The 61,513-nt window shown below is 38.9% G+C and overlaps 5 protein-coding genes across 8 annotated transcripts; all 5 read right to left on the bottom strand.

The window, feature by feature from the left end:
- Positions 1-857: 857 nt before the first annotated feature.
- slc35e4 (solute carrier family 35 member E4) lies at positions 858-11,064 on the bottom strand. 3 transcript variants are annotated; one of them, XM_084746278.1, is made up of 3 exons: positions 10,898-11,064; positions 8,706-9,319; positions 858-4,822 (listed from the first exon to the last, which is right to left on the bottom strand). In XM_084746278.1, exons 2-3 carry the CDS (start codon positions 9,298-9,300, stop codon positions 4,290-4,292), a joined length of 1,128 nt encoding a protein of 375 aa, XP_084602404.1. In that variant the 5' UTR covers positions 9,301-9,319; positions 10,898-11,064; the 3' UTR covers positions 858-4,289. The 3 variants fall into 3 exon arrangements, with proteins under 3 accessions (XP_084602404.1, XP_084602405.1, XP_084602402.1); XM_084746279.1 differs by lacking the exon at positions 10,898-11,064 and adding an exon at positions 9,543-9,922; XM_084746276.1 differs by lacking the exon at positions 10,898-11,064 and having other exon boundaries at positions 8,706-9,530.
- A 4,684-nt stretch (positions 11,065-15,748) lies between these two features.
- On the bottom strand, positions 15,749-30,262 carry osbp2a (oxysterol binding protein 2a). Its single transcript, XM_084745726.1, has 14 exons — positions 29,781-30,262; positions 28,108-28,313; positions 22,395-22,645; positions 22,088-22,256; positions 20,117-20,237; positions 19,957-20,023; positions 19,670-19,801; positions 19,313-19,558; positions 19,062-19,182; positions 18,163-18,266; positions 17,840-17,935; positions 16,752-16,936; positions 16,413-16,633; positions 15,749-15,986 (listed from the first exon to the last, which is right to left on the bottom strand). Exons 1-14 carry the CDS (start codon positions 29,939-29,941, stop codon positions 15,844-15,846), a joined length of 2,223 nt encoding a protein of 740 aa, XP_084601852.1. The 5' UTR covers positions 29,942-30,262; the 3' UTR covers positions 15,749-15,843.
- Positions 30,263-32,839: 2,577 nt separating this feature from the next.
- Positions 32,840-46,217, bottom strand: atp6v0a2a (ATPase H+ transporting V0 subunit a2a). 2 transcript variants are annotated; one of them, XM_084745821.1, is made up of 20 exons: positions 45,530-46,217; positions 44,271-44,349; positions 43,985-44,082; positions 42,156-42,293; positions 41,685-41,782; positions 41,468-41,594; positions 40,541-40,623; positions 40,355-40,448; positions 40,060-40,272; positions 39,105-39,255; positions 38,851-38,990; positions 38,605-38,762; positions 38,429-38,519; positions 38,218-38,336; positions 36,412-36,622; positions 36,203-36,322; positions 35,989-36,105; positions 35,053-35,170; positions 34,741-34,912; positions 32,840-33,877 (listed from the first exon to the last, which is right to left on the bottom strand). In XM_084745821.1, the coding sequence occupies exons 1-20, from the start codon at positions 45,638-45,640 to the stop codon at positions 33,775-33,777; spliced, it is 2,541 nt and encodes an 846-aa protein (XP_084601947.1). In that variant the 5' UTR covers positions 45,641-46,217; the 3' UTR covers positions 32,840-33,774. The 2 variants fall into 2 exon arrangements, with proteins under 2 accessions (XP_084601947.1, XP_084601948.1); XM_084745822.1 differs by having other exon boundaries at positions 41,685-41,761.
- Positions 46,218-48,556: 2,339 nt separating this feature from the next.
- nfkbil1 (nuclear factor of kappa light polypeptide gene enhancer in B-cells inhibitor-like 1) lies at positions 48,557-51,808 on the bottom strand. Its single transcript, XM_084745943.1, has 4 exons — positions 51,033-51,808; positions 50,827-50,939; positions 49,542-49,653; positions 48,557-49,446 (listed from the first exon to the last, which is right to left on the bottom strand). Exons 1-4 carry the CDS (start codon positions 51,304-51,306, stop codon positions 48,857-48,859), a joined length of 1,089 nt encoding a protein of 362 aa, XP_084602069.1. The 5' UTR covers positions 51,307-51,808; the 3' UTR covers positions 48,557-48,856.
- Positions 51,809-59,290: 7,482 nt separating this feature from the next.
- On the bottom strand, positions 59,291-60,916 carry LOC146308443 (apelin receptor B-like). The gene has a single exon (XM_084746441.1). It carries the CDS (start codon positions 60,804-60,806, stop codon positions 59,727-59,729), a length of 1,080 nt encoding a protein of 359 aa, XP_084602567.1. The 5' UTR covers positions 60,807-60,916; the 3' UTR covers positions 59,291-59,726.
- Positions 60,917-61,513: the final 597 nt, after the last annotated feature.

The following is a 61,513-nucleotide window of genomic DNA, read 5'->3' as shown; positions in this document are numbered from 1 at the left end:
GTATTCAGCCATTATTAATCCTACCATTTACACCCAGGCTTATGGGGGTTTGTCCCTGTTTCTGGAAAGACATGTACTGCTGAAACAATTACTACATTAAGTAGTTAAATGAGAGAAAATTTGGCAACAATTGGCCAAACATTCACTAGTTCTAGCTTTCCAGTGTGAGTATTTAATAATTTACATAATTTTAAATGTGATTATTTTTAGTTTTGTACTGCAGGTCAGATAAAACAATCATTTAAAGACATGACATTGAGCTCTGGGAACTTTCTATTAGGGCTGGGCAATATGGACAAAATAAAGTATCACTATTGTTGACCAAATACCTCCAAATTGCAATAATACTGTAAAGATGACTTTTGGTGCTTTCTCAAAACATTAACACAATGCCATCACTTGCTAGTGTCATGATATAACGATATGAGATGATTTCTAGTCTCAAATCACAATATCTATATAGATATATTGCCATTTTAATAGACTAAATACTTTATTATCAAAGTAACAAGATTAATTAATAGTGATAGTCACTATTTGCTGCCCTAAAGACAGTTTTATATACTTTCATCATCTAAATGTTTTATATTCCTGAATCTTATTAAATAGTTTTTAATAGTTTTACATGCAAATGGAAAATTACTTTTAACACTTTACAAAGGCAAAATTGCCTTTTATAGCTGCAAAAAATACCATAAACATGCATTTAGAAGTAACACATTTTATCGTAAGATCAAAAAATTAAGAGTGAAAAAAGCTACCACACTTAACAGAGCTGGGAATAAGATTATCTCACAAAATAAAGATTTGCCTCAAACTAAACTTATTTCATGTAAGTAACAACACTGACTCAGTAATGAGGTGGTTGGTTAAGTTATTGTTTATTGTACCAGTCTGTTTATTGTTATTCAAGCAGTTGCAGATCACATGTATATGAATCTTCCACATTTTTGCCAATTAACAGAAGCACCTGTGGCTGCAGTTGGCATTCAAAGTATTAATCAAAAACTTTTTTGACAAAATGACAAATCACTCCTTTCTCATCTACATTATGTCCAAATAAGGCATGAGGCAAACGTTTCATTCTTAAACCAGTGCGGTTTAAACCAGCCATAAATGACTATAAAATACATAAATATAATAAAATAACTATTTACACCCAACTAGCTTTGCAAATTACCAAAATCAGTATGTACACAGGAACCGTAAGCTTGGAGGGGCGGCGTCTTCGTACCTCGTCTTAAGTGCAACAGTTGCTTTGCCCCACACCCATAATCTACTTAACATAATATCCATGAGAACAAGCAGCGGAAACCTGCAAAATGTCCACAAGTTTGTGATCGTGTAACAGAGATTAGAAAACTAAAAAATGACCGCAGAGGCTGGTCTGATCAGTGAAGTCAACATGTGTATTAAAACATGTTGACATCTATGATCAGATCACTTGTCTCTATTGAACACAATAAAACCCATAATTTGCACACTGCAGTTTTAGTGTTTGCTGAAAAGCTGCTTGATCTCAGCCCAATAGTTAATAATCAATGAACATAACAAGTCCTATATAACAGCTGAGGTATTCAATAATGTAAAACCAGTGAAATGATCTCCTTTACATAATATTTAACCCTGTAACTGCAGATTATTTTGAAACGTCAAACCAACAAAGCCATTTATCAAACTGCAAAATTTAACCGTTTCATATCTTTCTTGGACTATTTTCAATCGACTAGAGATTTATGATTGTAGATTCACATGATATGATGCTAAGTAATTTTATGAATGGCACCCTTAAAATATTATCCCTGTCAAGTATGTCAAGAAAAAATCTTGCAACATACAATCCTGCCTGCAGTTGTTTTATGGCAGAATATGTGGAGAATGTGGCAGATGTCATAAAAACATCTTTGATGCATGGCTTTGTTGTTTGCAGTCCTGTGAGAACTCGTCTTGTCTCTGGTCACTGACAGAACCAGTTTTACAACAACACAGTGTGATTAAAAAAAGCTTTGAAAGTAAACATTTGGCATATCATATATGTAGGAGGGAGTGTTCGGTAACAGACATCCAAGATCATTTAAAAGACCAGTGCGTAGGATTTAGTGGCATCTAGCAGTGAGTTTGCAGACTGGAAACATCCTTCCTAGCATGTAGGACAGGGATATAAACAGCTCATTTTAAGGTGATTATACGCCAATGAAAACATAATTCTGAATATTAGATTCCATTTCTGCCATGATCTGCCAAAAAATCCTTGTAAATCTTACACACTGGACCTTTAAGAGGTTTTCAGGAGCGGCGGCATGCAGTCTTCTGTGTAGTACACCTGACTTTTGTCTGAGGATACAGGACAGGAGAGACTAGTGCCGTCTAAGATAACACGTATGCATGTGCAAGACACTTGAAGACCAAAGTCTACAGCATTACAAAGCCAGCAATCATCATGCCCATTCAAAAAAATAAATATTTTCTTCCATGTAAATATTAAAAAGGGGATTAAAATATGTTTCTATGTCACAAAATAAAATCATGTCAATAAAATGACTTTCAAATACTGAGAAAAAGAAAACAACACTGTCCAGCAGAGGTCAGTTTTCCAACATGTGCTGGTAACTAACTTTTTAAAAATGTCTAGGTTTCTCATCTGTCATCATTAATAAATAATTGCCTGATCATAATTATCTGAGCTGACCTAATCATTTTGCGCAAACGTTAGAATTATTTCCATTCTTCTGTATAAAAACAGAAATGTCACATTTCCATCACAGATTTGACTGGCACTATTTTAATGGCATCAACTCATTGCACTTGTTTAACTTCTAATTTTCACATAATGGTAGTGGATAGAAATGCAAATTACTTAACTTACTTTTTTGTTTCTTTTGCATTAATTTCTTAAAAATTTGCACTACACAGTTGGGAATGACAAGGACATAGTCTGTTTTGCCCAAAGTATATTTTTTATTTTGATTATTGGTAAATGTTATTGTCAGATCTCTTTGTGTATTTCAGTAATAGGCTTGGCGTATTTAAGTTATTATTTAGGTCATATGTGTCCTGTGCAATTTTTGTTTATGAAGCCGAAAAGGCAAACAGAAATGTAATCAGGATTATAGTATACGAGTGGCATAACATGAGAAAAAAAGACAGACTACATCATTACTCATGATTACTTGTATGACAATTAATTGTCCGCTAAAATTTCACGATCGTGACAGCACTAAAAATGTCACCCACAAAAAGGGTAAAATTAAACCTAACAGACGACATGGGTTAGGATTTAAGAAGCAACCTTAAAAGGACAGCTCAATCTTCTTTTCCCTCATCTCCTCCGCAGGGAAAAGACAGCTAAAGCTGAGTGACACTCCTTAGAGAACTCGTGAACCTAATTATCGTGGGTGCCGCAGTGAGCACACTGTTGTAAAAGATGGAAATAATTGGACTAACTCTACAGAGACCAGAGTCTTTCCAAACCGGTACGAGAACAAGATCTAGGCCTTTAGTGGGGAAGCCACATTGAGGTTCATAGGGGGATGGAGAAAACACATGAGCTCAGGCCTCTTATTAAAAGTGTGCTTCAGTAGAGGAAAAAGAGGCATCTCATTGCACAGAAATGTTGGCTTTGTCCATCACTGTAACTTCTGCCTCTAAACAAGAGCTTTAGCGTCCTCATTTACCAAGCTTCCTGCTTCACGTACAAAAAAAAGAGCTGCCAAAAACCCAGTCCCTTACCACCAGGGCCAGGTGAATGTCAGGTAACAGTACTATTAATATAGATTTTCTATACAAATTGTGCCCGTTCGGATTCGAGGCGTAGTGCTCTCTAAGCCCCCCCCCCCCCCCCAAATGTCACATGAGGCTCTCACCAGCTTAAAATATCCACGACAGCCACCCAAAAACATAGAATAGAGCCCTCTGTAAATGAGAACGTTTTCACAGTGGAGTAGTATGAGTGACAGTGTGAATACCTCATGAGGTATCAAACAGTTCAGTGTGCTCATGCATGCATATACCGCTATAGGCTATGTATGAGTGATTTACAGATGAAGGAGAGAATTTAAACCATCACCTGATAAATAAAGGCAACCTTTCCCTCTCTGCAGACTCCACTTCCGTGTGACCAGAGGAGAAATAAATTGGCACAGTGAGGAAGTTAAAAAACTAACAAAAAATAGCTTTGTAAGGTCACACTCCCTCTGCTGCTCTCGACCAATTGAAGACACAAATGGTAGAGAACTCACACTTTATCATTTTATCCTTCAACATTTTATTCTCTCCTTCATCCTTTCAGTTCAGTCTATCTTGTCTTCCTGTTTCCCGTCCATTCTCTGTTGATGATATGTTGATTCAGATGTACTAGCTTTGTCCAAGTCCTCTTCGCTGGTGGTGTTAAAATCCACCTGTTGGGACTCTTTAGCTTTGGCCTTGCGTGCATCCAGGTAGCTGACGATGAACTCTGAGTTCTGATAGATGAGCATGCCAGACAGTGTCAGCACTGCGCCGGCGCAGCTGAGGGCGGACAACTCGCTGCCGAAAAGCAGCTGAGACAACAGCAGGTTCCCCACCACGCTCAGGTTGCCGAGGATATGCAGAGTGACGGCAGAAGTGAGCGTGATGACGCAGCAGCTGGCCAGGTTGTACATGACCGAGCCCAAGCAGCTGAGCAGGATGAAGACCCACAGGTGGCGGTCGTAGTGCAGCGGCGACTCCAGCATGGCCCAGTTTTCTAAGGCCAGGGCTGCCACAGCCAAGATGCAGAAGCTAGGAATGGACATCAGGTAGAGCAGGAAGACGGAGTTAATTTTCTCCTCCTGAAGTAAGATACCTGAGAAACAGAGAAACGTAAGCAGTGGTTACAAACATGACATAGTGAAATAAAGGATTTTAAATGGCCACAAATTAAGGTGCAAGGGACAAAGGGGTTGTATCGAGTCCCTTAATTAATCATAGGTGTGTTTGGGGCATAACCAGTTTGAGAGGTGATCTCCCATTCAGTTTAAGAGCCAGGAGTACCTGCCTCTGACGCACTGCCGTGACCCACTGAAATGACCCGCTTGTAGTGATGCAGGCAGGCAAGGCAACACAACAGCATAACTTGTTATTGCCTGCATGGACACGTTGAAAGCAGCCTCTTAAAACATTAAATCGTTGAAGAACATACTCATACATCAATACAACACACAATAAAGAAATCACGTGGAAAGCTTATCCTGCTCAACATAATTGAAAAGATGATTTAATGAGCAGAGATGCTGCTTTCAGTTATTTTGAATATTTTCCATGCATACAATAATTTTGTAGTAGTGATCATCTTTGAATTTTTCAACAGATATTAACAAGACCTCTGTCTTTGTGCTCATTGTTTTTGTTCCGTTTTTGAACATTTCAATGTTATTTTCAGTAAGTTATGTATATACAAATTGCGTGTGTGCAAAGTATATTTCAATGAGGAAAAACCATCATTTACAAGATTGTTTAGCTCTGTGAGAAGGGAAAGGTAGCGTAGATTGTATAGTAAAGAAATAAAAGTTGATAAGCTATCTTGGATTGAGTATTAAGGAATTCCTAGCCTGAGATAAGAGACGATGAAATAGAAGAAGAAGAATAAAAGATTTGATAAGATTCCTAAAGTCAGTTAGGATCTGCTTCTGCCAATTTGGGAAGAATCCTATTTCATACTCTTCCTATCTTAACTTAAGAGTGAAGATACAAAGCTCCTCTATTACCGTGTCAGTGACTGGAGACAAACAAAAACATACGTATTGTCAAAGGGTGTCAGAGAAAAGTAAATAGTGAAACTGTAACAACAAGACAAAGTGAGGATGAGAAAACAGCTTGCTGGAACTTGATTTTGTCTACCTGAAGTAAAATACCTGAGTTTACACAAAAAAGTATACAGGACACCTCAGAGATGTCAAAAACAAAACTGATTCAGCAACTACAAAGCCTGTTTTTCTCCTTAAACATTTTGAGAAGCGTGGTATTTAAATGACATAACAGCAGGCCCCTCTGTTTCTCACAGTTAGAATAACAAACACAGACTCTATTTTATCCACCGATGAGCTCATTCAAAAGTTGTTGAGCTTTGAAGCCATCTGATAGCAGGAAAATTGCAGTAAATTATGCAAAACTTTTATGTGCAATATGTTTGGATATTGAGACATGTAGGAAGCAAAACACATCTATAAAACCTCTTGATGTTTTAGCACGAGCCAAGGCAGCTCCAACACTGTAAACACTTAACAGTGTTTATTGACATACAGCGCCAAACCCGTGAAAATGCTTTGACTTTAAACAAAACAAACTGCACTACCAAAGTCTGTCAGAGAAAAGTAACCATATAAAGTAAAATGTTACAACAACAACAACAACATGTGAGAGAGGACAGAAATAGCTTGTTGAAAGTTGAGAGCATCGTCTAGCTAGTTTGACACCTCAGGATGGACTAAAGTTTTAGTCGTGATTAAAAATAAAAGTAATGTGCATCGGTTTACAAATTGCACTCCCAATGCAAAAGCAGGACCCTTTTCCTTCATGTACATATATTTACCATTATTTAACAAAGAAAACAGGCAACACTTGCAGTTGTGTCACTGAGTCACTGTGTTTAAATGATACAATATCCGTTAATTATAGCATTGAAAGTACATAGCTATATTAAGAAAAGAGCTTACTCAAGTTCAGTTCTGTCTGTATTGTCTTGACTGAACTTTGACTTGTAGCAGAGCAAAACATGATAGTGTGAAGTGACTTTTTTTTTTTTTTTACCAATGCTGTGAACAGGTTGTTAATAAAAACAAAAGAGGCATTTTTTCCTTTTTCCTATTTTTTTTTTTTTTAAATTGGTATTGTATCTAAGCTTGAAATTTTGCTATGAATTGTGGTATAAACTCCAGCTACAAAGCATATAGCATTAACATCCCTTTTGAGCAAATCTGAATTTCTGCTTTAGCGTTACATAACAATTAAATACAGGGCCTCTATGTATTTTTAGAAACTTGTTACCTTCTGTTTTTTTCTTCTGACAATTACAATGTTGTAGAGATTAACGACGTTAGGAAGCCTAATCCACTGCACACTAACTTTAAAGCAATTCCTTCCACGAATTGCTTCTCTGAGAGCACAGAACATTAGATAAATGAGCACAATGAATAAATGTTGTGAGGGAACTACTTAGACCATGCCACATCAATTTAAGAAAGGAATCTGTCTCGTCCCCAAGACATATTCACTTAAACTGCAGCCATACATTCAGTCTCAGAATGGGTGTTTTGTACTAAAAGACTCTACATTTCACCAAGATAGTCCACTCAGTGACAGTCCAGGGAGTCCAGGGTGTTTTCTTTAATAATTCTGAAACATCCTCGGAGTGCCATCACTCTGGTTCGTTACACAGCATGTAAGGAGAAATATGTAATATATTTACTGTACTAAATCATAAAATGACCATGATATACCATCAGAGATTCAGGATACATTGAAATGCTGGCTTATGCTACAGTCAGCATGTTCTCCTTTGAAATTTTCATTCCAGTTGGGAAAGTAGAGGTTTATGATGCTTTAACTGAGCAACGTGTTAATGGAGTGTCGCAAACAGTAAGGCAGGTAGTCACTGACCTCAGTAAGTTCTCAGGGTAGTGGGTTTTTGTTTTTGCGATAAGGCTTAGCTTTACAACTGAGTTATAAAAAAATGATCAGCTTAATGAGTTGTTGCTTGTCATTGTCAAAGTATAATGATTGTCTTGCGCTCCTGTTCAGCGTCCTTGCAGTCTGCAGACAATCTGGTGAGTCTGGGGAGGAAGGGACTAGGAGAAACAACTTGCTTCATCTATAGATTGTGTATTAAATAAGGATTCAACCTATTAACTCACTGAGTAATATTTAAGTTAAGGTCACAGTCATCGACTGTATTTGAATATTGTTGAATTTTTAATGTGACCATATTTGAGTATGTGTTGGTGATCAATTTTTTGATGTGCGAAAATGAAAATGGCTGTCTGTATTTATGTTTTTGTTAAGAAAGAGACAGGTAATGTAAGATTATTCGTCCTCTTGCTCCTTTTTTGGTCATGGAATGTGCATATGAAGTTTGCACACTGAATGTCGACAATCTATTTTTGTAAAACTGGAAAGAAACAATACACACTGAAATGAGCAAAATAAATTAAATTAAACTACACTAACAGTGTTTCTTGGCTTCTCTGTTCAGTTTGGAATTTCTTAAGTTCATAGTCTGTTCAGAAAACAGAAAAAGTCAAACTTTTAACTCTGAAATATCTGAAACTTATCTCTCACTTTCAAAAAGGTTTGGCCTTTCTGAACTTTTTCAGACAACCAAAGCACAAACAGAAACTGTCAGACACCACAGATGAGCATGTGCATGTGTAGAAACCCTGCCCATTCTGAGTAACAGACACAAATTAATGTTTGTATTGTGTTTCCTAAGAAACCATAAAATGTGCCAGTGTGACATTCCACCTTAATGTGTGGGTGTGTGACTGTACCGAGGAATGAATCACTAAAAAGTTCCAGGACCACAGGAGTACCACTAAACTAACTTCTGATGTCTGCGGCATGAGATTCATTTTCCAGTATTTAACTCACAAATGTTACTTGCTATGGCGACAACAAAAACACAACAAAGCAAAATGTTAAAATCAGCAGCGGGACAGAAAACACTGAAGTTACACAGTCTAAATTGTACTTACTCTGTTGAATGGACTTGACACCTCTCAACATGGTGGCTGCAAACACAAAGAAGCAGCCGGTCTGATCGAACTGGACCTCTCCCATGACGCTGAAGGAGGCACCCAGGCAGATGGGCATCATGGCTGTGTATTTGAGGATATGGTGTTGTTTGCCCAAGATTAGCGTGGAGATGGCGAGGGTAAAGAGCGGGGTGGTGGTGTAGATCATTGACGCAAATGACAACTGGACATAGTTCAGACCCATGTTCCCAAAGGCTATACTGGCACAAAATGTCAGACTCAACAGGAACACCTTACATTTTGCGCTGGGGGTCAGGTCCTGCTCTCCGACTCCTCTGTGGCGGATCACCCTTAGTTTGATCAGCCCATAGTCCACAACTATGGCTGTCAGCATGTGAAGCGCTGACAGCAGCAGAGGGTACCTGAAGTTGTAAACAGCAAATATCCATTTGTTGAGGCTGGAGATGGTGGTCCCCGTCACCAGCCAAACAATAACAGCTGACAGCAGATGGAGCATCTCTGCAGGTGGCCTCCTCCTGCTTCCTCTGTCTTGCAGAGTCGCCTCGCATTTTGAGAAGCCATCGGCGCTGATCATGTTCGTATCATGGTCCTCTCTAAAAGGAAAACACATGTTGATACCGTACTTCTCATCTCCATTTACAATGCCATCATAAACCCGGCAGGTTCTGTGCAACAAATCGCGAAAACAACCTGCGACAGCTGTTTTTCTCCTCTGCGGTGTTAGCCAGTCTTTGTTGTTCAGTAAACCTGCACTTCTCTGCACCGCCTACAGACACGTGTTTCTATTTTGCATGTCGGGCTGGTTGTGTAACTTACCCTGTGCAGGCAAAATGACATATGCTGGACCAGGAAGACGGGCAGGGAGGAGGAGTGAGAGGAGGAGAAGGGAGAGCCGTTCAGTGAAGGGCGGGCTGGGAAACAGGACGCGCCTTCCCGCGACAGATGGGATTGGTTATTATCCTGACATGCAGCAATGGACTGACGGCGTGATGCACCAAAAACCCAGCAGTGTTGTAAACATCATGGAACAACTTACTGTTACTGTGGAAGCCTGTCTCTAAATCGTATGACGCTACATATCAGACAGCGTAGGGGCAGCAGCTCACATGAGTTATGCTTTAAATAGCCGCTTACTTCATTACCATGAGCCCAAGGAGATCTTGTGATTCCCTCTCCGAGCATTAAAGCAGAGGGAAATCCTGACAGCTCACACTGCTCACACTGTTAAACCACATACCATGTAGTGTTACAGCTGGGTAGACAGTGGTTACATTCGTGATGTTGTGCGGCTTTGAATTAACGTCACTTTACGTCGAGCGGCTGAACGGCTCGGCAAACGGTAACACAAGAGCACAACAGCCCCTTTGTCAGACATAATAACTAAACGGCCATGGTAGGTTATGTTAGTTGACCTTTGCTATAGACTGAACTGTCACTTGACACCAGACGGTTGAATGTCTCTCGACTCACGCTAACGCTGGCTAGCAAACCTCTATTAAGTAGAGAACAGGAACCCTTGTTTTACGAAACTCTCGCGGGATTTGTAATAGTCGTTGTTTCATTACGCGAACTAATTATTTTTTTAATGTAACAAGACCGTGGTTAAAATCTGGGAAAGTTTAAAGACAGAAAACACTTAATTATGGATCGGGAAATGTCATGGTGTGGGTTAAAATCATCACTCTCGCGAGATCTTTCGTAGGTCTGCGGTTCCTTTGTACACACAACCCACAACAGTCAGTAGGCAGCGCTCAAAACAAACTCGAGTCTAGAAGAGAAGCCTTCATTTTATGAAACTCTCGCGAGATTTGTGCTCGTTTCTACGTTGTGGCATGCTGTACTAATGAATAATATAATAATAATAATAATATTCCATTACGTAAAAACGTTTTGGTTAGAATGTGGGTAGGTTCTCGACCGAAAACACATTATTTGGGTTAGAGAAACAACACGGTTTGTGTTAAAATGATCACTCTCGCGAGATCTTTCGCGGGTCTGGGTTTCCCTTCTAGATATGACCGCTTGGAGGCTAACGTCAGATTGTTAGCTACAAAACAGCAGCCGTTAACGTTATTCCTGGCTTGACGCGGTGTTAGCTTCCATTCGTACAGTAAACATGCAGTACACCACGATGACGGCTACTGAACTTTCCTCATAACTATCGTTTTTACCTTGTTATCCCGACGAGTACCTTGACAGCACTGGCAGCATCCCCAAAATCTTCGTCAGTCGAACACCGTCCTGTGCTGTCAGCCAAGCCGAGGCGGAGGACGCGCTTCAGTGTTATTGGGTGGTTTATTTAAAGGGCAATGTCACTCATTTATAGACTTCTTCAGTTGGTGGTGCAAGCTGAATGCAACCTCTCTCCTGTGCAGGTTTTTAAGTCTTGGAGGCTGAAACCTCACATGGTCATGAAGCAACCAATGAAAATGATGACTTGTGTGTCTGTCAACGTATGAGGTGTTCCGGATCAGTCATTATAATAATTAATTTATACTTCATCAGTTTTGTACTAGTTTTTATTTTAATTTTGTTTTCAATTTTTGTCTTCAAGTCAGCTTAGTTTCATTTTATTTCTGGAGTGGGTTTGCTAATTTCTGTTTAGTTTTTATTGTTTCAAAATGTTTAGTTTTAGTTAAGTTAGTTTCAGTATTATAGTTTTTATTATAATACGGGGTGTATTTGTCAGGGACAAGATGTATTAATTTCAAAATAGGTATTACAACACAACTCCCATGTTGTAAAGTAACTAAGTACATTTACTTTTAGGTTAAGTTTTGAGGTACATGTACTTTACTTGAGTATTTCAGCCATGCTGTTAAACTTCAAACTTGGTACTCTACTTAATTTGACAGCATGATCAAATTATAGTACTAAAGATATGAAATATCAGTCTGACCTGTTACTTTTCAAATGAAGATTTTTCATTCAAAACATATGATTTGTTTCTAAAATATGATTAGCTGTTACATATTAAATTACTATAAGTATATGAAGTACTTAAAATTAGTTCCACCTCAACCAATGACAAGTAACAATTACATATTAATACATCAATAATAATGATCCAATAATATAGTAGTATAAAACTGACAATAGCTACTCTGCATTTTGAGTACTTCTACTGTTGAATGCAAGACTTACTTGTAATGGAGTATTTTTATACTGTGGTATTGTTACTTGATTGATTGATTGATTGCCAAATAATTTGAATACTTCTTCCACCAATGGTTGACTCACAGTCATTGATTCATCCCAGTCTCAATAAAAACAGATGCACCAGTGCCTCCTCATGCTTGTTGTGTTGACCAATTTGACCAAATTGACAAAGGCTAAAACTAAATACATTTTCAGTATTTTTTATTTTATTTTAGTTAGTTTAGTAAATTCACAATATAATTTCAGTTAGTCTTTGTTTGTTTTGAGTCTAGTTTATAATTAACTCGGATATTTGTCAGACCTAATTCTAATTTTTAGTTTAGTTTTAGTTAACTATGCAAACTTTGTTCAGGATACACAACAGGATAGTAACTGCAGGGGTGTCATTTGCAAATTGCAAATATTTACCAATATTTACCAATAAAAGATGTTGAGTATGTTCTTTGTTTGACTTAAAGCAACAGTACAATAAAGTAAAAGTGAACAGGTTCATCAGTGTAGTATGACCAACCCATAGAACTGTCAGTGTTTCATCTAAGCCTTTTTTTTCTTCTAAATGACCACATGTGGTTGGTTAATAATGCTATTTCAAAGTATAGAGTAAACTTTATTAAAATAACAACCATGAAAATTGTTATGTGGTTAATGTACAGGTTATAGTCAAGTTCAGGTGCAGGTATAAATCACCACAAGTACATGAGGAAATGCAGAGCATTTATCTTTTCTGTGCTTAAACTCACCATTGTGTTAATTTAATTAATCAAGCAACTGATTGATTTTTTTTTTTCTGAAAAATCAGAACAGGAATTGAACACTAAATCTAATGTAAAAACTTTACAGGAGAAGTGAAATTATAATCTAAAAGCCTGTTGACTCAGTAGATTTTTTTTGAAAAATAAACCAAAAAATTTGACAGAAAAAACATTGTTCACAATTCACATACATTTTGACTTACAAGCAGTCTTTCCAGGGAGTTCAGATGAACTAAGTCACCTTTATACCATCTCTTAAAACCTGTATTTGCTCACAATTGCAGGTTTCTGCTTTTGATTTTGTTATGGACACAAGGTAACACAAATATAACGTTATTATGTTGCTATTATATAGCTCTCAGAAAGAGGCCTTAAAAGTACAATCATTTCCTTCATCACATTTTAAAGCCAAGTTAGAAAGTGTTTTACTTATTGTTGTGTCTGGTTTGTTATTTTGCACTCATGCCAGCAGCTGGCATTCAGCCCAGACCAGAGACAGTGTCCCAAGATAAATTTATTGTTGGCCTCGAGGCATCATGACAGACACTGTTTCCCTGGACGTCTTCTGTATCATCATCTGTCCCTTGTGAGATAAAAGATGTAAACAACATTGGTTTGACAGTAAAGAACGGCACCTTGACAGCTTTACGTTTTTATTTGAGCTCAAAAATGTAAACTTTTTGAGATCCTTGGGCACAAAAGGTGAGTTCACATCATGTTTCAGTAAGAGTCCACAAACAATTAACTAGGTGAAGAGGCTTGTTCACTACGCAAGTGCTTAAGCACTCTAAAACCATGCATAGCTACAGTATATGATGCCATGGAAACCTTTGAGTCTATGTAGCATGTAGCATTACCTGCAGGTAATTTTGTGCTTTATTTGAACAACACCTTATTTGCATCATCAATATAATATACTATTTCTTATAAACTGATATTCATCATTTCATTTCCCTAAAGTCTCATTAACTTGTATACTAGCTCGACTCCCTTTAAGATTATGTGTACACAAGTAGAGATTAAGTAGCGACCAAAATGTGAATGTTCAAGTAATGTGAAACAATATTTTCTTACAGTCATTTAAATGAGGTGATTCTATTTCTATTATATTCTTGCTATATACAGGCTAAAACCAACCAGGCTGTCATACATGTAATAATACACAGTAAGCTGGAAACTATAGCCTAAATAAATAAGTTATTATTGGTTATAGAATGTATTTACTATTAATGTACACCAGTGCTTGCTTGCACACATGTGCCTTAGCATGTGTTTGTTGCTAAGCCTTCCTTTCATTGTTTTCTGGTTCTTGACCGATGTGTGTAAATCAGATTTTTTCATAAGCATCATTCAGTTAATAGAATAATACTGTTACTGAAACAGTTTTTGTGCTGCATAAAACACCTGTCTGACTTGTGCAGTTGGGTTATTGCTTACATGCCCAAATAATGCAACACAATTGTAAAGATAGAAACCACTCATAGACCTCGCTATTTCTACTGTTTTAACTGAGGGAAACAAGTTTGATGCTGCTTACCGAGATGATAAACCCTGATTATTTTGAGTCACTTTTATACAAAACACAATAAAATTCACCCTGAAGTATACATATACGTTCCCTCAAAAGAAAAGCTTTGCTGGCCAGATTTCTATAATCTGTACTGGAGCTGCAACAATTAGTTCTGTAATCATTTTGTTATTTTGATAATTAATTATAATTAATATTAATTGGTTTGAGCAACTTTAAAAGAAATAAAGTCAAAATTCTCTCATTTCAACTACTCAAATGTGATTTTTCTAGTTTCTTTGGTCCTCTACTAAAGTAAACTGAATATTTTTGGGTTCTAGACAAAATAAGACATTTAAGGACCTTACACTGGCATTTTTCTCCATTGTCTGATGCTTTATGAACCAAAGAACCAATAGATTAATCAAAAATGAATAGAATCATTAGTTGCAGCCCTAATCTGTACAGAGTTTGTATACAAATTTTACTAGGGACTACTACTCCATTACATAATTAAGGCTAAAACTACCATTGAGCACCAGTATAATTCCTTTTTGAAGAAAATCCCCAGGCTTGGCAGATTTATACTTGTGTGATTTACTATAGCACTTTCATAAAGTTTGGGGATTTGTGAAAAATTTAAAAGTGATGTTCAAACAGATGCAGCAGAGGTCAAGATCTCCTGACTTTTCGGTCTGTAGTATGGGTCGAGCTCTGGATCCTACATTTCCCATAATGCAACTCTACAGTGTCTTCAGTTAGACCCTCCCAGCTTGGTAAACTTTTCACACATCACCCAACCCCCCCAGTTTGTGACACAGGGTGTCTGTTACAAATTTGTACAAATTGTCCAAGACTGGACAACAACTGTAAATCCTTGAAGATACAGTTTAATTTGAAGAAGTAGAATAGTAAAAACCTTGAAGAATCAGGGAAATAAATTAATGAAGTCCTGCTGTGGAAAAAGCCTTTAAGTGCAGAAGAATGCTTTGTCCTGCTACGGTCCACTTACAGCCCGGTGCGTCTGTCAGAGCCCAGCCTGAGGAACATGCTGTTCCAGCTTCCAGGAGAACAAGACATTCAGTTCCTGTACCACTCCTTGCCCCAAAGTTATTCCGCAACACACCTATTACATTGACTGTGTTTTGGTGTAGAAATAATTCCTATGTAAAGCATGTCAATATTTCAGCCCCACACAAACATTAACACACATGAGAACTCCAGGTTTCCCATGAATTAGTTCTCTGCAGTGCAGAATAAGCATACATACAAACTGAGGCCATGCATTCTGAAAACACAAGTTATAATAGAGCAGTAGAGAATAGATAAAGTGGAAGCAGGAGCTTGTTTTGTGCTTGAAATTCTGGGAATGGCGGCTACTTTCAATAGCTGGTTCCAGGGTGCAAAGTTAACTTCTTTGTACACTGACCAAATGGCTAGTGATTGTTCAAATGTTAGCAGTCACTCAACAGATACCATCGTTTTTTTGGCTGGTGAGTGAAGCAATTCTACCAGCCACTTGATTATTTTAGCATTTGGCTGGTGGCTGGTTCACTCTCCCTATCCCTTTCTCAACCCCCCAACACACACACACACACACACGCACGCACACACAACTGTCCATAAGTCACAGAGTATCCTTACATCAGGAGGAACCACTCAGCCCGTCTGATGCCACGACATATGGGTAACCTTTGTCCTAGAAGATCTCAGGGCACTGGCTCCAGTCCTGTCTGTCTTTGGCCTCCCAGTAGCCGCCCCTGTAGACGTATGAGCTTTCTCTTGTTGAATCATCTGTCCTCTTCTCAAACCACAGTGGCTGGTAGCCCTCGATGTCTTGGCCTAATGACACAGAATCATGTTTTCTTAAGGCATGACTTGTACTTGATTGCATATGAACTATTTCATCTACTTACACTCCAGCTGTTGTAACTCTTCATGACAAATAAATAGAACTCTGTCTGAAGAAAAGTGAATTCAAACTACAACATGCGTGTCCTGCAGAAAATGTGTTAAAATAAATTAATGAAAAAAAAAAAAAAAAAAAAAAATATATATATATATATATATATATATATATATATATACACATATATATCTGTGTTTGCTGAAGGTAATCTCTATGTAAAGACACAATCTCTATTTTAAACAGCCCTCTGGTGTCATTCTCAAACTGCAGCTCAAACATCCGGTGATGTTAGACTAAGCAAACACATGTCTGAGTGGAGCTTTAACGCTTCTTGTTCTTGTTGGTGTCCTTGTTCTCACCTTCCTCCAGGGCCTGATTGGCTTGCGCCTCCCTTCTCTTCCTCTCCAGCCTCTGACACTCCTCCAGACGCTGCTTCTGCACATTCGCTTCATCCCACAGACCTGCCTCCATCAGCCGCTGGTCCGGCCGCAGGCGACTGTCAGTTGGCGCAACACCCTCTTCTGCTTCATTGAGAGTCAGAGCCAGGGAGGAGAAAAAGTGCATGTTCTCTGCATTGTCTCTGGAGAGTGAACAATAGAAGACACAACACAATAAATGGTCACACAGAGAGGGAGGAGAAACAGGAGAGGACATATCACAAAGGTCAGGCAGAAATATGTTCAATAAGGTAAACATACGGAAGAGGATACTTCTTCCACAACAGTTTGGGCTGAAGAGTCTGATAAACTGTCTTTTGTTTGCCTTCAGAGCCTCCGCAGCCTTGGCTGCTGTCCACTATTTTGGCACTCTCCATCTTGTCATCCCAGGTTCCCGACAGGATGTAATGGGCTGTGCCCTCTCCGTCCTCCACCACTCCTGTCACCTAGAGACACCAGAGAAGATGACAAACAGGAAGAGATCAGTTACAGACACGCTCTGCTGGGCACTGACATATTCACAGCTGCACACTGCATTGTTTAATTCTTTTAGTCTAATTTGCACAGCTTTGAAAGAATTTTTAATTCATTTTTAGTCTAAATTGCTTCCTGAAAATTGAAGTTGGATTGAGTCAGATAGGTTAAGTCACATTTTAGTCTTTTTTTGTTTTAGTCAGGATTTAGTCAGTGGAGTTCAATTCTACTTTTAGCTTCATGTTAGTCATTATTTGTAATTTTGAAGCATGGCAATGCACCCTGAATCCACACAGAACTTTATACTAATATTACATTAAGTCCTAAAGGGGAATCAACATGCATGTTATAAAAAATCACCCCAAAGAAATGATATTTAGCTTGCCAAATAATGGTGTGTTTTCATGTGCCTTTTCAATTCGGTCGTATTTTGTCTGTACATCTTTAACTCACAAGGCGATGATACACTTTCTTTTGGTTTTATGAATATAAGAGAAAAGTGTTCACATACAGGCCACCTCTCCTCTTGCTCTTCTTTTCTTTCTTTTTTCCACCTAACTAACTAGTTAGATTTATTAGTGCTTTGAGATGGCTGATTACTTATTGACTTATGTTGTCGACTTAAACAAGCCAACTATTCTGTCTTGTCTTTACTTGTCAGGGCATAATTAACACAGTTATTTCACTGAAATGTTTGTTGTCAATAATATCTCATCGTTGTCACAGTTTAGTCAAGATTTTCTTTAACAAAATTAACACTGCTTCTGCCAAGTATAAAACTGTGTAAATGCTGTGAATTCTAAATGAAGACAGCCAACAAAGATGCTAGCAGTGTTTTTTCCATCTGAAACAACTCACAACAACAGCAGACTCACTTTCCGTGGGACCTCTCTGGAGAAGTAGCTGTAGGGGGAGAATTTGAGACGGCAGGTGTCCTTGGTTGTGTTGTTTACAATGTCAATATCCCCAGACTGCCAACAGCAACAGACAAGAAAACAGATGTGACTTTCTCAGTAACACTCACACACACTCAAATGTCCATTAATTTGTTAATTTTATCTTTCTGAACATTCATTTCCTTTCTGTTTTATAAGGTCTCTAGTTTGTAAATCTACATCATAGATGATCATTTTCACAAACTTACACACAAGTCAGAGGCAAGTTTTGTTTTTTGATAGTTAAACTGAGAGGGACATACCTGATCAATCCACAGCTTCCCCACAATAATGTTGTGCACCGTTGAAGTCACTTTGCTCCACACATAGTGGTTTCCACTTGAGTGAAACTGCAGATGAATGTTCCCTACAGTGAAGAGAAGGAAGGCACACTATCAAAAAGGTGTATAACATTACAGTTTTATAATCACTACAATATGGCAAATTATTTATGGTCTAGCAAATATTTTGTGTATTTACTACAACTGCATAATAGGGCTACTGTAGATTTAAAAAAAAAAAATTCAGATTAAATCTTATTATCTATTCTAAAATTAAAGTGGTAAATTTACAAGAAGGAAAAATTGAATATTTCCTGAAATTCTAAAGACATATATTTATGAGGAAAAAAAACAGAAAGCCTATGACATTATAGTGGTAAATTTACAAGGAAAAAAACTTGAAACTTAATTCTCTAAGATGATAAAATCACAAATTTGCAAGAAAAAAATCAAAAAGTCTCTGAATTAAAGTGGTAAATTTATGAGAGACAAACTTCTAATATTCTCTGAGATTGTAAAGTCAGAAATTTACAAGAAAAAATTCTGAAGCAATTTTCTGTTAACAGTGACCAGCAACAACAGATGCATGTTATATATGATTGTCTCTTATTAAAGGTCTGTATCTTCTCTTCATCTCCTTGCAGTTCTCATGCATTAGTTCTTAGTACATTGCATTAGTTAGTGATTTGATGTTAGTGTTCAAGTTTGTTGTCTACTGTACTGTAGTGTAGGGTTCTCAAAACATAATATATTGTTGTCCAGACATTTTCTTGCAAATTTCTGTCTTTATAATCTTCGAAAATATCAAAATTTTATTCTCTTAAATTTTCCACTTAAATGTCAAAATGCTGAGTTTTTTTTCTGAATATCGTCAGTCTTACCTAATGGCATGACAGAAATATATTTCCCACGAAACTTGCTATCAATAGTGATATACTGCCAAAGGGTCCATCCTCGCTGTGATGTCACGTGGTGAGCAGCAGCTGGTGGGTGATGACTGACCTGAGAGCAAATGGTATCAGATGGTGTCAGCAGAGGCAATACAGACATCACACTGTATTTATATTCTTATTCTCCACTATGAGGCAATCTTATCTTTAGACAAGTGCAATTATGTCTGTGTTTGTCTCACCTGCTCAGAGATGGAGCGATAACCATACTCGTCCAGTCGGTCCAGCTCATACGTCTCCCCCAGCAGAGGGTTGAAGGGTTTGGCTGTACGATGGACTGTGGTGGAGTATGAGGAGACAGAGAAGGCAGCCACCAGGCACATCTGCTCCAGAGAGGAGTCACAGCGAGCTGCGCGGTCCAGAAGCTCGCTGTACTCCAGATCCTCAGTCAGACGCTGCAGCATTGACAATGGCTCATTAAAGTTTACCTGAAATAACACGCAGACAGAAAAGATTTCATGTCAGTGGCGCAGATGAGACCACATATTCTTTAAAACTTTATTACTCTCCAGCCAATTTGTACTGTGTTTTTCATTTACAGGCATGGGTATCTTGGACAGGTCTTTTCCAATACAGTTCTTCATGATGCTCCACAGGTTCAGGGAGTAATTTGGTTTGTCAGGGATACGACTGCGTCTTGTTCTCTGTATGTGGTTTGTGCCTGAGTTGTCCTGAAAAAAGAAAAAGACAAAACACAAAGGTTTAGTGTATGTACAAACTGGGACACAAACATAAGTAGTTTTTATTTTTTTATGTATCTATGCATATGGGTGTGTATAGCACCACCAAAGTTATTTTTATTAGCATCAGCATGTTTGGGACCTACATTCTCATTATGAGTCCAATCATTGGGCACTCCTCCACTCATCATACTCTGATTACTCCCTGAGCGCCTGAGAGAGAGAGAGCAACATCTTTTAACTATAGATCAAAGGAACTCTGGTTGATCTAAAACACAAAGTTCTGAGTTTATGCTGATGTCTCACTTGTGCTGTATGTTGCTACTAGCAGTCACGGTTATGAATGCAGGGGAGTCCTCCATAGCATCGAAGAACTCTGCATCGTCATTCTCATCACTCGCATCCCCCTCCTGAGACCGCTCCACACCTATGGCAACAAACACAGGACAAGGGGATGGGTTAGCTGAGTGTCTTCAAAATATATATATTTCTATGTGGGTTAGTCCCATTTATTGTTTCATGTGTAGTCATTTCTTATTACTTATTTTCTGATATTTATATTTAGCTTATATTTTATTTTCTTGTCTTATTGATTTTGTGTGACTGTAAATTGTAATCTCTTTAGTTGTTGTTTTTGTGTGGAACCCAAGAAGAATAGCAACAGCCTTGTGGAATCTAATGGGGATCGATACGAAACAATATGACAGAATAGCTCTGTAGTAAAGACTCCTGAAGCTCACAGCATTTCATTTATTGAGACTTGATCCAACTTGATGATCATTCCTGAACTGTTTGTAAGGGATACGATGTCATGTTGCCATGAAAACTCAGTTATGAAAATGGGAAATGTCAGTGGAAACATAATAAAGTGGTGAAGAAATTCTGCTTTCTCACATGGCACACTTTCACACATGCACTATTGCAGTTATCCAAACACTACCCAGAGGAGCTGTATCTGTGGCTGCATTGGTTGCCCTGGACTTGACCCTGCCACCTCTCTAGTCCGGAGCCCAGCTGAGCCACATGTGTGAATAGAGCAGGTCTTTTTCTGGAGCAGACAGGTGGGCGTGTTGATAATGTTGCATGGTGTGTAGCTGCTTTGTCTTTTGTCTGTTTGCATGTATATTGTGTTCCACTCTGTCATTGATTGTTTACTTTTGAAATAGACTATCTACGATCAATATCAGCTTCGGTAAGTCTATTTTTTAGCTCATCTTTAAAAGCCTTTCTTTGCCATCTGTGATGTGAAAATATCAGATTACAGTCAGTGAAAATCAAAATGTGCACTGCATCCCAGTGCACCATGAAGCTCTCCTGCCTGGCAGGACCCTCACCAACACTAATTGGAAGACAGTTAATAACCTCTTCAGTTACGTACGAATGTCATTAGTACTCATTCCGAGGCTGTAGTAGGCTTAGTTTTAAAGCTGTGAAGATACTGGTATCATATGAAACTAGAAAACCTAAGGAATCCATTGGCAACAACTATGCATTGCCAGCTCAGAAAGTTGTCTTAATAATGTTGCCAAGACTAAATTTTGGCTTTTCAAAGGAGCCCATGAAGGTCTCACCTCAAGGTATCTGAATGAAAATGTTCTATGGGTATGCATGCAGTAGAAATTTGTAAGTTTTGCCCCATTTATTTAAATCCCTCTACATACTAGGGTCCCTAAGCACTGTTGTATAGACCAGAGGTGCTCTTAATGTGGTATTTTGGGGAGAATTTTGACCAATCCTGTCAACTGTCAAGTGTTAAAACGGTTAAATTTTGTACCAAATCCATGTGATAAATGGTATCAAGCCAAAAACAGCTGCAACAACTTAAGGGACACAATAGAGAGCATGTGAATGACCATCATATAGGCATCTTAAATTAATCTTTAAGTTTCCAGCTTTCAGACGATCTATACCACTTCTATGTGGCATCAACTGCTGACCTGCTATCTCCAGCTAAAGACTCCTGTTCTCCCCTAGAAATGACAAAAATCAGTGGAAATGGTTAATGAAATTATGGGCTCAAAATGTGTATTGAATTCACACATACGTATGACAACCTCAACCAAATAAACATTACATTTGTCTTGAACCAGTAGTTTAAGAGGGTTATTTTGTTATTAGGTGTTCTTTCTTCTTCTTTGTCTTTTTCTGTAGATAAATATAATAAAAGTCTGACTTTATCACATTTCTGTGATTGAAATACATTATTTCTACTGGCCAGAAGGGGGCCATACTCTGATTCTGAGAGAGTAAGAGGACAGAGACAGTGATGTTTCTTACCTGTATATGAGGTTGGATTCTCCCTCCAGGCTCTCTCTAAGCTGTTGTGCTGCTTGGCTAACTGTTCGATGGTCTCCTCCAGATGGTGACGCTGCTCTCTCTCATACTGCAGGGCCTTTTGCCACCTCCGGCTGTGAGATTCTGCTACGTCCAGAAAGTCACGACAAGCCTGAGGTGTGAACACAACACACATCAAAAGATTCAGGCAGAGCCCTCAGGCTGCATCTCTCCTCATTAAAAGAGACATTTGCAGCCGATCAGTGTCCCATTTGCAGTAGATGCTGAGGCTTGGACTGTGTGAACTCACATTGATCATAGCATTAGAGGTGATGCGGAAAAGGGTGGCTCGCTCATTAACAGCTTTCACTTTGTCTGTGCTGTCAGCGGATCCTCGCAGCTCCTCAAGTTCGCTGAGGGAGCGCTGGAGGGCGGCGCCGTGCTTTCCTATCAGCTCATTACAGGTGCTCAGGTCGTCTAGCTTGGTGGCCAGAGTCTTGAGCACCCCTTGGGTTAGGGCTCGATCCTCCTGAGGTACAGGGCCTTCATCTCCTGAGTCATCTTCACATAAAGACAAAAGAGTAAAAGGCAGTGCACAAATTAGATGATTTACCAAAGATGCAAAGGTATCTTTAGAGGTCATAATATCAAACAATTTGACTGTTTATGAATTTTAGGACTGACACTGCTAAAATCAAAAAATAAATACATGAATAAATGACTCAATAAATATATTAATAAGCCATCATTCATTTTAAAATGTATTTATGTATTTATTGCGGCATTGTCTTCCAAATAAATATTCAGCGTCAAGTAAATAAATTTTAAAAAGAATAAGTTCCAATCAACCACTAAGTTGACCCTATAACACATTTTAAATGACAGACCCCTTAATTGTATAATGAAGCAGAAATGCATAAGAAATGTAAAAAGAAAATACAGAGATAAACTGGGTGAAAAATGCAAAGAGAAATCATACAGCAATAAATACTTAATAAAATTAAAAAATCAATAAAGTTACAAATAAAATGTAAATTAAATGGGAAATTAAAAACTAAAATGTAAATTTGTCACAATTAATTATTAGTTTTATTTGTTTTTATATTAACCTATTTATATTATTTTATACTATTTTTATGCATTTAATAATTCATTTACACATGCATATTAATTTATTTATTGAGTCATTCATTTATTTTTGTTAATGCGAAGGGAAATAATACAGATATATCAATTTTTGTCAGATTTTATAAAAACAATTAATGCCTACATTTATGTTTAATTTTTGGCCCATTTAATGGCATATTAATTCATTTATTGAGTCATTTATTTATTTTTAGGGTTGTTCAGATACTGATTCTAGTATCAGAAAATGCCTCACCCTGCTACTTCCCAGCACTGTCTCGCACGTCTTTTTCCCCCTAGGATGGCAAAGTCACGTTCTATATCATGATCTCTGTATTTGTTCACGTTTTACAAAGGGTTTAACCTGAGCCAAGCCATACAACAAGGACAGCAATAATATCACATACATATAGGGTTAGTACACTTATACAGCTGTTAAATAATAATAATATGCATTATCCTAACACACTGCAATTGGATCAGAACTCTGCATTGGCACACATAGATAATGGAATCAGTGTCGGTAAGAAAATATGGTATCAGAACATCTCTATTTATTTTTGATTTTGGCAGTTTTAATCCTCCACATTTATGATGGTAAAATGACATCCTGGGGGTAAACGGAGCATGGGAAATTAATTTCTCATCAGACCTATTTAGTGAGACATTTTAAATTTAGGCGAGAGTTTGCGGGGAACGGATGGAGGCAGATAATAACACTTCACACCCTGATCCCCCACACCCCTTCCTCCACAAGATCGGAAAGCTGTGAATGAACACTGTTGCCCTGGAAACGTCGGCCTGTGCAATCAGGAGGCTAGGCTATTTTTAGAAGAAAAAGGGAGAAAAAAAGATGACGCACTACCCTTTTCCTCCTCACTCTCTACCCCATGTCGGCATGAACTGAGCCGTCAGTCTCATGGATTTTGGAGGGAGAGCGGAGAGACTGGACTGAATACTAGACACAAGAAAAATCATCATATTGACTTTAAAAATTCCCCATCAACATGGTCCTACCGAGTAGCTGTCAGTTTCACTTTTATATTGACCTTGGTTTAATTTAGAATTCAGAAAAAAATCTTGAAATTTAGACATTTTTCTGTATCTGCTTGTTTGCTCGTTTATTGAAGCTAAATCCCCATTATGAGTGAATTTGTTTGTACAGCCGCAACATGACATCAAACGGAAATTGTAGATGTTTTATGCATAAATTTACACACATTTCTTTTAATTCACTCTGCCATATCTGTTACTACACCTTGAGATTTTGACTAGACTTTGAAATAAATTCTGAGGCTTTCAATAGTGCTTGTCCACACAATATGTTTGTAATAATGGACCTGTTGGTTGGAGAAGTTAATAAAGCAAATTGTGCTTTATCAAACGTCTCCTGGTGACATTCGTTTAAAAAAAGACCCTGGATTCAAGACACCTAAAAAGCTCAACTGTCATAGGACAAATGTTGATAATGGTTGGTTTCATTCTCCAGACAGGTAGAAATGTCAACATAAATAATCCAGCTTTAAAATTCAACGACTGCCTCTATCATATGTAATGAAACTTTTCTAGGTCAAAACATTTCTTCTCTGCTAAAAGAAACAGATTGTGTGTGTGTAATCTGAAAACTCCCGACTGAATCTAGGCCAGAGTCTGCATTTCCTGTGAGTACCAGAGAAGGCAGACACACTACTACACAATATGAGAGGGGAAAAGAAATAAAAACAATCAGGGCAAACTGGATTAACAAAGTCTCAGGAGGAGAAGATTAAAAATGAGAGGGTGAAAAATCCTTCAGGCATCTGTAATGGTTTCATGACCCATATACAGCAGATAGAAAAGGATCTCACTTGACTTACTGTGCATCATGTTCTGAATTTGACGTAGCCGCCATCCAAAACGTGCATATATGAACGAGTGAGGCTCACTGGTCTGGTGTGTGCACTAATGAGTTATTTTTCACGCAGGACACTGGAGAGTCTGAGACAAATTGGTGACTCATCGTTGAATCATGAAAACACACCCACAGGTGATAGAGGGTGCAACAATATGGACAGAGTGTGGGAAGACATAGAGTTAGAAATCAGGGGATGCACTGTGAGCTTCTGCAGCACAGATGAAGTCTGACTGTAATAAGCTAAAAGCTTGCTGCAGCACAACCCGAGCCACACCGTTTCCTCCCTGTAAAGAGTCACTTGGATTCACTCTCACACTCACATATGTTATACATTTGCCCTGAATTTAATGGTTGACAGATAGGTTGTTCATTCCTAGTCCTATTTATACATATTTTAAAAAAATGGTTTAGAGCTGCAATGTTTCGTCAACTAACTGTAAAGTGTTAAATTAATTGCCAACAATTTTGACCACATTTTTTATTTTGTAAAACAAATTCGCTGATCTCAGTTTCTCAAAGGTTTTTTTTTTTTTTTTAATTAAATTAGTTCTGTATGACAGTAAGCTGAATATTTTCAGGATGTGGACAAAACCAGACATTTAAGCACATCTTTTTGGGCTTTGGCAAACAGTGATCAACATTTTTGTTTCCATTTTCTGGCATTATATGGACCACATAACAAATTTATTAGTCAAAAAAAAAAAAAAAAGATTGACATGATAATGAAAATGATAATGAAAATAATCGTTAGTTGCAGCCCTAAAATGGTAGAAAACGCAAAAGTGTACTGCTATTACAAGATATTTGCCCGATAACTTTTAATATCCACCTAATTACTGCTGTTCTAATCCACTTTTAGCCAATTAATTTGCCATGCTATTATTGCCACTAAGCCCATAACCAAACCATGCAATAATAATCTGTAACAAAATCACATCACACACTTCACCAAATACACACCAGGACTTGAGTCTGTGCTCACACAGGAGTGAAAACAGTTAAGTTATTTTGTTTAAAATGGTGTGAAACAGACTATTACAATATTTACTCAAGACTAAGCCATTAGATTGGTAGGATATTAACATACTTGAAGAGCTATAATGATTAATTGATTAGTTGTCAACTATTAAATTAATCAACAGCTATTTTGTCAAATCAATTAATTAATCTGTTTGAGTAATACTTTTAGGAAAAAAGTCATAATTCTCCGATCTGATCAATTCTCCATTTTCTTAACTGTCAGTATTTTCTCTTTTTTTTCTATGGATTGTGTACAAAACAAGACATGTTAGGATGATAACTTAGGCTTTGGGAAACACTGATCTATATTTGAGAAAATAATTGACAGCATAATTGACAATGAAAATAATCGTTAGCTGGAGCCCTATGTACATGCATAGCCATGGTCAGATTATAAATCTACAATAAAAAATAATTGACTGAAAATAATCAAGACAGCAAAACAGTAACAGCACCGTATAACCATGTGAAAGAACCATGTGAAACCACAGAGAGAAAGTGAGGCTGTGTCAAATCTGCTAAATGTGCTCAGCTCTTTAAATCCTGTTAAGTAATTTGGCTGTAATCACTATCAGTAATGTAAAGTCCACTATTATACAATGGTAGATGCAGCATAAACACCTCATGCATCAGTCTCCGTATGCTAATATGGTCAGAGTGGCAGACAATGATGAATTGCATCTTGCAGGTGTGAACCCTCTACTCAGCATTAAAAGATGCTTTAAGGCACACACCTCAGCAGCTGTATTTACAGTGAAAAAAGTGGAAATCAAATCAGTTGGAAAAAAAAGAGACAAATAAATCACATTCGATGTAGACTGATAATTAAATATGATTCTACTGCGCTGCACTGACTTTAATAATCGCAGTGCTCTTTTGTTAAATTCAAAGCAAATTCTGTCCTGTGAGAAATCCCACCAGCATAATTACATAGAATACAGCCAAACTTACTTAACTCCATAAACAGCCACGCTCCCCAACAATTACAAACACACATACGTGCAAGCAAGCAGTCAATCAAGCACACACCTTCTATGTTAATGCTTATCCTGCTCTTAGAAAAATAATTAACAGATTACTTACAAGGTGACACTCATTGAAAAAGGCTGCACTCGAGTCTCCCTATTGTCCACAGAGTGGATGGTGGAAAAATGTTTTCAATGAAACCCTCACACCCTCCTGCTACCAGTACGGGAGGAGGAGCCTAAAGGAAGGTCATTTCATTCAGCTCTCACTGTCGTCATACTGAAGGAGACAGGGAGGGAGAAAGGAGGCAGAGTAGGAGGGAGGTGGTAGCTGCATGTGTGTGCACATTTGTGCCGAGGAGAGGAGAGAAAGAGATATTTAAAAAAAACCCTACTGTGCATCTTTGCTGCTGATTTTTTCTTTTAAGCATCCACGAGGAACAAATAAGGCTAAATAGCAGTACACAGACAATGTCTCCCAGACTCCCAGATTACAAGACATACTATATTATATTATAATATTATATCAGGTGATTGGGTGATGAGGTAAAAAGTGAGCAAGGATTGTATGAACTATAACTGAAGGAATAAGTCATTTGGATTGACATGATTGAATGCAGATTTTGTATAAGCATTGCACGTTGCCCATCTGACTGTATCCATCAGTACATGTTGATCAACACTGCCCTCTTGTGGCATCTTGTTTACATAACATGAAAGGCCGTAAATAAAAGATAAATTCAGGTAAGTGGGTCTTGGTAGCAGGAGCCTGCATTCAGGTTACATCTAAAATTAGCTTGTCTGCCTCAGACTTTCTAAGGTGAACCTTTACAGCTCATATTCTGGGACATTTCTTTGCTCCAGACATACATTCACCACACATTAGTGGAGCTAGAAACCAGTTAAAGGTACAGCTTTAAAACTGTATCTTTAAAATTGCCATCAAAATGTTGAACTCTGAGAATCGATTACACTACAATGTCTTAAACATCACACGGAATATAAATTATCCATCTCACCTGAGTGATGCATTAGCAGGGTGGCGTTGGCTTTAGCTTGCTGCAGGGCTGACACCCATCGTTGACACTCTCCCTCAGAGGTGGCCTTCAGGTGGTAACTTCGGCCCCCACTTGTTAACACCAAGTGGCAGGTGTCACCCACCTCAATGTGCGCTGTCGCCAGGGGGATAGTGCCCCTGCAGGTATGTGCCATCTCTGCCTGAGTCCTGAATGAAGGAAACAAACAAAACAGTTGGAGAAAAGATGAGTTGTGGATTGTGATATGGTGTCGCAGAACACTCTGCTCAGTTTCCATATTGATGTGCCCCATTTCCAAAATGGGGCAGCTCCATTTTTGAACGATTTCAAAGTAGTTTACTGTTAAAATAGCATCCCAGTAAGTCTGTCAAACAATCAAGCCTCCACAATGAAGCCTTTTCTCTACTGACAAGCTTTGGATAATATTTAGCCTAGATTTCTCTAGAGGCTTTGGACAATTTATACTGTAGCTTAAAACTTTGACCTTTTGTCTTATGTGACTATGGCCCTTTACACAGATTTTATACATTCCCCTATGGTTTGCATATGACATGTAACATATAAAATATAGAGAGGACATACATTTTTATCAAACTGCATGCCATTCATGTAAGATCATATAATTCATATATAATTCAAGTATAGTAGGGCTGCACAATTGAAATATTACAAAAATGCAATGTTTTTTATAAAGGTAAATTATGTGACAAAACAAAATTATAATGAAGTACTGTAGTGCTGCAGAGATGTCCCGGCCTACAAACCTTGTACACACTGAAACCTCATATGTAAGAAATTTCATCTTGATTTTAATGTTTTAGTGAAAATTAAAACTAGATGCAGAAATGATACAATACAAAATACAGCACCTTAATTAGTGTCATTGTTAACACCTGTTTACTCTACTGTTTCATACCAACATGGCTGCCGTGAAAAAGGTCTATTCAAAGTTGTGCATAGAAATTAAACTCAAATTCGACTATAGCTAGCTTAAACTAGACAGTCTGCTATATTAGAGTTAACCATACATATTAGTTTGCTGTTTTAATTAATAGCCTATCTTTATTATTCGCAAATCATATTGTCAATCATATTGTTCATCTTATGACAGGATGATTTTTGTTGTTGCTAAACTTGCATGTCATTCAGGGCACTCCCTCTTCGGCCAGTTAAGGTAACAAGTTTCACCATTTTAAAAATCCCTTTTTCAAATAGATCGTCTGTGCCAATATGCGGCTAACAAATGTAATCATCGTAAACTTTTCACGATAACTGAAAAAACAGCTATAAAAGGTGTCAGTACACCAACGGTTGCAATAACCGTTAGTTACCGCTTTCTAAGGGGTTCGCAGTTACCGTTACATATAGTAGAACCTCAGGCCGTTACTAGGACGTCGCAGCAACCGTTAGTTACCCTTACCTGTGGTGGGAGAGCAAGCCGTTACTAAGGAGGTCGCAGTAACCGTCAGTTACCGTTACTTATAGTGGGAATGCAGGCCGCTACTAGGACGTCGCAGCGCCCGTTAGTTATCGTTACCTATAGTGGGGCAGCAGGCCGTTACTTAGAAGGTCGCTGTAACCGTTAACTACCGTTGCCTGTAATGGGACAACAGACCGTTACTATGGACATCGCAGTATCCTGTGGTAACCGTTACCTGTAGTAGGACAGCAGGCTGTTACTAAGGACGAACCACCGCCGCTGGTAACCCTTCAGGTAGTTGGTCCATTTAAAGAGCCAGCCTTTGTGGGTATCCAGACAGGGCAGGTGCAGCCCCGGGAGAGTCGGGGAGGGCAAACTCTTCACCAGCTCGTTCATTTCCCACCGCTTTGGCCGGTAACGTTACTCCAGCGGGATGGACGGAGAGTCGGTGCAGTTTGTGTGGAGTTCTGCCTGTCAACAGCTGTACCTTTAGCCAGCAGCTGCACTGCACTGTATCCTCCGCTAAAGCTACTGTTAGCTTGCAGCTGTTTGGTGGAGCTGTGTCAGTGTGCCCCCCCTCTACCAAGAGGTACAGTAGTTTTAAAAATATCCAGTTAAACAAATAAATGTTGCTAAATGTTGCAGCTAGGATGAGATTCATAAGATCCACATCACTCTATGAGACAATATGAGCCTGCACTTTGACTGCGTGTTATCATAAAGCCTGTGGATGTGAGAGAGAGGGGAGATCATGATGACGTCCTTATTACAGGATTGTAGCATATGGGTGCAGGTCTGTGCGCGTGCGTGTGTGTGTGTGTGTGTGTGTGAGAGAGAGAGAGTGTGTGTGTATGTGTGTGTGTGTCACATATGGCCTTTACTGCGATTTTCTGCATCACTGCAAGAGTCTTTTGGAGGAAGAAGAAAAGATTAATTGCAATATAATTCTATGACAAAATAAAAAGTAAATTTTGATAAAAAGCTTTAAGACATCAGAGGAAAAATATGAATTATGACGTTGAATTTCCTTGTAAAACAGTTCAGAGTTGTGACACCGCACAGTCATTTGGATGTTGGCTGTATATTTATGTGAAATGTGAGAAACGTTTATTCATAAGGAGTTAGTTGTTTTGTGATTACAAACCACAGGTCCCCCCAGAAATATACCACAAAGACCAGATATTTAATGTTCAAACTGATTACCTTCATAGTGTTTTGTAAATATACACTCATTCTGAATTAGATGCCTGCAACATGTTCCAAAAGAGTTGGATGGGGGCATGTTTACCTCTGTGTTACATCATCTTTTCTTGTAACAATGCTCAGTTAATATTTGAGAACTGAGGATGTTGATTTTGAAGTTTCGAAAGTGAAATTCTTTCCCATTCTTGCTTGATATATGATTTCATGTGCTCAGCAGTCTGGGGTCTCTGTTAGACGCTGCATAATGTGCCAAATGTGGAACAGGTCTGAAATGCAGGCAGGCCAGCCAAGTATCTGAACTCTTTTACAACAAAGCGATGCTGCTGTAAGACATGCAGAATGTGGCTTGGCATTATCTTGCATAACACAACCCCATACTACCACAGATGCTGGCTTTTGAACCTTGGCAGCAATCTGTATGGTCTATTTTTACTTTAATCCAGATTGTCCATGATTTCCATTTTCATTTCACTGACAACTAATTTGTTGCCAGTAAGTTTGTGTTCCTGAGCCAACAAAGTAGTATCCTTTATAAAAAATCATGTGGGTTTTTAATGTAGTGCTACCTGAGGGGTCAAAGGTCATGGTCATGCATTGTTGGTTTACAGCCTTGCCCCATGTGTGCAGGATATCTCTGGATTCTCTAAATTTTTTAATGACATTAATGATTGTAGAGGTTAAAATCCACAAACATCTTGAAACTGTGTGTTGAGTGTGCTTTTCTTAAACTGTCAGACTATTTGGCCACACAGTTTTTCGTAAAGTGTTAAACCTCACCCCATGACTGAGGCTTTCGATGATGCCCCTTCTATACCCAGCCATGATACTATCACTTGTTATCAATTAATTTGCTGGTTTTTACCTTTCAAACTGAATTGAATTGAAATCATTTGTGGTTTATGTTTGTTTACACATAAAATGCTGTGTCCATTTCTTGTAGGTATCAGTGGATATAGATTATGGTAATAAAATGCATCTGAACACATCTCCAGAGTTTAGCATGGTATTGCTCAAACACAAGTGGAGTAACTAACTGCACAATGTTGCATTGAGGCAATGAATAAAAAAAAAACACATTCAGTATATAGAAAAAACAAAATAAGTCTTTATACAGTAAAATATTGTTCCATGCAGTTTTGCTTCCTGGAAACCAAGAAGACGAAAGACCATACAGACTTCAGCCCCTGTTTTTATTGGAAACAGACATGTTTTGAGATTAAGGTCAAATGTTTTTGAATGAAATCAAAATCAAAGTGGCTTTAATTATATAGTATGTTACATTTGCTACTCAGTTGCATTGAAAGTTCAATGTCACTAGAGGGCACCTTGCTTCTTTTGCTGTGCAGCTTCAGTGTGCATGTAAATTAAAAATGATCACTGATTATATCATGGCAATTAATGGAATTTGCTAATGAAATGATCAGTATTATTTGAGGTTAATACAACAGGCAGGCGCACTATAATACACGTCATTTTTAAGATATCAGATTAATGTTTCCATCTACTTCTGTATAACCACATCATCAATTCAAGCCTTTATTAGTGACATAAATAATAGAAAATATAATATATAATGTCAATTATTTCTTCAAATAATGGAATATATGATTGTAGCTGCCTGTTCCCAGATGAAAATCCATGTCGTTGATTGGGCTCATAAGAGAATGACTGTGACTATGAGAGTAACACCCCCGTCCTGCTCCATTTCTCCAAAGATGGCTTAAATTTAACATGAAAAAGAAATGCTTTCATGTTAGTTTTAATGCTTTCATCTTTGCTAAAAAGCCTAAAGGCCATGCAATCCATTAAGATGACATTATTTAGGATATTTTAAGATTTTTCCCAGAACTTGCTTACTCATAATCTCCAATTCTGCTGTTTAAATTTCTGACAACAGCTTATCCCTTGACGCTCTCTCTGGCATCTTAAATGATTGTGGAAACATAAAATTATCATGGCAGTGTTTTTTTTTTAAGAAATCAGGTAAGTTCAGTGATGGATTAATAATAACTGAAGTTTTTTCTTATCCATTAACAACTTTCCACCAAAATAAATGAATAAGTGATCCAATAAAATTACACCGGACACGAGTTATTTATTTGCTTGCATTTCTTGAAACCTTTATTCAACACATCAAAATGGTAAAATATTAGACTCTTGTACAGACAATAATTTAAATAAATACCATGATTAATTATCATTAACAAACGCAACAAGCAGTATTATCAAAGAAAGACCTAAGGCTTCTTGACTTTTTCTGGAGTATTTGATATTTTCCTATCGATTACAGGGGAGGTTACGTTTAAATAAATGCAGTAATAAGTAAATAAGCAAACAGCTAACAGTTGAAGAGTATTTTCATTTGGCATCATCACAGTAATTCGTGAAAACTTTTCATTGTACAATCATTTCTGCAAAGTGCTTTTGTGACAATATGCCTCACAAAAAGGGTTGTAATGTTTTTATTATTTAAATTTTGATGCCTGTGGGTTTTCTCTTGCGGTTTTTAAAAACCCAAAGGCATCCCCATATCATCATCCGAAATAAATCTCTATGGCACTACATCAGGATACTTGATATGGACTTCAATAGATAGCGTTGTAACATATTCGAACTTTACATTGCACTGTATAACTGTTTATTTTAAATACCATGTTGTAAATAATCCAAAAACCAGTTTACACAGCACAATGCAAATAAAATATTTAAATCCACCCAACTGGTGTGATGAGTAGTGTTGAGCATTAACTCACCCACAAACTGAAATCATGAACAGAACAAGAAGAATTTTGAGCCTCCGTATATTCAGAGGTTTGCTGGGTACAGTAGTAGTAAGGCAGTCAGCACAGCCGATAACATTTTAAAAATCGTCATGGTGAAAAACATTGCTACAAGAGTGAGTTTCAATCCATTGTCTTGAAGGTTTGTTGTCGTTATCACAGTGTGAATTGTTCCAGCTTCCAGCAGCATCCTTCCCAATTACAAAGTCTGCCTCACTCATATGCAATACTTCAAGGTCCACGTGTTTAAAGCAAGCCGTCTTGTTCAAAAACGGAGGGCAGAAGGGAGAAATCGAAGGGCACAAACTTGACACCGGTCCCGTGGTAGAATTTGTTCTGAAACTCCACCCTGAAATCACATGTTCAAGCAAGCAGAAGCACTTTAATGAAGTGCAAATCACACGTAAGACTTTTAAAAATAAATTTATAGATTTAAAAATATAGGCATACTCCTCTGAGTAAATATGCATATTATCTGTTGAAAATTACAAGTAAGGCAAAATGACAATAACAAAAAACTATAAGACAATAACAGGATAACAGAGGCATTCAAATTCAACTTTTGTGCATGGAGTAAATGTTTCACCATTTTAGACTACAAGTGCCTTTTACTTGTAAATGTGAATTTAGGCCATTTTAAGACTTTTAAAGACTTACAGCCACCCTGATAAAAGATGTGGATGGTGAATAAATAATAAACAGAATAAAGCACAGCTAGGTGACATTTTTCATTCAGTGTTTGAATTTTAATGTCACTTTAAAGACTCGTTGTTGAAGTATGTCGGAAAATATATAATTTAAGCTACATCATAATATCATGATCAGAAATGATAATTCACTCGATAGGTCTTGTGGTGTTCTGGTTATCTTTCAAGCTATTTATTTAAATCTATTTAAAGTAACAATGCCCCAAATCATCTGCTCCCAGCCTGTCAAAAGTGAATATTTGCTTGTTTTCTTTGTCTTCTCTTGTAATAAATTGAATGTTATTGGGTTTTGGATTGTTGGTTCTAACAAAACAAGGAATTTGAAGATATCATCTTCTGGGAAAATGTGAAGGACATTTCCACTATTTTTCAGCATTTTATGGATGAAATGATTAAATGGTTAATTGGGATTATAGTCAGCTAATTACAATAGCTACAGTCCAATACAATGTCCAACCTCCAATCACATGGGAACATCTGGATTAGTTGGTACAATAAGACCCACCAGTGAAGTCGGAGAGCATGGAGGAATGCTGATAAGCCTTCCATGACTAGCAGGATGGACACGGTGAGCATGGCGAAGAGGCCGAACACGGGCACCAGCAACACCACCCCGACCCTCGTGGTGATCCTCAGACCAAGACGCATCACCATGGCCCACAACACCTCTGACAACTCTGAAACCAAGAAAACAAAACCCATAAAGATGCACAATGTACAAACACAAAAATCAATCCAAGTAAAGAAATGCAAAGCAGAAGTCGGAAGAGAGAAAAAAAGCACAGGCAGCTCAGATACTTTTTGTGATGGCACTTACGGGCATGAGCCAAGCTGAGTGCCCAGAGACGCAGGTATGATGCAGTGTTGGAAATGCAGCCCAGGCAGTATTCTATGGTGTGGATGGCCTGGTACAGGAGCACATCTGCAAAGTCAAACTGCAAAACAGTTCAAATAACATTTAAGATATCACACATAATTCAAACAGATGAAAATTAAGTTTGTACAGCATGTTATTTCTGTAAGATTTACAAAAAGACAATGCAGGTGTTCATATCATATTAAATTAGCTACAGCACTATTTTCTGTAACCCTACTTTCTCTTACATTCATTCTTGCATTCAATCAACATTTCTGTAAATGTGCCAGCGTTGGCCAGCTGGCAAATTTTCACTAGCAGTTCTTCGGAAGGATGTTCTTAAACCAGTGATGTAATGGGTTAAGAAATGACAACAGAAGCAGCCTACACAGGACAGAGCACATATCATGCAGGTCAGCAGGAGGAAGGAAAACACTGATTGCATTCACTGTTCTAAGCTGCGACCCTTCAAACAACTATCAGAAGCAGCTCATGAATTTTATTAAAAATACTATTGATAACTTACAAAGCCCTGAGAGGCTGAGCTCTAGGCTATTTAACTTCCCACCCCCTGAGATCCTCAGATGTGTTGTTGCTGGTTGTTTCTACTTTAAGTCCACATTTGTACTCAAAGGGGATAAACTGTTTGCAGTTAGAGCTCAGAGACTGGAATGACCTGCCCAAGGAGTAATTTTTAATCTCCATGTGTTTAAGAATTGGTTTAGTTTTTTTTTTTTACCTTATAACTGCTTTGAAAAGATGCTATATAAATACAATTTTATTATTACCATAATTATAACTATGTGACAGTGACGGTGTATGATGTAAGGTCACTTAAGAACATATTGCAACAACGCAACATTTAACATAAAGGCAGGATACTAGTGGATCTCTGACCTCTTTGGGAAGAGCTTCTCTGCTGGTCATTTCATCAAGTCCCTCCTCTTCATCATCTTCATAGGATGGTGTCGTGGAATTGTCATCCTCACTCACACGTCTCACCCTCTCATAACCCTGAGGTGGCACAACAGGGTTGATTTTATTGACAAAAAAAACAACAAAAACGGCTGAGGTTTAAGGTATGAATATATTTTAAGGTGATCTCACATACTCTGCGTCTGCGCAGGCCTTTGCCTCCACGGTACAGCCAGTACAAGTACAGAGGTTTCCCTAACAGCAGCACAGGAACTGACAGCATAGCTATCAAGACCAAGAAAATTTGCAGCCCAGTCTGTGGAATAAAGAAAACAAACACAAGTTAACAAGGATCAGAATAAATCCACAGCTGATAATGTTTCAGATGAGACGGTCCACACACACCTGTCCTGGGTACAGTGGAGTGATATCTTTCCCCTGCATGACGAACATGTTGATGAAGTGGATGAGGATGCTGGGAGCCTGGCTGGAGTCTCGTGCGCCGTACGCCAACCACTTGTAGAAAATCATGAAGACCAGGTAGCCAAAGAGACAGAGCAGGAAGAGCAGCTCAGGAAGAAACAGCAGATAGACATTAAATCTCTGTCGGAAGTGCCTGAAGGGAGAGAACAAAGTATAAAGGAATTTAAAAAAAAGTGATTTTAATGGTAGAGACCCTAAATGCTTATCAAAACAACAGATGAATAGTTTTTAACTCGTAATAGATTAATGGAAGTTCTGTTTGTGATATTTGCACAAGCAGGGAGTCACAAAACCACAGCTGATTATTCTGGAGTGGTGCACTAACATCAAATGGCATAACATTATGCCTCAATTTGCTTCGTAAAAATAAGGATTAGCGGCTGAGATTACCATGATGAAAAAAGCATGAAAGCATTTTACAAGTGATTTAATTTCTTTTTCATTTCCCAAGAAGTTTCCTGGAAAAAAAACTATGTAATATGGCAATTATTATAGGGAAATGCAAACACCCACTCACTGATGATTGTTTGATGATTTACTGAAATCCCTTTTAAGTCAAATAAATATTAATGTATATTGTACTTATACTGCTGAATTTTATGCTTGCCTGACATTTACGGCTACATAAAGAGAGCAGCTGTGCACTGACAAAATATGGTTCATTTGGTTCAAATAAGGACTTAACCAGAATTAACTGAATATATAATATAATATATATTTTTAACAGCATCTTGAGATATTACGCATGTTCGAGACTGGCAATATTCTTTCTGTTTTTGTTAACAAATCCCATGAACAGAACAAACCAACAATGTCTTAGTCCATGACTTAATACTAAAGACTTCTCTACCATCCAACAGGAGTAAACAGTTTTTGTGGGGGGCCTATTTTCAGCCTCGATTCAGGTTTGTTCCTGTAGTGAGTATTTCTGTCAGCAGCAGGACAGTGTATGTGTAACTGACTCAAAATAACCTGCAGTGTTCATGTCCATGGAAATGAAGGAACATGTCACCCAGGGCAACTATGGATCTGACTGATCTGTTTTTGAGCCACAATAGCAACATGGATCTATGTATATTTCAACAACTATTTGATGGTTTCTCATGAGATTTGGTACAGACACTCATGACACTCATGGTTACTACATAATCAATTCCACAGGATTTCTACGCCTTTTCCCAAGTCACAGTTTCATGTTTCAAAATGTGTCACCTGTCTATAAGTAGACTTGGGGTCCTATAACCCAGCGGAGCCAATAAAACAATCGCTTAAACATTTAAATCTTTGTTTTCAAGCCAACAGTCATTGAAATGGTAGCTTCCATGCCAAAGAGAAAGTCAGTCTTTTCTTAAATGGCACCAGGAGGCTTACCTTCTCCTTTATAAAGTACCTGACAGCGAAAATGCTGTGTCGATGGCATACATGGTTTTGAAAGGTGCGCTCAGCATGTTAAGTGTTAAAATAATTGTCCCCCAGCCTGAGCAAAAGGTTGCACGCATGAACATGTGGTATACTTACGGTTTAGGGGTTTGAAAATATGCTCACCCCATACAATACAACAATATATATGGTGGAATAATGATATATATGTATCTGTCCATTTAACACTCTCAAATTCGATTTTATCTGCACATGTTGAAGTCTGACACTGATGGATGCCTCTGCTGTAAGTGCCTGAACAAAAGCCAATTAGGTTACTGCCGGGGACTTCTGTCTCGAGCCACTCACAAGTGATTGAAGACACTCAGCACGACTCCAAAGCTCATGTGGATGACCCCAATAACAACTGACATCTTCATCTTGTAGGAGTTGAGGAAGGACAGCCGGTTCACCGCCATGTTCCATATCTGATGGAATATTTAGAAAGCATCCCGGTGAAAATGAGACGAAAATGAGCGCAATCATACTCCAACTGTAACATCTGAGTGCATTTACTCACAGGATCGATGCCAAATGGGTACGGTCCGCTGAAAACACCGCTGACATTAGGGTCTAATGTGAGCAGAGCATTTGTTTGGAGGGTTTTGTTTCTGCGATGTAAAAAAGATAAATTAGAAAAAGACCGCATGTATTTGAATTATGTCTCAAAGTGCGTGTATTTTATTGATAACTCACGTCCACTGCTGATTTGTGAACATTGCCTTGACGCTCCAGCCAGAGCCAAAGATGTTGAGAGACTTGGAGAAACAGTCGTTGTAAATCAGCCCAGTGTAGATGGAGAAAAGCCCCATCATCAGGATGATGTAACGCCCGTTGAAGAACGTCGCCCATATCTGAGACCAACAGACACGGCTATCAGCTGGAACTAATTTAAAATTATCAGACGCTGCATTATGGATGAGAGGAGCGACTCATTTCTACCTCATTACTGGATCGTTTCTTCCTCTGCTTTTTTTCCGTCAGCACCATCCACAAGGCAAAGAGACTCATTACCATCCCATGGCCGAGGTCGCCAAACATCACAGCAAACAGAAAGGGGAACGTGATGATGGTGTAGGGAGCTGCCAGGGAGAGAAACATATTTACTGTACGCTGTCAGAACTTCTTCAAAGCTGCGCTGAACAAGAAGACGTTCAAAGCTTATTCTTTACAGGAGACACAGCATGAGTTCTTACCTGGGCTTACCTCGCGATAGTCCCCCACCCCGTAAGCCTCCACAATGCTCTGAAAGCCAGATGTGAACTTGTTGGTCCTTAACAGGGTCGGTGGAGTGTCGGTACTTGGGATGCGGTTCACAAAGGACGGCACAGTGGCATCACCTTTCCTCTGTTAAGAAAAAAGACATAAATGTAACGGGAGACAATGAAAACAGTATTATATCAACTGGTTTATATAGTAAATATGGACTTGAAATGGAAAAACATTCACAAAAAAGACACACTGAGGATGTTTGGAGCTTTTGACATTTGTTCATATAGTATTTTGCATCATATATTCACAGGTTTGAGTCAGTCTGGTGCATTCTAGGTCTAGATTTTCAGCGTAAAACAACCAAATGTGCAGCCTGGAGCAGAGGGAGTTGCTGGCATCGCTGAACTGCAAGTGAATGGAAACGACTGCCACACCAAATGATACAGCCGATAATGAAAAAACAAATACGACAGATGGAGTGGCTCAGGACAGGGAGTCATCCAAAGTGCCTACTGCCAGGATTGATGGGAAAGAATTAAATATACATTTTAGTGATACAATTTGAGTACTTAACAGCTGATAAGCAAAGCCAACTCAATTAGAAGGCAAAAAATGATCCTTAAAATGAACTTGAAAGCAGAAACAATCTAAAATTCTTATCCTCTTACTCCTAAATCTAATTAGCCTATACAAAAAGTCAAATACTAAGTAATAAAGAACAGTATTTCAGACAGCCTTTTCCAGTGGGAAGCTGTGGTTATATAGGCTCCAAAGCATCTCCAAAGCAACCAGACTCTTCTGGATAAAACAGAGATTTGACCTTACAGTCTTCTGTCGATTTAAAAATTGAAAGTTAATTTGTTCCCTACTGTAGAAGTATAATCGTGTTCAGTAATCACGATCACAAAATAATCAGCTCTAATACTTCTTGCTACTCACAGATCCCTCTTCTAGCGCCCCCCGCAGGTTTGCCAGGTCATTGACGGGACACCACACCTCAGCGATCAGACACTTGTTGGTGACGTCGAAGCTGCAGAGGTTCAGGATGTGGTAGATCGCCTTCATCTTTTTAACCTGCACTACCCAGGTGTAGGCCGACTCCGAGGCCTTCAGCAGAACCTGCCTCAGGTAGTCCTCAGTGCGGTGCAGCACCTGCAGGAACACAACGGTTACTACAAACTCACTGAGAACATGTGAACAGGTTAAATGTTCCTGTCTGAACCAGTACTCCTACGTTGTTCAGGTCCTGGATGCGAGTCCTTAAGCTGTCCAACACATCTGCCCGCTCTTCATCATTCTCAGGGTGCGGATAGAGATGGCAGTGGTAACTGAGGACAACAAAGACAGACGTGTGCTGAGAATGAAGGACAATACAACAGATATTGGAAGATAAAGTCATGTGATGAGACGGCGTTCTTACCAATCGCAGATTTTCTGAACTTTCTGTCCGATCTGGTCTCCCCAGAAAGAGATGAGAAACACAACACTTTTGCTTATCTCACCCTGAAACAACACAGATCAGGTACAGTGTTAGTAAAGGCCAACAAAAAGTGATGAAAATTTCTGTTTATATGCATCCTGACAGCAGAGTTTATGACTTTTCTTTTACTTTAAAACTCCTGAAAACTTGTTTCAAATTATCTCTATTATTTCTCTGTAACTTTAGAAGAGTTTAGCACTAAAAACCTGATGAAAAATCTACCTCATCAGAACTGTGTTAATTAGGGATGAGGTTCCAACTACGACTACAACTCAAAGATGTCTAATCAGCTTTTGTTGGCTGAGAAGACAGAAACACTCAAATTTTTAGTGGCAACTATTAAAGTCAGATTAAAATCTGATTAAAACGTGTCACTAGAATCTACTAAATGACCCCACACCTAGAACCTCCTTAAGGACCCCTAGAACCTTCTCAATGGCCATCAAAACTCTGAAAGTACAGCCTCCTCAGTGACCACGAGAAACTGTAAAAGATCCCTTGAATCTGATCAGTTACAAAAAGGATCCTAAGAACCTCCTTAAAGGACCTCAAGAACCTTCTCAGTGACTACTTAAACCTCCAAAACAACCCCTAGAACTTTCTTTAGATTCTCAGAATAATGTCCTTGTGTGAGTGAAAGTGAAACCCAACACTAATTGCAGAGTCACACCAGCTTCAAATCAGTGAGGAAAGCAAGGACAGAAACACATGCAGAAATCTCTCATGTGAAAGAAGCCACTGTTCTGACTTTGGTAGAAAATTGGGATCATGTATGGCCCTGCTGAGTAAGAAGCTGATGGAGAAAATAGGCTTTCAAAGGTTTTAAAAAACAAAAAGCTTCTTGGCTAACTACGCAATTTAACTCACAGTGTCGAGATCAGCAAGGTTCTCATCCACTTCTGCGTAGCTGAGGATGGTGTAACCTTTACACACTCTCCACAGCATGCGCTCAAAGGCCTCCACCTTCACCCGCTGGATAAGACCGGACACAAACCTACAGTCAGGAGAGATCACGTCTAAGGTTAATTTTCTGACGACATGACATTGCGTCGCGTGGATGTAAACGGCACACGTCGCGGCTCACCCCAGCTTGGCTCCAAGTCTTTGCATGCCGGTGCATCCCGTCACCGAGTCCGTCTCCATTGTGGGGAATTCTTCATACTGGGGACCAAGAGCCTCATGCTAATTATAAAAAGGAGCATGTTTCATTCATGACAGCTTAAATTAACTCCTCCTTACATGGTTCTACGCAAAGCTGATGTGATGTTCACACGCTGGAATGTGATATTCTCATTGCTGCCGTTTGCTGTATGAGTCAGGTGCTGCTTGTAACAGCTGCATTGTCGCTGTGTCATTAATTAAAGTCAGCACTAGTTCCACCTTTGTCACCCGGGGAAACAAAACACGTCAGTGACAAGAAAACAAGGCGCTGCTGGCGAGGTGAGGGGAAGCATCATGCCTGAGATGCAAAACACAGCGGGGAAAAAAAAAGCAGTACATGACAAACCGTCAGTGTGTGTGAGATGAATGAGCAGCTGAAGAGAAACACACTCACTCTGGAGCGACTGTGTATGAAGGCCCGTGTGATCTTCAGCATGTGTGTGTACTCGGTGAGCTCCAGGAGGTTCCTCCGCAGCTTCTCTTTGTTTCGGGCCACCTCGCTGAGCTCCATCTCCAGCCTCTGGAGCTGCTCCTGAACATCCACACACATTCAACACCAGCATTTGACCGTCAGACGACTTCTTCAGTTAACGTAAGCAGCCTAGAATCAACACTGAATATGACTGATGGCAGAATATGGTGACAATTTTTAAAACAGAAAATATTATTACTATAGACAGACTGAATCCATCAATTTACATTTGCATTTTGAAAAATATACAAATGCTGAAAAGTGGCCTGGATCTATATGACCCATTTTTGTACAGGGGTGGACAGGAACTCAGTACAAATACTTCATCACTGCATTTAAGTAGATGTTTTCAGGTATCTGTGCTTTACTGTGCCTACATTTTAACACCAGTATCTGTACTTTCAGGCTCATTATATTAGTTTTGATGCATTTAAGTGATTGGTTATCTTTATTTTGCCTCATTGCACACTGCCGTCCCACACCAAGACTGATTTCAGCCTAAATGGATGGGACAATGATGCATGACGATTCCTTGGTGTATCCATGAGAATGTAAAGAGTGTGCATACTTTTACCACCTCTGCCTTTCTAGCGATATTTGGAGCATTATTTTTCATTATGTCAACCTCCCATAGACAGACATTTCACGGTAGGTCCATGCATCTACAAACCAAATCAGGTTCATTCCTGCTGAGGTATTAATCCAGAATCGATTCAAAGGTTTCCAAAGATAAAAACATGTCAGGCTTAAAAAGGACATATGTAATTTATTTACTGTACTAAATCATAAAATGACCATTATATGTCATCAGAGATTAAAGAAGCACAGCCTGTATGGAGCTAAAATTAATACAGATTTATTTTAAATGTTGGCCGAACTAGTCAGCATCTGCTTATGAGTCATAAGAAGTCATTAATAATATTTTAGACGGAGTAGATGTTTCTAACAGTTGAAGGTAGAATAAGCAGGTCTTGTCAATGGTTGTTTGTAAATGTACCAGAACAACAGTTGATTGCTGAGCCTCATTCCCAGGATGTACTGATGTTTAAGATTAATAAAGTGTCCCAAACACAGCAGCACAATGAGAAAATAAGAAGGTACAGGCGGAGGGCGCAGTCTCCGTGGACGCAGACGCTGCCACAAATTTCTGGTGGGTCGTGGGTGATGATTGACAGGGATTATTTTTGTGGAAAGTAGTGCAGCCAGCAGTCATTGAACTCAAACTCCAGAGTGTGTATTTTCAGAGCAGTGGACTTTTGTTTTCAGGATGACGGACTTAGCTTCACATTGACAGACTAGTGACAGAGTATAAAGACTCCACATTAGCTGGTTTATAATTTGCAAACATCTGATCAACTTAGAGCGTAGGACTCGTTAATGATTGTCATTGTCAAAGTATAATCTTGTCTTTGTGTAGCTTCAGTGTTCCTGGCAAACTGCAGGCAACCTGCATGAGCTTTGAGTCTGTGGAGGAAACAAACCTCCACAATATTTTTAATTTGGACTGTAGTACACATATTAAATGCTTGCTATCAGTGTTATTTTGGAAAAATCTATGTTGCTTCAATGAAGAGCCAAAACAAGACAGTGCATTATATTTACATGATACTGTCAGGAGGCAAAAGGAGGATGTAAATGATAAATCCAGATATGATCAGAACAAGGATGTAAAAATACAAAATTAAACACAATGATGAGCACCAACGATAGCCATTTCTTTATTAAAATATGGCTAAAATGACCAGACTTACCATAATTTCGAGGACTTGTCTCGGGGGAGGAGCGAGTGGACTCTCATCCTCCTCTGGAACGGCTATGTTCGCCTTTTGAATCTCCCTCAGAAGGTAGCCTGTCCACAAAATATGCTGACGGTTTATTTCATGTTAATTACTGCTGGAGTGTCAGAGCAAGCCCCGAAGTCTAAACCTCTCAGGGACCATTTTACAAAACACACTGATGATATATTTGTCCAGGTGTATGTATGCTCAGGCTATATATATGAACCATCCCCAGGTGCTCTCTCTCTCTCTCTCTTACCCAGAATCCTCTCCATCTCCTCACATCTCTTGATTTCGCTGACGAAGCGCCGCTGGAATGAGCTGACACTTGGGTTGAGCTGAAACCAGAGGAGCGTCACAGGTCAGGTCAGGCGGCTGCAGGTTAGTGCATCAGGCAATGTGCATGTGAAACAACTACAAGCATCATCATGATATCTTTACATAGCTTTAGATTGGCTGCAATATTGTTCATTATTGTTTATTATAGTTTAAACACTTAAAAATATTTCTGCATCCTCCACGAGTCAAGTGCAAGGTGGATGCTTGCTGGACAATTATTGAAAATCATTTGAATAGTCAATAAAGTCCCAGCATTCATTGTTGATGAAGGTTAGTACTGAATTCAGTCTCAATTAATGAATTAAAATATTTGTCTGAAATGAAGAACTAACTTTTAAAACTGAGAAGGGGAAATAATTCTCTGTAATGTTTGAAGAAGAATTATTGGTTCAACTTAATATCTTCACTATATCTATATCTCCGTACTAGTTGAGTTAGCATGTTAGCACAACCGTGCAAAATGCAGTTGGCTTCTTGTGGAGGGAAGCAGAGTGATAACTTCAGGGTCGGCATACAGACATGAGTCATCCCCGCGTCACTCTATTGATATCAGGTCAGTTTGACTGGAAAAGATACGAAACATTATAAACTGACCTCAACTTGTCCTTTCAGATTCAGTCAACTTTAAAATTTTAATGTAACAAAGACACTATTTTTTTTTTAGTTAAAACAAATGTACGTAAATTAACGTAAATATTCAAATTTTATTTATTTAAGTCAACTAAAATTACAGTTTCTCGAACTCATTTTCAGAGCACTTCAGAATTTACAAACACAGGGTCTTTTGAAGTCTATTGACTTTATATGATGATTTGAATGAATGTACTCTACAGGCTTCCGTATGAGCAGCATGCATAAAGCGAAGAACTCACTTTTCAAACTTAGACAACGTAATAGATTTTTTTAAAGCTCATTAATGTGACTGAAGAGTTGTTGGTTCAACTTAATATCCTCTCTATATTAATAAGTCCTTTCTAAAGTACAGGTTAATTAAGTTTATTTGTTGTAAACCATCACAAATTACCTTAACGTGTCTTTTCAAATTCAGTCAACTTAAAATTCCTAAACCCAGACAAAAAAATTAGATAGATAGATAGATAGATAGATAGATAGATAGATAGATAGATAGATAGATAGATAGATAGGAAAAATGAGTGCATCATCAGTCTGTCTACTTACATCTCGGAACTCGACCAGCCCCAGCTCTCCCAGCTCACTGATGCAGTCATATTCAGAGCCGGACTGCAGAAACAATTGCGCCAAGCACATCTCCTCACTCCGAAACACCATCTTTATCTGCCACACAGACCTCCTCCTCCTCCTCCTCCTCCTCTGCCGCCTGATAATCTGCCTGTAGCCTACTGAACCTGCACAACGAGCCGTTCCCTACAAGCGAAAATAGGACATCACAAAATTCACCCAGTCGGTGCTTGCGTGGCTTTAAACCCCTTAACCAATTAACATCCCACCACGAGGATTAATTATTGTCTGTTACTGTTTCTCCTCATTCTGAGTCGGGGTGTCGCACCTCTTTGTCTGCCTTCAAAAAACAGCCTGATGTCTATTGAATAAACATGAAAACAAAGACAGAAACCTCCCTAATGCACCTTTTGCGTCGAGCGATCATGTCAGAGAAAGGCGTCATCCTGGAGGCGCTTTACCTTGTACACCTGTCATTACACCGCAAAAACACGCACACGACGCGACGCTGGCGGGACACAGACGAGCAACAGGCAGAATAAAAGACAAAATCATCAACCCGCCATGCAGACAAATGGGGCTAAAGGCAGCCTCACGTTAAAATAAGCCACAGTCAGAAATAGACTACGGCCTTTATTCGCGCTACGTCGCCCGGCAATTGACACAGATTGCGTCTCCGGGTTGCCAGATATGGTGGCATCCGTGGAAATAATTTTCTTGATTTAAATAAGGCGTTGAAATGTGGAGCTAGACATTTAATTTCAGACTAACGGCTAGATACGAACAAACTACATCATATCTGCACATGTAGTTTCATGACAGTTGGCTAATTTGCACTGTTTCGAGACTATCCTGGAGCTATTTCACAACCTGCTGTATCAACATCTGCTATTTGATTTTGTCAAACCTGCATTTACTTAACATAATGAAGCGCAGTTATTTTCTTTTTTTACAGCTATACAGTATTTTTTTTTTTTTAGTATTTTTACAGCAATATCCAAATCTCTGAAACTGCATTTTTTTTTCTGAACATCGGATAAAGATGTAAGGAAACATGTTGGTTTAATACAGACCATCTGCTTGAATGCCTAATGCCTCAGGCCCCAGAATACCAAGGGCCCTATAAAACGCCTCAAAATGTAATGGCTGAGGAAAATCGAAAAACCCAAACAACTTTTGGTTAATTGATCTTCTTTCTAACAACAAACATATGCATAAATGGCATCCTGCACCATCCATTCCGTATTATAATTTTAACAGTAAAAAGTACCCTCTAAAAGACTATCATGGGCCTGTTTGAATCATTTACGCAAATTAGCCACACTCAGCTCTTTTTTGGAATATAATTAGCCATGATATAGATGTTGAGTGCAATTCATTCGGTTAATTTCTTTGACTTTTAAATTATGCTCGTGAATGGCAACGTTTTTAAAAAGGGGGATTGGCTCACAAACCTGGCAACCAGCGCATCTTCTTGCCCTGTTCCATCACTGAAAGCGGGCCGACCATCTGCTCTTCTTTGTGTGTGAAATCCTTTATTTGGGATATTTTAGGATTATTTGTTAATTTTAGCGAGTTAAGAACAAATTTTCTCATCAGATAAAAATATTACTGTGTATTTTAGTAGAACCGCACACGCGTCTCTTTCATGACACTGACTACATGCTGTAGGAGTAAAAAATACCGTTAGTAGGCCCACATGACTCAACACAAATGGTACTCAGACTCAGAGAAACCCAGATGTTGCTGGTACTGTTACGTTATTATTCTTTTTGAATCAGACATTTATTAGAAGTATGTTTAAGCTCAGTGTTCAGTCCAGCACCTAAACTAGTCTGTGCTGTTTTGTTCCTGCAGGTACAAACTCACATTTCAAGAAAATGTCAATCAGATCTAATTGAGGTCAGAGGCAGATATTCACAATACACAATAAATATGCTTTCGTTAGATGTTTTTGTTTGAAGGGACTTCCATTTTTCCCACACATCAGCTGTGTAACCAGAGACACTGATCAGACTAGGACTGTACTGGATTAGGGATGTTGATGATTAATAATTGATTATTGTCATCAAAATAGTAGTATGAATTGACAATACACATTTTGCGTACTATATCTGTGGATAAGGTTTACTTGATCTGGTCTCCTCTGTCTTGTTAGTCTAGAAATGGCAGTAATTGCATCCCAGCTGACATTATTTTAAGGCTTATCTTGAATAAGGACGGGTGGATAAACCAGTTGTTTTGAGCAAAGGCCTTACAGTTTCAAACTGTTTGTACCTCATAAATTGTTTCACATAACTCATGTGCCACTGCAGTTGTTTCAATGACACCTAAACTGAGAGAAAGATGTGCATTTCGCATTTTATTATTAATCGATTAATAATTAAAATGTTCAACTACTGGTTGAGGGAAATGCACAAAATTTGCAAACCTATACTAGACTGTACAGAACTGTATGTGAACAGCATACCTGAAACAAAAACATACATTTGTGATGTGCTTTTGTGTGTAGCTTTGTCCAGGAGGTCAAATATAAAATCCTGCATAGTTTGCCTGTAAGGTTTTCAAGGAGGAGCTTAGTATGTGCTTAGTATGAAAACCTCATTCATCTTGATTTGCATGCATGCAAAGAGGTTCTGCTGCCTTCTGATGTTTTTTTCCCCCCTGGGTTATTTTATAGGTACATATATTGTACTGGTGCTGGTTTGTCTGAACAAGTTTCACCTGGTGAAGGTTTCAGGACTGACACACTGTTAATAAAATGACGACAAGTGGCAGACAGAGTCCTAGACTATTTCTTTTGGAACAAATTTTGTCAACAGTTTTTTATAGAGTTTTTACACACAAATTTTCAGAAAAATCACAAAATGTATGACAGCCAAATTCAATTGGCGACAGAATCTGGCCATTTGATCATTTATAAATATGAAAAACGTAAAAATAAATAATTTCTTCACACGAGAGAAAGACTAATTAGCCGATCCATTGGTTGTCTGATGTGAGGCACAGAGCTACTTATGTTAATACAAGTTTTAACTCAGGCTGACTGAAAAACAAGATATACTTTAAATTCAGCATTACAGACGATCTTTGTTTTTTCCTGTATTTTTCTACATAATTATTCTTTTCCAATTGTGAAAACTAAAATTGCACAATTTTACACATTTAAAACTTCTAATTATATAGGTCAGACACATGAAACGTAAATGTCCAAACCCTTGGTACTTCACATTTTTCAAATCTGGCCTCTTTAAAAAAAAAAAAAGTAATTAAGTGGGTCTGATATATGATGATATTTGTTAAACTTTAAGTCCTCAGACTCTGGGCCAGTCTGTTGAGCTCCTGTGACAGAGCTGTGACCGTATCCAGGATCCGCTGCTTGTCCTTCTCCTCAAGCCGAGCTTCACATCTCTGAGCAAATTTATCAGGATGCCACAGCGCTTGCTGCTTCCGGAGCGTTTTACGAAACTCTGTCAGGTCTTTTCGGTCCACACCGTGCAGCATCACATCCACCATCTCCTGCACTGTGCCTCGTGGAGCCGGCCAGGGGATGTCGCTGTAGCTCAGCTTTGTGCTACTAGCCGAAGGGCCGGCATGAAAAGTAGCCGCACAGCCCTCCTCGTACCTGCGCTTCTTACCCCGCCGAGTCTCTTCCTCTTTACGTGCCGCTCGTGCCAGATACTCTTCATGTTCCCTCTTGAGCCTCTCATGCAGCTCCTTGTTGCTTTTCTCTTCCTGCTCTCTCTCTTGTTTGCTCTTCTTTCTTTTCCATCCAGAGAACGATGCTGCCAGTCTTTGAGCTTCGGCGTGCTTTTTATCAAAATACTCTTTTCTAATACGGTCGGCCCAGTCCCCAAAGTCTTCTTCGTCGTCATCAACGGGGAGGAAGTCGTCCGCTGTGAGACAAATATAGCTGTGTTATTGTCAAGTGAAAAAAGTCGAAATGAAGTTTAGCTTTACAAAACGTAAGAATGATTCAGCTTAAAGTTACCATCATATACTCCAAAGGTTTCACAGAATTCGTCCTCGCATTCACCAAACAGCTTCTCCAACCACTCCTTCTCAGGGTCAACTGCAGACGGACGATTCATGTTTCCTGCAGGCTGTGAAGAACAGAAGGAAATTATATGTAAATATGATCCAACGCTAACAAACACCACAGATCAAATTGTGTTTTGTTTACATCTGGTGCTAAACAACCATATAATTTGATATGGCTTAGTCCATTTTCTTACAAATCACATTTATTTAGATTCCCTCTCCAAGGCAGTTTTGGATTTTCACATTAGTGTGTGGTGTGATACTTTGATTGATTTTTGTGAATCAACACTGAAAGACAAACAGCATGAAAATAAAATACAAACAGACTGATTATTACACCTGAATGAAATGAATGGAAAACAGTGTTTACCTGGAAAGCACTAAATAAAATCTGTGGTCTTCTCACACGTAATTTTTTTTAAATTAACTATTAAGATGCTGATAACACGATTGATTAATCATTCTGACAATTAACTGTCAGAGAATAGTAAATAAGTCTATCCAAGCTGACTTGAGTTCAAGTTAATATCTTTTTGTTTTGTGCGACCAGCATCACCAAACCAAGTTACATAAAACAAAGAAACGTACAAATCCTGAAGCTGCAAATGTTTTTTTTGTTTTTTTTTGTCAGATTCTGTGTCAGTCAACCAACTGATCAATCGACTAATTGTTTTGAAATTGGTCAGGCAAATGTGAAATGCTGACTGGGATTTCTCAATACTTTCAGACATTTTATAGACTCAAGAACAACTCAAAAAGATCACAAACAGAGCAGATTCTCAATAAAAATGACCATCAGGGCTGCAACTAACGATTATTTCCACAATTAATCTTTTGGTCTATATAATGTGAATAAAATTGTAAAAAAAAAAATCACAATTTCACAGAGCAAACTGAAATCTTCAAATGGATTCTTTTGTTCAACCAACAGTACAAAATCCATTTCATCATCCATTTACTATCATAAATGACAAAGAAAACCTCGCATTTAGTAACCTGAAACCAGCAAATGCTTGACATTTTTGCCTGAAAAATGACTGAAATAACTAATTGATTATCAAAATAGCAGGCAACTATTTTTCTTTCAATCAACTAAACAATTAATCGCCTAAATGTTGCAACTAATAACCATTTATAGCAGCCCTTAATTTTTAGTAACAGCTATGAATACACAGCATAAAATGCAGTTTCTGACCATAACACCGAATCATAAAATCATAAATATCTATTATTACCTCTGTATGTTTCATCCAGTTGAGCAGGTCTTCAGGTGTCACTCCTGCACTGTTGGGAGCATTCATGGCCTCTGGACAGCTCTTTTTCAGAGGTACAACCAGGTCATCATACGCTGTAGAAAAACGAAAATAAAAGCCAAAAGTGATGACAAATGACAGTTAACGTTTATAATTTTTACAACAGCTTCTTTCTCTGTCCTCTTTACCTGTTTTCCCGTGTTTAAGCGCCCTGTTGGCTGCGATATGTAACGCTGTGTCTCCCTTACGGTCCCTCTGGAGAACATCGGCACCGTGTTTGAGCAGCAGCCGCAGCACAGCGTCGTCTCCCAGACAGCAGGCCAGGTGCAGCGGGCTCCTCTGTCGCCTGCCCTGGGAGAAGTTCACGTCCAGGTCCCGGTGCTTCCGCAGGTACGACTTCAGCTTCAGCAGACTGCCCTCCTCTACGTACCTCCACACCCGCTTCTGTTTGCCGGACAACATGCGGAGAATAGGTCAAACTGTAAGGTTTAATTAGTTGTTATTGTGGGTAGGCTACGTTAGCTTCCAGACAAGGCCTTGCATTAGCATCGGTCGTGTCTAGACGAGACCCCTAGTTTTTACAAACTCTCGCGAGGTTTGTAAGCTTTGTTCCTACATTGTACAAACTAATTACATTTTATAAAGGGACAACAATATAGTTAGAATCTGTTTAGATTAAAAGACCAAAACCACTTGGTTATGGTTAGGGAAAGATCATATTTTGGGTTAAAATGATTACTCTCGCGAGATATTTAGCATCCTCTACCCCGGTCCTTCTTTTTAATAACTCCGAAGCTAGCAACAGCCCGGGTACCAAAGTTCCGGGCACAGAATCGTTCCCGTGTTGTCGCTAGGCGTCAGTATTGACTACATTTCCAAACCAGACATTAATTGATAAATAAACCTGTGTTACATGCCACTTCTGTTGACTCAACAGCACACTGTAGCTGGACAGGATGTCCTGAAATGCAACTTGTATTCATTGTTTCTCTTTAAAATGGTAAGACAAAGCCCCACTGTTCATCCTATGTAACTTGGCGTACAGAAAACTGGAGTTGTTTGGCACTACAGTGATGTTTTTCATACTTTCAGGACACTGGTCTGTTTTCATCTTCTACTGTACACGGCTAATTAATCAGTATTCAGAAGCTGTCTCTGCTCTCTTTGGATTTCCTCAGTTCCTCTCAACACACCATCTGACAGGAAGATGTCGTGTAAAGAGGTCAATGTGGGGTTAGAATTTCTTCCAATTAACTTCTTTTTTTCAAGCAATGCACTGTGGCAACTCAGTTATACATACATTTTAAATTTCTAGTTCATTACATTTCTTTATGAACTGTTACATGACTTCTTATGACTTAGTCTGTGATGGTGTAATGAAAGAAAATGTATTACTATAGACTAAACAAATGAACAAAGACCCCCATTTAAAAAGAAGCACTTAATTTTGTGGGCACAGGATGTAATTTCACTGAAAGATATTTTTTCAATGCTCATTTAAAATGTGTGGGCTGTGACCCACACTTGTTATTATTAGGCATACTTTGACTTTAAGTGCACATCCTACTCTGAGCTGTTGTTTAACCCAATTTTAGCTTGTATTTATTTTATATGGACTTTAGACTGTTAGTTTATGAACTGGATCTAATGCAGTGCTTGACACTAATGGATGCCTATGCAGTTTTTGTCGTTTTCAGATTTGCGTATTGTGTCTTCTGTTTATTGGGCTGTGTTTGTATTGTTGGTTGTATCCTGCAGCAATATTTGTGAGAAGTTTATGCTTATGTGTATGTTTGGGTGATGTGCTATGAAATGAGGGTTAAAATGTCAAAATGTTTGGTTTGTTGTTAATGTATAGATGACCAGGCATGAAAATAAAAATATTAATTAATAAAATATTAATGCATTCTATTTCAAGTTGTCTGTAACTTTATTCAGTCTTTATTTATTATTATATTTATTTAAGAACTTCAATTGATTATGTGAGTAGCAGAGCAGATTATGTGGAAGTTATTCTTACTGAGAAATTTACTGAGAATTGTTTGTGAATCTCCAATCCATTTAAAAGGTGGAACAACTGCATGCTGTTTGTTGCACTTACTCCTACTTCTGCTTTACATGTCCTAATTAGGTCAGATGGTAAAGGTTGTATGTGATGCTGCATCAACTGTTGTAAATGTGCCAGATTTAGCTATACAGGCTAATTTTCATCTGCAGATCAAAGAAAAGCATAACTGTAACAGCTGCCATGACTGAAAATGTGTTTGACCGTAGATGAAAGCTTGAAAAATTAACAAAGAATCTTAATTTGAAAGAACCGTTTGAATTTGTGGGAAGTTGAGGAGATTACAGGGAGTTATGTTTTTACTGAGAAATTCTTTGGGGGATTTTTGTGTTTCAGTATGTTTTTTTAATGACCTACAACATGTCTGGAGCTTGCAATTTGTTGACACACAAACACAGAGAAACAGTGTGCATGTGTGGCTGCAGATTGTTGTTACAGAGACCTTCAGGGGGCGGCTGTAATAACAGAACAGTTGACCACTTGCATCATTAGCACAAGCAGGGCTGCAACTTACGATTGTTCTTATTATAGATTAATCTGTCAGACATTTTCTTGATAGCTTGATTAATTGTTTGGTCCATAAATATCATAAAATGGTAAAAACAAAGAAAAAAATGCTGATGAGAGTTTCCCAAAGCAAAAGATGATGCCTTTAAATGTCTTGTTTTGTCCACAACCCCAAGATTACTGTCATAGAGGACTTAAGAATCCAGAAAAAACTTTGAGAAACTGAAATCATAGACTTTATAAATTTTTTTTTACAAAAATAATTAAAAACGATTGATTATCAAGATAGTTGGCAATTAATTTAATATTTGATAGCTAATTGATTCATTGAAAAATTGTTGCAATAATAAACACAGGTGTAGAAAATCTGCTCAACCTTAAATTACTTCAGTCAAACAAGTTGTAATATTAAAAGTACGATTGCACATTATCATTTGCACAACAGTGATTAATAGATCAATGAAAACTGCAGCCCATGGCCTTTCTGGGTGCTGTTGCGTAATTTCTTCTTTTGCACGTGCAGTTATCTGTACCTGTGCTGCTTAAATCAGTGCAGCTGAACTGGCTCGGTCCTGCTGCAGATAACAGGGCATCCATTTAGGCCTGAGGGAGGGAAGGATGCACAATGGAGAGGATAGAGGAGGGAATGAAGGGACACTTTGTGCACTGTGAAGAGGATGATCTTCTCTGAGGCTCACATAACCCAAGATCCGGAGTCACCCAAAGCTTGGCCACTTCCGCTCCTTTTTGTTGCTCGGAAACGACGTGTCTCCACTAATGATGAACGCCTTTAAGAAGTCTGACATCTCAGGAGAGACAAAGTGGGAGCAAAAAAAAAAAAAGGAGAAAGAGACATCTGATTTGTTACTTCAGGTGTTTGATTCACGTTTGCCATTATATATGTTGAAGCCCCGTTTCTTCTATAGCTCTTCTTTGTCACACACTTTCAGAGAGGATAGTTTCCTCACATATTCACTGTAAATCTCCAGTTCATCACAAAACTCCACACAAATGTTCAAAGCAGTCAAAATGACATGGAAACTTTATGTTCATTTGACACAAACACTCATCCCTTGTGAGACTGACATATTTTTTTTTATATCAACAAGTAGCAGTGTAATGCCTCCACCAACAACAGGGAATATAATACAAAGGTGGTTTGCTTGCAGCGTTTAGCTTCCGGCATCCTGAGGCAAACTCAGCTAACTTAGCTGCACAGGTATCCAAACTAATGGCAGTTAGCGGTTAGCTACTTTAGCAACAAGTGAAGCTATGAAGTAAAGCATCGGGAAACTCAGTAAATGACCTTGTTACTGTATCTCCTGTCGGTCTTGAAGGCTGTGTTCGTTCCTGGTCCAGCTGTGTGTACTGTGAGGCTGCTGAGCCCACCTCTGTGAGTCCTTAAGTTGTGTTTTGGCACAAGTTATAAAGATGTATTTTTGCACAGAAACATGAATCAGTGAGGTCTGGCTCCGCCCATCAGATGTTCCATGTAGCTAACAAATATAAAAATGAAAATAATTTTTTTTTTTAGATTTTTTTTGGCATATATTATTAAATAGGTGCACAATATGACTGAATATGTGATCTAAAAGAGTTAAACGGACATTTTTGTTTAATCTTGCCTTTAATATCTTAAGTTTATTGAGCATGTTTTCTCAAGTTTCTCAAGTATTTTCTACAAATCGTTTCCATGAATTTTTTTAGTTGAGTGAATGAATGGGTGTTTACAGTGAATGTAGAGGAGTGTCTGAGGCAAGCACCCTTGTGACCTCAGGTGGAGCGTGCATCTCCATCTTGCAGAGGGCCCTAAAAGCAGAGAGATGCCTTCTGAAAGACAGGATATCCCCGGTCAGGAACACCTACCTTGCCCAGCCTTTGCCTTTCCTGCCTGGCCTGCTGACTCCTATCCTGTCCGTGAGGTTTGACATCCTCCTGGGACGTTTGCAAGGAGGAGTGCTGCAGGACCGGGCGGCAGGAAGCTGAGGGTCCTTCAAGACGCTCCAGGGGTCAGCATCTCATCCTAACACACTATGGTCAGATGTGGGTCAGGGTCCGGTGTGCTGGCTGTGCCGCTCAGCCTCCATTGTTAAGACGGAGGAGAAGTATGTGCACACTTCCTCTGTCTATTTTCTGCACGATCTGGTTTATTGGGCTCTGATTTATGACAGCTGGACATGTGCCTCTAACATACAGTAGGCCTGGCAGCAAGCCTGATTTAAAACAACACAAAGGCACGGGCTATTCGTCACCCATTGATACGACAATGAATGAATTAGGGAGGGCACCCAAATAGAAACTCAGCCTCTCTTACCTTTGTGTTTAGTTTCTGTTGACATATATCACCTGGAAATCTAACATTATCCAGTCTAGTGAAGATCTGGGGGTTGTTCCTTTACTTTCACAGACAAGATGTTTGGTTTCATACCCCTCTGTCACAAAACAAAACAACCAAGCAAATGTATATATTTTCTTCGTCTATTTTACCACCAGTTGTATTCAGATCCTTTGCTGAAGTAAAAGTAGCAACACCACACTGTAAAAAAATAAAAGTCCTGTATTCAAAACCTGATTTAAGTAAAAGTACTGAAGTATTATCAGCAAAAATTACTTTAAGTATCAGAAGTAGAAGTACATTGTAGTTGTCCTTCTGGAGTAAAATGTTTCCTGTAAGTGTTTTTCTGTTAACTTAACACTCAGTCATTCAATTTATCAGAAAAACTCAAACTCAAAATCACCAGATTTGCAGCTGAAATGACTTTTCAGACATTTAGCATGATATAAACATTTTGTGCAAAGTAAAGCAGATTTATGTCATTAGAAGTGATTCAAAATTACAGGTTGTATTTGGTGTTGACTGTGGTGTCTACAAGATACAATTACTGATATAATTAGTGGTATGAATTTGTTATTTTATGGAGCTTTGATTTCTGTTTTCAGACAACACTGGGGTTCATCTTTGCACAGACAGAACTACTGTTGCCTCCTTAATGGTGCAGAAATTACCAGCAAAACAATGATACAATACTGTCAGGACTGAAGTTTGTGTCTGAAGGAAAGGTTAAATAATTATTTATGCTTGTGAATGTTTTAATATAGAAAGCTGCTCTAGATGTTTGTCATTTCTTAGAAAGGCAGAGAGAAGACTGTTTACACTCTTGGGACTCCCCGCGGCAAGTCTGGTTCCCGCGCAGACACACTTCATTTTCACACTCTGTTATTACAGAGGAATGAAAACATTTGTGTAATCATTTCTGAGCACTCATCTCAGACAAACATCGAGTCTATAGAGGATCAAAGGGCATAAGTCCCGCATTTCTCTCTCACAGCACTTTGTTTCTAGCTTTGGCAAAGTTCGTGCCATGAAATCTTCGAAACACGATCACACGAGCTTCATAAAACTTGAAAACACATGAAAATAATCTATCTGGATCATCTTTCAGGGCAGGCTTCTACTTTGATGCTGACAGGTGGAGGATAATGTGACAAGTTGTCTTGTAAAAAATAGCCGCTGCATGGAATTTAAAAATGTACTGTATGCTGTTTGACCAATAAAACATGCTGTGCAGACACTGCAGTGCATGAATTGTGTCAGTGGGTAATTAATTTACTGATGGGTTTGAGTTTTATTTCTAGTAAGTTACAAATGCCCTTTCTATGGTATACATATTTTCTAAAATTCAGAGATGCGTTTAACACAGATTTTGTTTGCATGTCTGTGTTTGTGTCTTGGCTGAAATAGGATTAAGCAGAGCTGAGACAGTGATGAAGGAGACAGGGTGAATGTCTCTGCTGCAGCTGTTGGATTTTTTCCAGAGTTCACCTGTCTGAAATCAAAAACACACATGGCCTTTTCTTTCTCTTTTGTCACATTTAACTAAATGGTGAACTGTAGTGAACTGTAATTGTAGGTGATTTCGACTAAGCCATTCTCCATCACAGGTATCACACAGGGACAGATAGTCAACTCCTGCTGCAAAATCAGTAACCAAGGATTAGTCCAATCCCTCTGTCTCCTTCTGTTGCTGATTATATCCTGTAAAAAGCTCATTACTGTTGCAATAGTTAATCACTGAATTCTAATTCAAGGCTCAACAACCTGTTGAGGCATTTGTTTGCTAAATACGACACATCAAATATCACAGTTAATTATGATAACTCTCTTAGCTGCATTTTGGGGCACACAGTGGTGGAATGTAACTAAGTACAAATGCAAGGTACTTGAATATTTCTATTTTGTGCAACCTTATGCTTTTACGCCACAACCTCTCAGAGGCAATTATTGTGTTTTTTACTCCACTACATTTGTCTGATTCTAAATTTTAATTTGTCTGATAAAGTATTTTAAAACCCTCTTGGATTAGAGAGAAAATGCATCATCACAAAGCTGAAAACAGGGCTGTTTTTGCATTGCTGTAGATTAAACTAAACTAACTGTATAAAGTACTTAAAATGAGCTCAACCATAAACATCTACAGCAGTCAATATGCAACATACACAATACAGATTCAAAAACATCAGATATAAAACACTGAGAGAAACCATATTACTGCATAGGGAGTACTTTTACTTTTGGTACATATAGCCAGTTTTGCTGATAATACTTTTACTTCAGTAAAGTTTTGAATGCAGGACTTTTATGCTTTAAAATTAAAAAGTTGCAGAAACTGAATAATTCAAGGCACTTTATTTCAATAGATACTTGAGTTTTGAACCCAACACAAACCTTTAAGTTTTGAAAAAAGTTTTAACAACTAAAAATGTTTGTGGAGATAATTTACTTTCCTGTTTAGATAAACAAATCAGGTTCATAGCTCACTGTGAACATTTTTTTAAAATACATTTTTATAAGGTTTCAAAAATTCAAAGATTCAAGCTCATGGAAAGAAGAGAAGTAGATTATCTCATCAAAAGATTATAGGCTGACAAAAGTTTGACAGTTTGAGTTTGATTGAAAACTCAAACTTAAGTAAAGGATCTGAATATCTCTTCTACCAGTGTGGATATATTGGTACAGAAAAACAATGTTGAAATCATGGTAATTAACCCTCAGAAGACTCTAACATCTCTGGGACGAAGCCAGAAGTCCTGTGGTTGATCCAATTTAGAAACTTTTGTCCCCGCTGATTGTTTGTGTGAGCGAATTGTAAGAAGAGAAGAAACAAACATGCTTGAGGAGGGAAACAGAAGTCGAACGTGCATTTCCTGCAGACATATGCTTTGATTTCGGCCCCGCAAAACACAATGGAAGGCAGACAGCCCCCTCCCTCACCAACGCACCAACAGGAAGAAGCACATTCACTGGATGGGAGAAAATACATTCCAGCAAGACTTAACAAGCTTCACAAGTGAGAGAATAGAGTGAGACCAAGTTTTTTTTTTTTCAAAGCACCTTTTTCTTTTTATTACAAATCATAAACATCAATTCAAAATAATGTGTATTCACAAAAATGCTTTTGTGTGTTTGTCAGGAACAAATTCATTGTCATTCTGACAGTCAACAAACACTCATTCCTTCAGACACACACTCACACACACAAGAACAGACTGTCAAAGCAGTCACCTTTTAATTGGACCCTTGACCAGCCTGAAAACATTTGTCAGCTGCCATCTGTCTGTCTGTCTGGGACTACCACCCCCCCGACCACCCCCCCCCACCCCCCCGACCACCCCCCCCACCCTCCCTCATCCCCGTCTCTCCTTACAACACTCTTATCAGACTCCAACACCTCCAACTGACCGGCACACCCTTCTTACATACACACACACACACACAAACACACACACACAAACACACACACACACACACACACACACACACACACACACACACACACACACAACACTGCTGGCTGTGATGCAGACACTACAGACTGAGCTGAAGAGCAGGATAGTCTGGTAGAAATCACACCTCAAGTGCTTACAAATGAAAACAAGAACAGCAGGGACAAATGCATGAGGAATACACTTCACCAGGGGTTGAGAACAAAGTTCAAAGCTCAGTATTTTGCATGAAGTCCACAAGAGAAACACAAGAGCATGTGGTCCTTTTAGAATACATTCCCCTTTTTTTTCCAAAATATAAAAAGTTCAGTTCATGCTTGGTCCCTTGTGAAGTAGTTCAGTTTTGCTCCCCTGCTGGAGCTCAAGTATGGTCAGACCCCCAAAACCTCGAGCCTGACGGACGTCTGCAGGAGTCCACAGAGTCAGAAAGTCCGCAGACAATCTGTGGGCAAGTTTTGATTTACCTGCATTGTTCTGCAAAGTTCACCTCTTCTTTCCCAGTGTGCATCTGGGCCCTCAGCTGTTGTCACACCTTTGTAGCCAGGGACTGAGCCTCTGTCTTCTGAGAGGACAGCGAGCTGATGGGGCTCTGGTGCAGGGACTTCTTGAGGTTGAGTAGGCAAAGACACTGGGACCTGAAGCGCAGGTCAAAGAAAGCGTAGAGGAAGGGGTTGAGGCAACTGTTGACGTAGGCCAGGCAGGTGGTATAGGGATGAGCCAGCAGCAGGAAGCGCAGGAAGGTGCAGGTGTCGGGGAGCAGATTCAGGTAGGAGAGGGCATCAGCACTCTTCACAATGTGGAAGGGCATCCAGCAGGCAGCAAACACAACTACCAGCGTGGTGATGATCTTCAGCAGCCGCCTCTTGCGCTGGTCCTCTTTGCGCAGGGTGTTGAAGTGGCGGGTGATGGTGCAGCCAATGAAGCCGTAGCATACCATCATCGCCAGGAAAGGTAGGAGGAAGCCCAGAGCGGAGGAGGAGATGCTGAGACCGGCGATCCACAGGGTCTCTTGCGTCTTGTTGGCCACCACCAGGCTGAAGTCCATGGCGCAGGATGTGTGGTTTGTGGTGGTATCATATACAGTGGTGCGGAAGACCAGAGTCGGGGCGGCCAGGAGACTGGACAGAAGCCAGATGGCAGTCAGGCATGCTTGTGTGTGGCCACGGGTGCGCAGCTGGTTGCTGGATAAGGAGTGGACAATGGCGAGGTAGCGGTCAAAGCTCATGCAGGTGAGGCAGAAGACACTGGCGTACATGTTGAGCAGGATCACGTAGCTGCTGATCTTACACAGGGCCACTCCGAAGGGCCAGTGGTAGCCCAAGGCGGTGTAGACGGCCCACAGAGGCAGAGTGAACACAAAGGTGAGGTCAGCCAGGGCCAGGTTGCCAATGTAGACGTCAGCAGCTCGTCGCTTACCCTGGGCTCTGCACACGGTGAAGATGACCACCCCATTTCCAGAGAGGCCGAGGATGAAAATAAGCATGTACAACACTGGGATAACAGAGTATGACGGCTTCCACTCAGCATAGTTACACATGGAGGAGTTTTCTGAGTCTCCGTAGTCGTAGTCATATTCATAAGGACCGTCAGTCGTCTCCAGCTCCATTTTCTCTCTTCTCTTCTTATCCTTTCTTTCAGAAAAAGCAAACTCTGATTGGTGCAGATAAATCCACAGAAGCTGTCAGCACTCTGAAGTCTGTTGTTGCATGTGACATCTGCCCATCCTTATATACCTCCCCCAGACTTGTACCCTCCCAGGACTCCCCCTCTACCCCTCCCACTGCCCTCCTCCTCTCTGCTGTGAGGAACGTGCTCTTTCACCGTGTACACGCCCACTTTCATCTCCATTCATCTGATTTGTACAACACTCTGCAGAGTGGAGTCACTTTAATATACAAGTAAGATATGGTTTTAAAATGGTTGTATGTTGCCTTTTCCTCCCTTTTCATGCACGTAATATAGGCTACAGGAGTTTATCTCTGGGTGCAAAATGAAACTCTGTCCAAACAATAAATCATTTCATATAATTAATCTTTCTGCTGACACATTTGCATCACATTGTTTTATTTAAAAAAAATAAAATAGATCCTTTAGAGAATGAAACTTAATCAGACAAGTCTGGACACTGGTCCATGAGTTACGTCTGGGCATGACAAGTTTCATGAACTACTCAATTTCAATATCAATTGAGTGTCTTTCTGGCACCGGAGCACGCTATTGAAATGTGAATAGGCTGCACTCTTTGTACATTTGCATTTCTGTGTTTGTGCTTTTCGTGTCTCTACATGCCCAAACAAGAAGAACCACAAGCTT

This window comes from Lutjanus erythropterus, chromosome 20 (assembly GCF_056507025.1).
Source record: "Lutjanus erythropterus isolate fLutEry1 chromosome 20, fLutEry1.hap2, whole genome shotgun sequence".
NCBI classification, from domain to species: domain Eukaryota; kingdom Metazoa; phylum Chordata; class Actinopteri; order Lutjaniformes; family Lutjanidae; genus Lutjanus; species Lutjanus erythropterus.
Note: the sequence above shows the minus strand (reverse complement) of the source record. Positions and strands in the feature narration are given on the sequence as shown.

Bases quoted from the DNA above. Each gene is read 5' to 3' on its own strand.
- nfkbil1 (XM_084745943.1), bottom strand. From the start codon at position 51,306: ATGTTGTCCGGCAAACAGAAGCGGGTGTGGAGGTACGTAGAGGAGGGC. The intron at 50,940-51,032 runs GTAAAGAGGACA...GTTTTTCTACAG, and splicing joins GCTTAAACACGGGAAAACAG to CGTATGATGACCTGGTTGTA. The intron at 49,654-50,826 runs GTAATAATAGAT...TGTTCTTCACAG, and splicing joins ACTGGATGAAACATACAGAG to CCTGCAGGAAACATGAATCG.
- osbp2a (XM_084745726.1), bottom strand. From the start codon at position 29,941: ATGAACGAGCTGGTGAAGAGTTTGCCCTCCCCGACTCTCCCGGGGCTG. The intron at 18,267-19,061 runs GTAAGACTGACG...TCTTCACTGTAG, and splicing joins TATTTCTGTCATGCCATTAG to GGAACATTCATCTGCAGTTT. The intron at 17,936-18,162 runs GTATGTCCCTCT...TGCTGTTGGCAG, and splicing joins GGAAGCTGTGGATTGATCAG to TCTGGGGATATTGACATTGT.
- slc35e4 (XM_084746276.1), bottom strand. From the start codon at position 9,336: ATGTGTTTTCCTTTTAGAGAGGACCATGATACGAACATGATCAGCGCC. The intron at 4,823-8,705 runs GTAAGTACAATT...TCTGTTTCTCAG, and splicing joins TGTCAAGTCCATTCAACAGA to GTATCTTACTTCAGGAGGAG.
- atp6v0a2a (XM_084745821.1), bottom strand. From the start codon at position 45,640: ATGGTGTTTCGGAGTGAGGAGATGTGCTTGGCGCAATTGTTTCTGCAG. The intron at 38,520-38,604 runs GTGAGTTATCAA...TTTACATCGCAG, and splicing joins TTCACAAATCAGCAGTGGAC to AAACAAAACCCTCCAAACAA. The intron at 33,878-34,740 runs GTGGGTCTTATT...ATGTGATTTCAG, and splicing joins CATGCTCTCCGACTTCACTG to GGTGGAGTTTCAGAACAAAT.
- LOC146308443 (XM_084746441.1), bottom strand. From the start codon at position 60,806: ATGGAGCTGGAGACGACTGACGGTCCTTATGAATATGACTACGACTAC.